Genomic DNA, 72,089 nt, shown 5'->3' on the forward strand with positions numbered 1-72,089 from the left:
CATTTTGAGTTTCTGCAAAATGGACTAGCCAACCACTTAAAGATCAAATGTGTTCTCAAAGTGTTCCTTTAATTTTTTTTTTATTATTATTATTATTATTATTTGGAGCAGTGTATAAAGCATTGACCCAATTACCTTTGGGTAGGTCAAACTTGGAGGTGAGCATTTAATTTGCACATTGGGTGAATACACGTATGGCAATTACATTTTTAAGACTTGGAAGATACTTTTCTAGGTTTATCACAGGGGTCATTTGTGTGCACATGGACTTTACAATAAATGAAATGCAACATATAACAAAATCAAAAATATTGTAATTTTTTTTTTTTGCCGTCCCTTTTATACTGACAGATTGTGCTTATTGTCCTTTTTGCACTATTCATAAAGCACACTGAATGAAGATTGGTGGCATCTAAAATAAAAAGAAAACCACCACAAACACATTTTCATCTCCCAGCACCAGTCAATGCAAACTGACCAAATATTTTTTTTTTTTTTCCCCTGCCACAGCCAGCCAGTCAGTCCAAAACAAGCCGCGCTGGTGGCCATCAATCAGCTTTTGTTGTATCCGATTCAGTGATTGATTCAATAACTTTGTTTAATCGAACATCGATCATTTATTTTTAATTGCTCCATCACCATTTTCTAATTTTCTTACCAACAACTGTGTAATGCAATGGCCATCATGATTGGACACAAATTGGATAGGTGTTTTGTCCTCATCTCACAAAATGTAGGCAAATCTAAACCTGGCAGCTAAGATATCAAATAGGAACACATATGGTCATTTTTAAGGGTATGTAAACCCCAACAATGAACGGCTATTATTTGGTCCCTCGATCTGTTAAATATACAATCAAAATAATTTTGTTATATTGCTTTGTTAATTACAAGATTTCTAGCAAAGTCAAAAAGGTATTTTTTTGTGGACAACTTCCATGTTTTCTGCAGCCCCCACACATATGGACTGGTAAGCTGCAATATATTACTTTTTTAATTTTGGGTTTAAATACATCTTAATTGAAAAAAAAAAAACTGATCGTGTGTCCCCCCCCCCTCAATTTTGAACCAACATCACAATAAGCTTTTAATACTCTAATACAATCTCCTTTGGGCTTACCAATAACCATGTAGTATGAAGGTCACTAAGGTAAGACATCACACAACAGTTTTGGAAAATCTAAAGAAGACTGTGCAAACAAATTATATTGTGGCCAAGTTTATAGATTTGCCTCCCGACAGATATTCATGCCAAAAAGTTGATGCAGAAACAATCAGATCTATGCAACATATTCATAAAAAAATTCATGGGTAACATTTGTCAAAAATTGGGAGCCGTTTACACATATGCATTCTCATAATCAGAGACTAAATGATAAAAGTTGTTAACAAATGAACAGTGTTTAAAATCTGTAACATGTAAGATAAAAAAAATTTAACAAAATAACAAAACAAAAAAAAATAAAAAATAAACACAATATCGCAATGCAGTTAAAAATAATTTTATAGACGAATGTGACTGCAAATCGTCATCAAGAAGGCTGCACTCCAGTGCAGCACCACGTTTTACTTGCAGAGAATCTTTACCTGGCAAGCCTTTGGATGTTTCCTTAATATTTTAATACAGCATGGAGAGGGAACAATGACATTGAGAAACAAGAAATCAAAGAGTCCAATAAACTAAAGATAACAGGGGAAAAGTCCTTAAAAGAGCTGAGCAGGGCCTAAATAAGGGTCAAGGGGAGGGGGACGGGGGTGCTAAAGAAGTTTAGCTTGGTATAGGATGTTCTCTTTACTGCTTTATTTTGCTCAACTTGCTTCCATCCGTAGTTTCTTTCTGCTTTGAGGTTCTTCTGGTTCTGACTCTGAGCTGGAATCAGATCCTCCATCAAAAGCTGATATGGCACTGCCATTAGGATTGGTGTAAAGACTGCTGTCAGAGGAAGAATAGCTGGACTGAAGCCTTGAGTTTGATTTTGCTTTCTCCAGAGCACGAACTGAAGACAAAACAAAAATATTTGTTAATATAAAAGTTTTCAGAACATAACTATAATTAGAGAAGAATAAGAATAAGAGAGGGAGACACATTTAGAATTTTCCCACATTTAATGGGGTGGGGGGAGGGCTGTGCCAGGGGAACTAATGTAAATCAGTTTGCAGTAGTATTCCAAACAGTGTTACATAGTTACAATGGATATAAAAAGTCTACACACCCCTGTAAAAATTTCAGGTTTCTGCGATGTAAAAAAAAAAAAACACAACAAAAAACAAATAAATCATTTCATAACTTTTTCCACTTTTAATGTGACCTATAAACTGTACAACTCAATTGCAAAACAAAAACTGTAATCTATTTGGGGGGTATGGGGGGCGGGGCAAATATGGCACAACAGTGACCTTACCAAGAAGAAGATGAAAAGACGAGAAGAAAACTGGTCGGGGAGGCTGCCAAGAGGTCTACAGAAATATTAAAGGAGCTACAGGAATATCTGGCAAGTACAGGCTGTGTGATGTGTATGTGATAATAATCTCCCTTTTTCTTCATAGGTCTGGGCTATGGAGTAGAGTAGCAAGACGGAATCCTTTTCTAACAAAGGAAAACATCCAAGCCAGGGTACATTTTTGCAAAAAACACATCTGAAGTCTCCCAAAAGCATGTGGAAAAATGTGTTGTGGTCTGATGAAACCAAGAATTTTTTTGGGCCAGAATTCTAAAAGATATTTAGTGCAAAAAACACTGCACATCACCAATAGAACACCATATCCACAGTGACGCATGTTAGTGGCAGCATCATGCTTTGGGGCAGTTTTTCTTCAGCTGGAACAGGGGCCTTAGTCAAGATAGAGCAAATTATAAACAGTTTCAAATACCAGTCAATAGTGACACAAAACCTTCAGGTTTCTGCTAGATAGCAGAACAGGAAGAGGAACTTCATCTTTCAGTATGACAAAGCATACATCCAAAATCAACAAAGTAATAGTTTCACCAGAAGAGGATTAACGTTTTGGAATAGCCCAGCAGATTGAAAAACCGTGAGGTGATCTGAAGAGGGCTGTGCACAGAAGATGCCTTAGCAATCTGACAGATATGGAGTGTGTTTGCAAAGAAGAATGGACAAATATTGACAAGTCAAGATGTGCCAAGCTGATAGACTCATACCCAAAGACTGAGTGCTGTAATAAAGTCAAAAGGTGATTCAACAAAAGTATTTGTTTAAAACACTTTTGCAACCATTTTTTTTTTTTTACTTCCCTCCACCTAAAAGATTTCAATTTGTTGTTCAACTGAGTTGTTCAGTTTATAGGTTACATTTTTGACAATTCTGAAATTATTTATCTTTGTATCATTTTTTTACATCACGGACACCTGACATTTTAAAACAGGGTTGTGTAGACTTTTTTTCAACGTACAGTGGCTATATAAAAAATAAATAAATAAATAAAAACACAATAAATGCTTTTTTTTGGATGACTTAAAGCCAAATTTCATGGCGCTACAGGGTCCTCTTGATCTTTGTCTCTTTTCTGGGTTGGGTAATCTATCTTAATGCAGAGTGTGGCACTGATGTAACAATGTCAGTACTGTGATTTCACTAGTACATTGTAAATGAAGGGCATGGCGACATGACAGTGCACAATCTTCTGTAAGACTGAGGACATCTTATAGAGAAAAGATGCTGCCAAAGACAACTCTAAATTGAAAGAGTATTGCAGATGGGGCAAACAAAAAAATATGCAACAAGCCAATTTATTGACTTATTCTTGCTGGTAGTTAGAATTTTTTATATTTGCAAACAAAATAAAGGTTTCCCATTTAGAATAATAAGCTGTCAGGTTAGTAAAACAGCGATATCAGAAACGATTCACACAGTTTGTAGTGTACATAGATTTGCAAAACAATGAGATAAAGGCATATTTCTGAACTTTATTTCATCTCATAGTTACTGTGAAATTGTATCAATGCAGTGCATGTTATCTCAGCTTGCAGAGCTTAGAATTATTGAGTTGATCAAAAATGTAAATATTGCAGAATATACAGCCTCATGCTACAGAACTTTCTTTTTTGTTCAAACACATATTAGGGATGGAGGTTTGCCCCATTGCTATGATTAGGTTGTGTCAGGTCATATTATTACATGATACATAACCAAGCTCCATTTCATGCTAAATAAAACAAAATCATTAATGTATCCTGAATAAAAATCTATATTTACTCCAAAAGCATTTTATTAAAATAAATTTGATTAAAAAAATATAATAGAATATAATAGAATATATATATATATAATTTTATTTTTTAAATCAACGATTTTTATCCACCCTGCCACATTTATAACTCATAGCAAAGTACAATTAAATTAACACTTTGCAAGGTGTCTGACAAAACAAAGACTGAAAGACTTCACAAGTTCTCACCTTGTTGTTCTAACAGAGCATTCTGTCTCTTTAGGTCATCAATATCTTGCTGGTGTGTGTGATTTTTTCTTCTCATATACTGTATATACTCTGTTGCTTTGTCCAGGATCTGTGCCCGTGAAGCCTTAATAGGGGAAAAAAAATCCTAAGCCTATATTTATTTTTGACAAGAATAAAAAATGAACTTAAAGTAGATATTTAAATTGCCTATAAAAAAAATAAACAAATACCAAAAGAAAAAACAAAACAAAAACTATTCTGTATTGTTGCAAAGGCTCTGTAATTAAAATTAAGACATTTACTTTATACTTTTTGTCATCCTCTGCATCCTTTCCAACCAGGCCATTCCCATCTGTGCTCTGAGAGAATAAGAGAGATGTGGTCCACCTCCGACTCGGGCAAAGCTTGCCACATGCTGGCTGTATGTGGTAAACATTAAATATTACATTTTTCCTGTTTAAATAAAATATTACTATACAATAGATCCCGGCTAGTACTAGTTGTTAAGGTGCCACATCCCTTATTACAGAGAACATAGTAGGATAGGATTTTCTTAGGCACCAAAAAACAAAATCCCAAAAATTATACATTTTTATTTTAGACCAAAGCATTAAAAGCACATATTATAAAACCACCATTTTAGTCTAATACAAGCACCACCCTGACAGCAAAACAGGCTGTCACAAATAACAATTAACTCCATTTCCATTCAAATAATCTTCATCAGGGGAAAAAATTGGTGGTATAGTCTGAAATACAAATGGATACATGTCAAAACATTTGAACAAATGATATCAATAGGAACTACAACATAACACACTAAATATAAAAAAAACGTACAAAATCCAAATCAGATATTGGAGTGGGTGCGGCTGCCAACGTGAAACGTGTGGATCGAAACTTGAGGAGCACTTAAAAAGAAGTTGTAAAGTTTTGAGTTTTTCACCTTAATGCACCATATGCATTAAGGTGAAAAAAAACTTGTGGTGCAGCTGCCCCCCAGAGCCCCTCTTTCACTTGCCTGAACCCGATCTTTCCATTGTCGATAAAAGCCCAGCAGCACCAGATGCTGTCTCTGGGTCCTCATTGGATAAAGGGATAGCAGTAGCCATTGGCTCCCACTGCTGTCAATCAAATGCAGTGACACGGGAGCCAGGGCCAAGTCCTGCTGTCTGTGTGGATGGACGCTGCAACAGGACTCGGGAGAATGCCCGCATGCGTGCCCCCATAGAAAACTGCTCTCTGTGGAATCACTCTATGCAGAGGAGGAGCCAGAAGTGCTGCCGGGGGGACCCCAGAAGATGGGCCGCTCTGTGCAAAACTCTTGCACAGAGAGGGCAAGTACTACTTATTTGTTATTGAAAAAAAACTAAAACCCTTTACAATAACTTTAAAGAGCACAGATGCCAAAAAAGGACCTGCCACTAGAAACCAAGAAAAAAACTTTTTTTTTTCTCGGATATTAGATTTTGGATATATGCATTTCACATTGGCAGCCATATGGTAAATTTACACGTAGTATGTTATGTTGCAGTAACTATGGCTATTACTTGTTCAAATGTTTGACATGTATCCATTTGTGTTTTGGACCATACCACCCATATTTATCCCCCTAAACATGTTTTGCTGTCAGGGTGGTGCTTGTAATTTGTATCAGACTAAAATGGTTGTTTTTATATGTGCTTTTATGGTTTTGTAATTTTATGGATTGTGTCTTTTGGTGCCAAAAAAAAAAAAATTCCCATTTTCATACTACATATGTGTTCTAAATAAAATATATAATTCTAATGAACAGTTTTTGAATTCAGAGCAACCCGCTGGACAAGTAAAACCTGGTCACGGTCAACATCAGGAAAGGATTCATCTCTATAAATCTATTAACCACTTCAAATCCGGAAAATGTTACCCCATTCATGACCAGGTAGTTTTTTGCTATTCGGCACTGTGCTACTTTAACTGGTGATTGAGTACAGCATTGCATGACCACACAAATAGAGCCCTATTTTGGTGGTATTTGATCATCATTTGCGAATAAGAAAAAATTGTGAATAAAAAAAAAATATATTTTTTTTTTTTACTTTCTGCTATAAAACCATAAAAAAAAAAAAAATTCCTTCATAAATTCTGCTAAGTTTTTGAGAAAAACAAAAAAAAAAATACCAATAAGTATATTGGTTTGTGTGAAAGTTAGTACAAACTTTGGTATAGATAAACTGAATTTTTTTATTTTGTATACAACTAATGGTTGAGATCAATTGCTTATAATGGGATTGCGATACTGCCGTGGACAATCTGACATTAACTGACATCAGTGCTATGAATACAGTGATCGGGGCTAAAAATATACACCGACACTGCACTAATGACAATGGATGGGAAGGGGTTAACATCCAAGGTGATTAAGGGGTTAAATATGTGCCTAACTATGTGTAGCGTGTGTAAAGTGTGCTGCTTTTTGCTAATGATCTTAGTTTGGGATGAGAAACTGACAGATCGCTCCCTGTGCACAGAGCTGTGTTGAATTTCAACACAGAGCTCTCGGCTGTGAACGTACACAGCCGATCAGCACGTCCTGGCCGTAAACCATTGGCCGGGACTTGCCGACAGGCTCCCGCTGTATGCAATCACAGCGGGAGACACTCAGGGGGGTACGCATGCCTGCGCTCTAAACCCAGAAGTAGGTGACGTACCAGTGCGTCGCTTTGCCCACAGCGGCCACTCGCCTGCAGTACAAATGCGGGCAGTCATTAAGTGGTTAAAGAAACTAAAAAAGATCAAACACAATTTATTGAAATTTATCAGCTTGGCAGCATTTCTGCTGAATCCAAAGAGCAGATTTAGATGGGTGCTACATCTAACAGTGAATAAACTATATTCTGTATGTAAACTATCAGATTTCATCAGCTTATCATCAAATAGGTGCCCATCTTGGCCCCTATAGTGATTACGATGTTAGTATTAGTAATGTATCATTAATTAAATTTTTTAATAGAGAAGGATTAGCACTCCCAAAGCTTTTTTTTTTTTTTTTTTTTTTTTATTACTGTGTGTGTTTCCACTGGGAAGATTCATCTTCGCCATTTCTCCTGGTGACCACCATCACCAAAACAAAAAGTGATGGGAAAAAAAAAAAAAAAAAAAAAAAAAATCACAAAATGTTAGTTTTCACCAGAAAAGAAGGAGAAATATTTCATCAAGCACACCTCTCTGGGCAACCACCGTCTTGAGGGGAATTCCCTGCAATTTGTAGAAAATTCTCCTCACTTCCCGTTACATCTTTATGATAGGAAGTGAAGGGAAATTTTCACAAAGAGTCAAAAAGGTTTTAGCTAGGGGTGCAACGGATCAAAAAAACTCACAGATCAGATCGTTCCTTGGATCAGTCACGGATCGGATCATTTTTCAGATCAGCAAATAATAATTTAATTTGCAAAAACCTGTGAAAATTCCACCACCATATAGTCCCCACTGTAATATCCACAATCTCCACCACTGTAATATTGGCTGAGTATGGCTGGGTATCGTAGAGTATTGGCAGGCAGGGTATTGCTGAGTATCGGCAGGGTATCGCTAGAGTATTGGGGTATTGCTAGAGTACTGCAGAGTATCGGGGTACTGCAGAGTATCGGCAGGGTATTGCTGGGTACTGCAGGGTATGGAGGGATGGCTCTCAGGATCTCTCTCCTCCACTGTACAGGTTAGTACAGAGAGGGGAGAGAGGAACCGGATCTGTCGGAGCGATCAGTGTAAACAGCTTGGGTGTAGAAAGATGGCTGCCGCTTTAGAGCTAGTTCGAAGCCGTGGCCTTTCCTAAGGCCGAGACCGCGGAGCGCGGCATGTGCCGATCCGAGCAGGGTGACCCGTTCGGATCACGGATCGGGGACGATCTGTTGCACCCCTAGTTTTAGCCCTTCCCTACACTAACCAAAAGTGTACAAGAAAAAAAAAAAACACAAACATACATCACACCATGGTATAGTGGTGGAAGCAGGATTATGGTGTGGGTGTTTTTTTTTTGTTTGTTTATTTAGGGGTTCGGGCTCAGCCCATTCGTTCCAGTGAAACTCTTTAGGTGCCAGCATACCAAGACATTTTGGACAATATCATGCTCCCAACTTTGTGGGAACAGCTTGGGGATGGTCCCTTCCTGTTCCAACATGACTGTGCACTAGTGCACCAAGCAAGGTCCATAAAGACATGAATAAGAGAGTTTGGGGTGGAGGAACATGACTGCCCTGACCTCAAACCAATAGAACATCTTTGGGATTTACTAGAGCAGAGACTGCAAGCCAGGCCCCCTCTTGTCCAACATCAGTGCCTGACCTCACAAATGCACTTCTGGAAGAATGGTCAAACATTCCCATACACGCTCCTAAACATTGAGGACAAAAAGAGCTGAAGCTGTTATAGAAGCAAAGACAACTCAATATTTAACCCTACGGACTTTCATGTGTGTAAGGCGTCTCAATACAATTGGGAATATAGTATATATGTATATCTATCCATCTATCTGGGTAGACCTAAATAAATCAGATTCATATGTAGTTAAAAAGGATCAGAAATCTTTTGGGCAGGGCTTAATATTTGAGAAAAGGGAAGGAAAAAAAAAAAAAGCCAGGCAAATCCTAGTGCAGCATGAATTAATTATATTAAAATACGAAAAACGTACACAGTGTAAGGTGCACTTACAGAGTGCTAATAAGGGTGGGTGCTTTCCACATTCAGCCTCACAGGAGAGCCACTGGGGTGTCCCTGGGAGTAATCCACGAGCGCTGTATGTCAGCAGGAAGCTGAAGCCTCGAGGGAGCTCTGGAGGAAGCCGGCTGAGTAACTGTGTGTGGAAGTAATCCAGAGCTGTCAAACTGGTCAGCCGCCTACCACTGTGTCTGGCCATCACGTGTTTGGAAGGCGCGGCCATGGCTTCATCAGCGCTATAGCCTTCATGAGCTTAATTCATGCTGCACTAGGATTTGCCTGGCGCTTCTCCCTCTTTCTCACAGTGATCGGGTTTCCAGGCCCATGCCTGAAGCAGCCTTGCTCCCTCTGCAGTACTTATTTCAGAGACTCAGATCAGACAGGGGCTCATCTCCTAGAACACATGTGAAATCTCTTTTCATCTCAGGACTTGATAGATTGTTTTGAATTTCATGCATTTTATAAATTATCAATTTTTATTTTCCATTTTTTTATTGTTGCGTTGATGAACTAGCATACCCATGCAATTCTTCCTACTATTTCTAATCATAAGACATTTTAGCGCTGAGCGTTACACCAGTTCTTTGTGCGTTTTCGTTCTAGTTTAATTTTTATTTCTTAATTCAATTTTGGAAACGTATAGCAGTGTTACAGTCTAAAGATATCCTGAATTCTGCCTGTAATCAAAATCTGGTTGAGTCAACCTGTTGTGGATAAAATCTACCAATATATAACCCTAGGAAACATGAGCAATGAAGCCCGTAAAATGTTCTAGTGTCAAGTGGGATACCCCAAAACCTAATACTATTAAAGTGGACGTAAAGTTGCCCTCTAAGTGAATGGCTGATTGGTCATTGGTCTCTTCTGCCATAAATGCATCCTTCTGCCTCTCAGCTGTCATGTTCACTGAGCCGCACATAACCCACCTGAGGGGCCTAAAAAAAAAATAAAAAAATGATAGCACTTAATTTCCACTAATAGGTTTTTCCTCCCCATTACATATGGAGGAACAGTTTCTAGTAAATTCCTCTAAGCGTTATTGTTGGTAAAAAGCTTATATAGGGCTGAAAACAGGAGGTTAAGACACTGGATGTGGGAAACTTTAAACCAATAAATCCAACATATAAAATTGGTAAAAAGGAGATTAATGGCTCATTCACACCATGTCTTTTGAGCTATGTTGCTCTTCACACAGGCTCAACACTAGGGAACATAAAAATTAATTGTTTTCTATGTGCCAAGTTCCTGGCATAACACTGTTGAGGTGCAAACCAGGGAGATGGCACAACTGGTCCAAGGTGTAAACCTGCTTGCCATTTCACAAGGAGTGATGTATTTGTAGGCATTTAGGGCAGGCTGTAACTGCAACAGTACAGACAACGCAAATAGGGCTGCTTTTCTGTGGCTATAGCAATCCTTAATGTTAAAAAAGACACCATTTTCCATAATCCATCCTTGACTTGGTGTCTTATAGGAGAACAATCTAATAACATTTCAACATTAATTCTTTGCACATATCAGCCTTAACAAAGTCATTATAAAAAAAATACCCATTTAATCCCTTCCCACTCAGCCCCAGTATACCTTTATTAGGGTTCTGAATGCCTGGGGGGGGGTCAGTCAGGTGACCAGTGATTGTCTGTCACGATTGAGAACTGATCCCGACACCTACTATCCTTCATAGCTTAGTCCAGTGATGGCGAACCTTGGCACCCCTGATGTTTTGGAACTACATTTCCCATGATGCTCATGCACTCTGCAGTGTAGTTGAGCATCATGGGAAATGTAGTTCCAAAACATCTGGAGTGCCGAGGTTCGCCATCACTGGCTTAGTCTCTATGTTGGGAACACAAAACATTAGCTGCCGAGTGACCCATATTGCAGCATGTGTTAAACAAGCGGCAAGAGGTTAAGGAACATATATAGAGCAGTGATGGCAAACCTTGGCACTCCAGATGTTTTGGAACAACATTTCCCATGATGCTCACCTAAACTGCAGAGTGCATGAGCATCATGCAAATGTAGTTCCAAAACATCTGGGGTGCCAAGGTTCACCATCACTGATATAGAGCATAAGCTTAGTACTAAGTATTTACATTCGTGTGTGTATATTTATTTTGAGCTACAAGTAAACTCACCTTTTCCCCTTGGAGTGAAGGTACTGAGTCTCTTAGACTGTGGAAACTGTCCTTAATATGGTCCCTGCGTTTACGTTCTAGCGCATTGTGATGTGCTCTTTTGTCCGCCTACAAAAAAAAAAAAAGTTAAGAGTGATTTAATAATAGGATAGTTCCCAGGGGAAAAAGTTCTATTTATAGAAAACTACCAGATAGCAGGTAATATTGCATTGTAACCATATCAAAAACATACTACCCATACTATAGAGTAGCAATTCTATTGTAATCTTGTATAGAGAATACCAAAATACATATAGTCTTGAATTTCCAGAGTAGAATAATAAGGGCCGAAGCAGCTTCACAGAAAAAACATCTGAAGGGCTGCATGTGCTAAACCTGTTAAATTATTTTACCAAAATAAAGATTTTCTTGTTGTGAATAAAGCACTTAAACAAGAATTGTTACTAATGTTGCAGGATGCCATGCTATAATCACAAATGGGATTAGGCTGCCCCTGCCAATAAGACTGGGCTTGATGTTTTTCTAAGTAATCCCTGGAACATTTTTAAAATACCGGTTTATCCTGCCAAAAGAATCAATCGGCTAAGGTGATGTTCTTCCATCCTCCCAGTGCAGCAATGCCCACAGTTTCTCAGACTGACAGTGCATTGCTTTATCTGCAGAAGAATAGGGATGTAAAAGCGGTTCTCAGTATCTCCCCCCCCCCCCCCCCCCAACAGACCTAATGGTTCTATGCCAACAAATAATTTTATGAAAAATTGCGGATCAAGAACTCAAAATAGTTTCAAAAAAGTTTTCTCAGTACAACAGAACATTCTTTAGTGCTGGTTCAAACCAGAATTGCACAGGAAAGCATCTTGCATGATGCGATTTTCAGCCTACTCATTTTAATGGGCTGTAATCGCACAGTATGGTACAAAATTTAGTGCATGGGCTACTTTTAAAAACACACTGCAACCGAATTCAATGGTACTTAAAGCTTTCACTCATAAGGCAACACTATTGAGACCCATAGATTGTGGGGTTCCTTCACTGTCTTCCAGCGAACAGGTAACTGATACTTGCTAAGTATTTATATGCATGTTGCATATAACCATTAGGGAGAGGTTTTTGCTTTTGGAAATTTTTAGTGGCCCTGAACCATTTGTATTTGACAGGTTCACTTTTTAGTAAATTATTAGGGATGTACTTTTTTTTATTTTTTTATTTTTTTAACACCGAGTACCGATACTTCCCCCTCCCCACCCAAGTACTTGCTGATAACAATTACCAATAGCCACTGCCTAGGAAAGGTTGGTACAGGGGTGGTTTGGGAAGTGGGGGTTGTTCGGGAGTTGGGTGAGGCGAAATAGGGGATTGTGGGGTGAGAGAATTGGGATGTAAAATGCTGTGATTGCTTGGGGTGGAGGGTGGAGCATTGGAAGACATAGGGCAGAGGTAACAGCTGGTGGTGGGAAGGAGGATGCAACACATGGAGGGCAAAGCACAAGCGGTTAGGAGGGCAGGGTTCTGGCACAGTACATGCAGAGTGCAGGGGTCAGTTCTCCTCCATCACTCCTTTCCACTGCATTCTCATCCACCCCTCAGCTCTAACTTGTGTTTACACCTCCTCTACTGCCCTTCATCTTCTCACACCTCCCTTAAAAGCTACATCCTGCACATGCCTTACAATTGTACTAATGCAGAGTACCTGGCCAGCTATAGCACAGACATCCCCCTATTGCAAGAGCTGCCTCTATGAAGCCAGATCATCTGGGGGCATCAGCATCCAGGCGTCAGGGTCAGAGAAAGTGCATCCTACCTCGGGAAGCCCCCTTCCTGCCCCTGACAGTACTACCTGGAGTGCCAGTATCTCCTTTGGCACTGCACTCAGGGAGAAAAGCTTTAAAAAAAAAAAGCCCCGATTCTAGTAAATTTAGCTGACAGGCTGGGACTGATGTGTCCAGTTCAGGTCTGAGGTTACTTCCTGTATCAATTTAGGGCATCGGAGATTTTGAGCACCAATACTCACAAAAATGCCTAGTATCAGCACAGATACCGATACTAGTATCGGTACAACCCATATGTTTATTCTTTTTGTTTGAGTACCAAAAAAGCAATGGATCACATGACAACCAAAAAGGACATCCCTATGTATTTTTGTTTATTCTATTCATGTTTGGGGGCTTCCTCCTACAATCAAAATATCAGAGTTGGGTTGCACAGGTCTGATTCCTATTGGCCCACATCTGAATAGTCTGTAGGAAACAAAAGCTTTGAAATTGAATTTCAATATCTAAATTTATATACTGCAAAGAAAACCCCAATGGAAAGTCGTAGAGGCAAACTGAACAGCACTAGACAGACAAAATGCAGAAGAACCATAAGACAAACATGAGAACCACACGGTATGTATGTTGCCACATTGTGCAAGACTAACCTATACAAATTAATCTTCATAGGCATGGAATCTTCACACATGACCACATCAGCAAGATTTATACACTGGGCCATTGGTTGCAAACTTGGGATTCACATAGGATACATCAGTTTATAGGACTACATACACATTTGCCTTTTATAGCATCCAAGTGAACAGTCACAGATTTTTAAGTTGCCATATCATTGATGAACATTTGTATTAAAATAATAAAACTACTGAATCAGAGGGCTAATTTACCAAGGGAGCCTAAGTGTCTCATTTGTAACCAATGAAACTTTACTATGAAGAATGTAAAATGGGGAACATGTGGTTATTGCCGATTATATATTTGCGGTGGGTTGAAGGCATGGTGGTCCATTCAGATGTATAAAACTGATTTTTTGGAATGCCTTGGTCTCAATGGTCAAATTCAGAACAAGCCACAGTATATCAGTGGGTCTGTGGTCAATCCCAAACTTGAACAGTATTACTTAGCTAAACCTGATGACTTAGGCTTGCCATAGACAGATGTCTCACCAGTGACAGGTAGGGAAATATGAACCTGTTTTCTTATGTACTTATGCAGAGTAAAACTACACTTTCTGAGAGGAGGGGGAGAATGTGTAAGGTTTCCACTACCTGTCTGTTATAACAAAATGATTCTGGTATTTAAAAAGGATGATAATGACCTCATAAGCTGACCCTAAAAAAGTCCTATCCCAAGTTTTAAAAAATTGGGACTTTGTACAACTAAAAATTTTTTGGGGTTTAGACCATATCTCCAGACATTGGTCCCTCAAATCCAAGCTGCCTCCAAGATGTAGATATCAGGTTATAACAAAAACGCACAGTAAATTATTACCATGTTCCATAACACCACTGTGCACACCGTGCTGCTTATTCTATACTCCATGGACTGATTTATAGACTTCATTACACTCCCCTACATAGATTTCAAGACTTCTTGTCTTAAAGCTACCATCGCCTTGGTACATTATTCTTATTCTTTCAAGGATCCATTTTACAGACACATGGAATTATGTGCACAGACAGTGCCTCTAGCTGTGCCCTTAAACCAGATTTTAACTGCTTGTATATTAGAATGCTGCAACATATTCTGGCCTCCATGGGTTTCCACCAACAATGGATTGACCTTGCAGATTAGCAAGTAAAATTCAGTGGTCAGAAGCTTCCCTGGATGTTGCATGCCCCTTCTCTCCTGTGCTGTGCTCAGGTGTTGTTCTATGGGGAACTTTGAGGCTTTTACCTTTTTGAGGCAACCTTAGACAGAATTATCAAAGGAGCCACTAAAAGGAAAATTACTCCCCCAGGCCCAAAAAAAAATTGTCATGTCTTCTGGAAAGTTTTGGCCCCCCTCCAGTACAGATCCTACCCCACTCATAGCCTAGGTTTAAGTCTACAGGCTCAAAACATTTTCCAGACTGTCTGACAAGTCTGCATAAGCATTAAAAGTTAGCGCCCCCATCTGTCATTTCAGGTAGATAGCCACCTCCTCAAGTTTGTTAAAATTTGGCTTTGCCAAAGTTACTTCCACAGGTTGGAAGATCAACTATCAGTACTTTTCTCAAAATTCCTTCCTTAACCACTTCCTGCCCAAGGTTGTCATATGACGTCCTTGCGTTTCCATAGGAATATCTGAATGATGCCTGCAGCTACAGGCATCATTCAGATATCCTCTTGTTCAGCCAGGGGTGATTTACTTTTTTTTTTTTTTTTTTAAAGAGAAAATGTGCAAGTAAAAAATAAAATAAAAGTAAAATAAGGAAAAAATTAAAAATTTTAAGTGCTCCTTAAGCTGCTCCGGCAGCTTGCACACAAAAGCAAACACGCACACAAGCGCCGCCCACATATGTAAACGCCGTTCAAACCACACATGCGAGGTATCAGTGCGTGCATTAGAGCAAGAGCAATTATTCTAGCATTAGACCTCCTCTAACTCTAAACTGGTAACCTGTAAATTTATTTAAAGCGTCACCTATGGAGATTAAGTACCAAAGTTTGTCACCATTCCACGAGTGTCCGCGCAATTTTAAAAACGTGACATGTTGGGTATTTACTCGGCGTAACTTCATCTTTCACATTATACAAAACAATTGGGCTAACTTTACTGTTATGCTATTTTTTAATTCATAAAAAATAGTTTTTGGGGGTTCTAAGTAATTTTCTAGCAAAAAAAAAATGATTTTTACATGTAGGAGTGCCAGAATGGGCCCGGTATGGAAGTGGTTAAAATTTCCATATTTTCCGCTTGGTGCATTTCTACACTTCTGCTGGGTCTCGCTTTCAAGGCTTCCTTGAAATATCCCCCACAAATAGTTCATTGGGAGATATAGATCTTGCATTTTAGTGTTACTTTGCCTTTACTGTAATTTTATCGGTCCTATTAAAGTTATATTTCATACTGCAGTAATCTGCTTTGTACTCTATTTGAAAAAGGGATTTTACGGCAAATACTAATGCAGAAAGTTTGGAGCGGCTTGGGAGCATGTGATCAGGTAATGGTGGGGGAAGATGGTGATATTTCACTGCTACCGAGCACCAATGCATGTGAGGGGGAATGACCTGACAGCAATTATTATTATTAGTAGTAGTATTATTGTGGTCACTGACAATGCTCAGGGATTATTAGGGCTTAAATTGCCCCAGAGTACCTTGGGCCGGGAGAGATAAAGAGCAATGATCAGAAAGCCATTGTGCAGGGTTGTGCGTTACTAAGTGCACAGTCAGAAGTGCATACAGTATCAGCCTAATAGCCGTTCGTCTATTTTAAGCCATACAACTTGCAATCTGATTGTAGATCTAAACTATGTCATGCACACAAATGTGTTGTATGAGGGCTTGTCTGTGAAGTTAAAATGAATGACATGTTTAGGTATACGGCGCTACTCTTTAAACCTAAGTGTGTATTAATGCTACACAAAGTGAGAACCCATTGAACTTGTAAGTCGAAATCAATAAAATACAAAAACTACTCTATCTACAATTCCTAAATAATAAAGCTCATAAATGCCAAAAGTGCTCTGTGTTTAGCAATAAATTACAACTATAATATTGTAAAGTCCATAAATATGCATAGAGTGCAATGTATTAAAAAGGTGCTCAGTGCTCCAAACTTCACAATATTCAGTGGTCTGTGCGAAAACTGTGCTCCCACACTCGCCAGAACATGATAATGCAAGCGCTTTATATGCAAAACCAATGGTCTTTGTACTGTCCCCTTTTGGAATGAATGGATTCTCCTTTCTATTGGTTCGTCATACATCTATGTACGTGAAGAAAAAAAAAAAAAAAAAAAAAAAAAACACACACACACACACAACTAAGCAATCTCCATAGCGTAATCCCGATTTGCCGCTGTTATAGCGGCACTCTTCAGCCACTAGCGGGGCGCATTCAACCCCTGCTAGCGGCCAAGAGTAAAAATCCCCCCTAAAAGCACCAAAGCGCTTCAACAGCAGGGCCCATTGATTTAAATGGCAGGGGCTCCCGCACTGTCCACAAGATGCTGCTTGCAGGGTTTTTTTCCCCTGCCTTGCAAGTGCACGGCCCCAGTGTGAAAACACTCAGGGCTTTCACGCTGGGGCAGCAGAAGAGCCAGTTTAAAGGTGCTATTTTTAAAAGCCTCAGTATGAAGTATAAGCGTTATAAAGCCTTAGCTTTATTTAGGAAAAGTCAAAAATAAAATGGTGGGCCCAACTTAGGATAATGCCCTGTATACACGGTTGGACCTTCCGATGGAGAATGTCTGATCGGATCTTGTTGTCGGAAAATCTGGTCGTGTGTGGGCTCCATCTGACTTTTTCTGGCGGAATTTCCGACACACAAGTTGGAGAGCAGGATCTAAAATTTTCCGACAACAAAATCCAATCATTTAAATTCCGATCGTGTGTAGACAATTCCGACAGACAAAGCGCCACGCATGCTCAGACGAGACGAAAGCTATTAGCTACTGCCCTCTTTATAGTCCTGTCATACGTGTTCTACGTCACTGCGTTCTTAACGATCGGATTTTCCAACAACTTTGTGCGACCGCGTGTATGCAAGACAAGTTTGGGCCAAAATGCGTCAATTTTTTTCCCCCAATATAAAGACATGTGCAAAACAGTTTGGGTCCAAATGCAAGCAAAATGTTTGCTTTAGCACATTGTACCATCTTATACAATGTTTTGCATTATTATTGACGTCCTTGGGTTTTATCACAGTTTGAAGTAAAATGTATTTTAGGATTTTTACCACTTGGTTTACACAACAAAACAAAAGCAAAACATCAGATGGGGCATTAAGGAACAACAATTTTCAGTTGAACTAATGTCTGGGCATTGACATGGGCAACCTAAGACATTCAGGTACTTCAAACACTAAATTGTAGTGCTGGCTGCACCTTCAGGGTCATTGCCCTGCTGAAAGATGAGCTTTCCTTCAAAAATCTCTAGGCAAACAGTATTTCTTTGATGGGTGCCTTGCATTTTTATCCAATCTTGTCCCGAGTCCTGACCAGTTCTCTATCCCAGCTGTCAATGACAACTAGGTTTCCCCACTGACTTTTGAGAACTAATGAGAGTGGTTCTCAAAGTGATTGTAAAGGCCCGTCTAATTTTTTTATTTTTTTTTAAATAACAAACATGTTATACTCACCTCCTATGTGCAGCTGGTTTTGCACAGAGCAGCCCTCCTCTTTCCAGGTCCCTCTTTGCTGCTCTTAGACCCTCCCTCCTTTGCTCAGACAGCAGCTTGCTACAGGGGGCACCCAAGCCGAGTCAGAGCTCCTTGTATCCAGACACAGAGCCCTGACCTGGACCTGCCTCCTCTCTCCCCTGATTGGCTGACTTTGACAGCCGCAGGAGCCAATGGTGTCGCTGTTCTGTCTCAGCCAATTAAAAAAAAAAAAAAAAATGCACATGTATTAAGGTAACATGTGCCCCCCTAAATACAGGTATAACATGTTACAAAACGTGTACTTAGCCTTTGAAGTATTGAGGCTGCAACATAACCACTGCACACCACAGGCAATAATATTCATTTTCACTTCAATCTAGTTTAACTGTTAAGATACTACTGCATTATGAAAAAAAATAAAAATAAATGTATTATTTATTTTTAAACATTTGTCAGACTATTATAAAGCAATATTTTTTTTATATTGAAAATGGCACATGAAATAAAGACCTAATATATCCTTAAAAACATGAATATGATTTAGGAGTGCATATTAAGAGATATTGGTAAACTAAATCACACACTGACCCTGCTGAATCTGGTCTAGGCATCAAGGGTTCAAGACTAGATTAACCACTTCAGGACCGCCGTATTGCCATTGTACGTCAGCACAATGGCACAGGCAGGCACAATCACGTACATCTACGTGATTGCCTTCCAGCGGGTGGGGGGTCCAATCGGACCCCCTCCCGCTGTTTACGGCGGTCCGATTCGGTCCAGGAGCGCTCCGTGATGAGGGGATGGCCGTTGGTTTTCGGCCACCCCCTCTGGATCGCTCCTGGCCAATGAGAAGCTTCCTCCCCTGTGTATTGTTTACACAGGAAGGAGGAAGTGATGTCATTCTCCTCGGGGCGGTCTTTTTGACCGGACTACGAGGAGAAGACTAATAGTAAGTGTGCACCAACACTACACTGACATGTAGGTACACACAGGCACACAAACCCCCCCCCGATCCCCCCCCCCGCCCCCCCTCCCCCCCCAGTCACAGTGTCACTGATTGCATTGATCATTTCTTTACTGATCAATGCATTCAGTGTCAGTTGTAAAAGTAAAAACTGTCAGGACAGTTAGTGTTAGGTCCAGGGTAGCCCCCTATCACCCCCCAATAAAGATTTAACCCCCTGATTGCCCCTAGAGTTAACCCTTTCACCCCCTTTTGCCAGTGTCACTAAGCGATCGTTTTTCTGATCGCTGCATTAGTGTCGCTACAGTCGCTAGGTAGCTAGTTATTTTTTTAGGTTCACCGCCAGGTTTTTATAGCGCTAGGTACCCCGATATACTACCCAATAATGGTTTTAACCCCCTGATTTCCGCTAGTTAACCCTTTCACCCCCTTTTGCCAGTGTCACTAAGCGATAATTTTTCTGAACGCTGCATCAGTGTCGCTAGGTAGCTAGTTATTTTTTTAGGTTCACCGCCAGGTTTTTATAGCGCTAGGTACCCCGATATACTACCCAATAATGGTTTTAACCCCCTGATTGCTGCTAGTTAACCCTTTCACCCCCTTTCACCAGCGATCACAGTATAAGTGTCACTGGTGACGCTGGTTAGCCAGTTAGTTATTTAGGTTCCCCGTCAGGTTTTTATATAGCGCCAGGGACCCCCATATACTACCTAATAAAAATTTGAACCCCCTGATTGCCCCTAGTTAACCCTTTCACCACTGATCACCGTATAAGTGTTACGGGTGACTCTGGTTAGTTTGTTTTTTATAGCATTTTATATTCAAATCCGGAAGGCAGTGCTTGGTTTTCGGGGTCCCGTACGTGGCTAGGCTCCCAAAAAGTCCCCCACATGTGGTATCCCCGTACTCGGGAGAAGCAGCAGAATTTATTTTGGGGTGTAATTTGACTTCTGCCCATAGCATGTGTGAGCAATATATCATTTAGTGACAACTTTGTGCAAAAAAAAAAAAAAGTTTGTAATATTCCCGCAACTTTTGGCAAAATATAAAATATTCCATGGACTCAACATGCCTCTCAGTAAATAGCTTGGGGTGTCTACTTTCCAAAATGGGGTCATTTGGGGGGGTTTTGTGCTATTTTGGCATTTTATGGCCTTCGAAACTGTGATAGGTAGTGAGGAGTTAAATCAAAAATTTGCACCCTTAGAAATCCTGAAGGTGGTGATTGGTTTTCGGGGTGCCGTGCGCGACTAGACTCCCAAAAAGTCCCACACATGTGGTATCCCCATACTCGGGAGAAGTAGCGGAATATATTTTGGGGTGCAATTCCACATATAACCATGGCATGTGTGAGCAATATATCATTTAGTGACAACTTTTTGTAAAAAAAAATATTTTTTTTTTTTGTCATTATTCAATCCCTTAGGACAAAAAAAATAAATATTCAATGGGCTCAACATACCCATCAGCAATTTCCTTGGGGTGTCTACTTTCCAAAATGGGGTCATTTGGGGGGGATTTGTACTGCCCTGCCATTTTAGCACCTCAAGAAATGAGATCGGCAGTCATAAAATTAAAAGCTGTGTAAATTACAGAAAATGTACTCTAGTTTGTAGACGCTATAACTTTTGCGCAAACCAAAAAATATACGCTTATTGACATTTTTTTTACTAAAGACATGTGGCTGAATAAATTTTGCCCTCAATGTATGACTAAAATTTAGTTTATTCGATTTTTCTTATAACAAAAAGAAGAAAATATCTTTTTTTTAAAAATTTTTCGCTCTTTTTCCATTTATATCGCAAAAAAAAAAAAAAAAAAATCGCAGAGGCAATCAAATACCATCAAAAGAAAGCTCTATTTGTGGGAAGAAAAGGACGCAAATTTCGTTTGGGTGCAATATTGCATGACCGCGCAATTACCAGCTAAAGCAGCGCAGTGCGAAATTGCAAAAAGACCTCTGGTCCTTAAGGTGTTTATTGGTCCGGAGCTGAAGTGGTTAAGGGAGTTCAGTGCGGGATTTCATTTTATTCTTTAAACCTTATGCAGAATTATTTTTTTACTTTCTTTTTAGTAACTCCGTTGGCTTCAGGGTGCTGTTTATTTACCGGTAGTTGTATTTCTAGAAAAATGATTCATAAATGCTCAAAGTTGAAAATAAATTATGCAATACAATATTTCATAAAATTATACATTTACTCAATATCCCTGTTAACTATTTTATTATTTTAAAATATTAATAAAAAAAAAGTAATGTTATATATGCCAAGATATGAAGAGGATCCCCGATTTAAAAAAAAAAAAAAAAAAAAAAAAAAAGGTAAACAATAAAAAGGAACAGGCATAAAAGCCAAAAATGGTCTGCTTAAAGAAAAAAAAAAAAAAATATAAAAAAGTTAGGTAAAAGATTATATAAAAATCTTTAAGCCTTGTCCAACTTGGAGACAAATCAGCTCCTCCTATTGTTGTTCAGTAATAAAATCCTAAACAAAATCTCTCTTCACAAAGTGATTGAGAAGTTTAAAAGATTATCCCATCGGAATATAAAATAGTGCTCCAAGGTCTACACATGAACAATCCTCTTGACAACTTGAACTGTAAGGGAACAGAACCACCAACATTGTTTATAGTTCTGACTGGGATCCTGAACATGGTAAATGAGTACCAATTGTGACCTCCCAATATGCCATTTCAGGTATCTATAATGCTATTTGTGAAAGCTAACCAGAAAAAAAATCCAGGAAAAGAATGATTCAATTAAAAGCAAACTATTTTATTCCTGTTCAAAGTGATGTTACGAGAAAGGTATGGGGAACTAGCATTCTCCAAAGAGATGAACAATGGCAAACTCCATTCTTTTCCTGGAGGCTAAACTGTTTCTCTTCAATTTGACATTTTAACACGACTTACCCAAACTACCCTTCTCCAATGTTTGTGTTTATTCTTCTTATCGCATACTATTACATGTAATCGTAAATAGAGAATATTTCATTTGATTGATAAAAATAGTTATTTGAATTGACTTATTTACTGTATGTTGAAACTATGCAATTATTATAACCCAACATTTACTATCATACAACTGTAGTGCACAGGACTGTTGTAGTAACTGTTTGCCGTTTCATTAGGGTGACGTTTTAATTTTAGCTGCAGTAGTGTTAATTCTATAAGACCAACCCCATCACAGCTTAAAAGAGGTTGTAAAGGCTGAAGGTTTTTTACCTTCATGCACCCCCCCACAGGCCCTCCTAATACCCTCCTGAGCTACCTCTCGATCCAGCAATGTGCACGAGATCCTCGGCTTCCCCCGAGACACCCTCTCCTCATTGAATGAGTCATCAGTGGTAGCCAAACAACAAATCTCAGAAAGAGGTCCTTAAGTGGCAATATAGTAATGTTAAAAAAACACTACAATGGTCAAGCTCACATTGTGTGAAGAAAGATACACGGTTTAGGAGGTATTTACAAAAAGACAGGCACCGCGGTCTATGGCGCATGCGGCGTAGACAGCGGCGCACTGAGCACGCCGCAGATCACGGCGATATGCCGCTCGTGGGTTTACTTCCTCTTTTTTTCCCTGCAAAGGTAAAGCATAATGGACTACTATGCATCGCATAGTAGCTCATTATGTGTCACTTACCTGACACAGGAGCCAGCGAAGTCGCCGCTGATCCCTGTAGTCCGCCGCGTCCATCTTGCTGGTGGCGTCTCGCAGCTCCGACCAATGACAGCGGCGCAACCGCGATGACGTCACTCCCGCGCATGCGCACGGGAGTCGCGCCTCGCAGCTCCGTTGCTGTCATACGGCAAAGCCGCGATGACGTCACTCCCGCGCATGCGCACGGGAGTCGACAAATTTGGCAAATCCATTCTTGGATTTGCCGCATTTAGTGCGCCTGCACGCCGCTGTCTACGGCGCATGCGCCGTAGACAGCGGTGCCCATTTTCGGGCAAATATCTCCTAAACCATATAGGTTTAGGAGATATTGCTTGGACCTACAGGTAAGCCTTAATCTAGGCTTACCTATAGGTCCAAGTTGTTTGGAAGGGTTTACTTCCCTTTTAAGAATGCTTAAAATATTGATTACTTGTGGCTCCTCCTTTAACAACCAATTTGTTTAACGACCTAGTCTTTGGAATGGAACCCGGCCGTTAAGGGAGGAGTACCTGTATTACAGTTACACTCTTTAAACCCTAGAAAAGTTAGAGGAATTAACCTAAAGATGAATCAAGTTCTAGTCTGCCCTCTCATGGTTCACTGTAGGCGATATAGGACAATCACCACAGTCATTGGCCATAAAAAAATAAAAAATAAAAAAAAAAAGGTGCGGGAAGGGACAAACCAGCACTAAACCAGGAGAAATCCAAATTCACACATGTACATGCAGGTTACATATATTAAAATGCCCTTTTGCTCTTAGCGCCATTGTCATCCTGTCTATGGTGTGACCATAGGACAGGAAAGCATTTACTGATATAGTGAAGAAGAAAATCAGTTATGGAGTGTTCCTAGTTTGACAGGCTTACTTCAGGCCAACACAATCAGTCCATTTACTAGGCAGGTGATCTAAACACCAGAAGTCAAAAGGTTACCACACTAAGTGCACAGAGCGCTTAAAAAAGGGGACATTATGCCGGCCAAACAGTCCCAATATTGCCGTTTAGAGTAAGCCTTTTCTCCAAAACACTGGACCTGTTAAACTAGGAAATAACCACGCAGGTATCTTCTATGGCCCTCCAGATGTTGCAGAAATTCACATCCCATCAGGCATTGTAAAACGGACATTCACAGACATGACTATGCATGATGGAAATTGTAGCTCGTGAACTGGAGGGTCAAAATTTGAAGACCCCTGCACTAAAGAAAAATATCTGTTAAAAATACCCTGTCCCCAGACCTTTCATCTTAACCTTCCCAAAAGAATATATACATTTTAACCTATTTTATGTATGTTAATTTACCTGTAAAATCCTCCTTTGTGTGAATATTTAAAATTCCTGAGACTAGCGCTGTGCCTAGCCATCTGGGTTGTGAAGTCAGCAACCCCAACAGACTCAGTGATTCAAGTCACATTTATAGCAGTCGTGTAAGGGACCCTCTCACTGAACTATAGGGTAAGGAGGCATTGCTCTGCTAACCATCTAGTAATCGCGCCTGCACTTCTTAAGGGACCATTTTTATTTTACATTTTAAATGTTATAAATATTGCCAAACAAAATCAGAGGGGTCAAATGCAATAATGCATTACATATATATGAACAGGGGTTCCCTGACAATTGAAATTTCAAGGGTTCCTTTGGGGAAAAAGGTTGAGCAAGGCTGCCCTCTAAAATTCCCCTATGTTACCTCCCCAACTGTAACAGAAAAGGGAGGTAAGTGAGGGGCAGAGAAGCAGAGCCAGCACAGGTAATAAATAGAAAGGAAAAATGCAATTAAGCATGTGAAATACTTGACTTTTCTGTAAAATAAAACATTACAGGTTACATTTGGTTCATCTGCATTATTTTTTTTAGGGTGGTGACCGGGTCTTTTAAGGAGATATTAGTCCAAGATGTCTTGCAAGAGGAGAACTAACTAGAAATAAACCTTTTAGGTATTAAAGATATCCCTTTTGCTAAATCACACTGGTTAATTTCACTTAAGTCTTACCGCCAGGATTTCAAGCACAGGCCTATAAAGAATATTTAAAATTACATAAAAAGTAGGTATTGAACACAGAGTGATAAAGAACAATAACTAAACCAAAACTGAAGAACAGAAGAAAAATGGATTGGTAGGGAAATTAACATACCGAGGAGTAAAATCTTGAGCTTTCTTCCTAAAATAAAAATGGAAAAATACATACATATGGCTCTGTTATTTTTTTTCACACTCAACACATTAAAATCAATTCAGTAGTAATTCTCGACTGAAGTGAAGAGCAAGAATAAAAAAACATGTGAAAAAGTTTATTAATGTCTTGCTTTATTCATCCTTAGACACACAATGTATGTTAGCATGAAGTCCTGTTCAAATTTAATTTTTGCAACAAATTTAATGGTATTCCTTTTCAGTTCCAGGGAATGCAAACTGTACATGCATGTTAAGATACATATGAATGGCTGTAATTACTGAAAAATAGGGAACTTTTTTAGATTTTCACTACCACAGAACGAAAAAAAAAAAAAAAAAAACAAAGTTCTATTTGCCTTCTAAACACTCCATCACTATACATGGCTTCCGCCTAGATCCAGCACCAACGGTCCTATTCAGGCATAACAGACATGTCACTCAGCCCATTTCCTGTGAGCCATCATTTACATGCCCCTTAGTGGGGTGCGTCATCACACAGGCTGGGATCTAAGTGTTTACGATCAAAGGCGAAGTGGCACTCACATTACATGAGTGCCGCTCAGCCCTGCAAGAACGCCTGCCGAAAGCTGGAGGAAGAAAAAGGAAGCTGCCATAATGTCACTGGTGACTGCAGTAAACGGTTGGGAGATAGAGAGATATAGATATTACACACACAAACGCATCTCAAAATTTTTTTATATTATTGTCAAAAAGTTATTTCAGTAATTCAATGCAAAAAAGGGAAACTCCTATATTATATATATTCATTACACCCAAAGTCATATATTTCAAGCATTTTTTTTTTGATGATTATGGCTTACAGCTAATGAAAACCCCAAATTCCGTATCTCAGAAAATTTGAATATTACACTGCTGAGGTGTTATGGAAGCCCAGGTTGCTTTGACAGGGGCCTTCAGCTCATCTGCATTGTTGGGTCTGGCATCTCTCATCTTCCTCTTGACAATACCCCACAGATTCTCTAAGGGGTTTAGGTCAGGCGAGTTTGCTGGCCAATAAAGCACAGTGACATCATGATCATTAAACCAGGCACTGGTACTTTTGGCAGTGTTGACAGGTGCCAAGTCCTACTGGAAAAAGAAATCAGCTTCTCCATAAAGCCGGTCAGCAGAGGGAAGCATGCAAACTCCACCCTGTGCAGATGGCACCACAGGGGAACCCAAACATCACTCCAACGTGCCTTGGCACCCAGGTTAGGAAACACTGCTGTAGAAAATATGGCACATACCAGGGAGTATTTGATAATATTTGTTTTATTAAAAGAGGTACGTGACAAAATAAAAGTCAAAAAGCTCTGCAAGTTACAATTTTTTAGTATTATGTGGGCACATGTTGCCCGCTCACTCCTTTCTGACAGACGAGTGTCATCCTGATTGGGTTGCACAGGCACCCCACCCCTTAGCACCCCACACAAAAGTTACCATGTGGGTTATAGGCCACCTTCAGGTGATGGACACTGGCACGCCCCAAGACAAAAAGTGCACTCCCTATATAACCTCTCCCGCTACTGGGAGTACCTTTGTTTTGTAGCAATACACGTGTATAACAAAAGAAGGGAGGGACCTCGATGTCCCGTGATGTATTTCAAAGAAAATGATTTTACAGGTAAGCCATTTTAAAAATCCTATTTTCTTATCGTACATCACGGGACACGGAGCCATAGAAGTTACTATGTGGGATGTCACATAGCAATGCCAACTGAAGGGAGACGCAACAAAAGTAGGGAACTAAGACACTAGATGACGTATACTGCAGCCTGCAGTACACTGCGCCCAAAAGGTGAGCCACATGAATCTTTAAGACCGCTTTCACATCGAGCCGTCTAGGGTGTCATCGGTAAAGCAGCGCTATTTTTTTCTAGCGGCTGAGAAGGGGTTAAATCCGCCCACAAAACTTCGGCGGAGCGACGTTTTGCTGGCGGTATCACAGCGCTGCCCTATTGATTTCAATGGGGAGCAGTGGCGGAGGAGCGGTGAGTTCACTGCTCCAAAGAAGCTGCTAGCAGGACTTTTTCTGATGCCCTGCCAGCGCACCGCTCTCACACTGGAGTGCATGGAGCAGCCGTTTTAGGGTGTTTTGCAGGCGCTATTTTTAACGATATAGCGCCTGCAAAAACACCCTCAGTGTGAAAGGGGTCTTGGTAGAATCTGGTAAATGTACGGACTGAAGACCAAGTTGCAGCCTTGCATATCTTAGCCATGGAGGCTTCGTGATGCACTGCCCAAGAAGCACTAACAGCCCTGGTGGAGTGCGCTTTAACCACTTTGCGCCCAGGCCAATTCTGACATTTCTCTCCTACATGTAAAATTCCTAATTTTTTTTTGCTAGAAAATTACATAGAACCCCCAAACATTATATATGTTTTTATAGCAAAGACCCTAGAGAATACAATGGCGGTCGTTGCAACTTTTTATCTTTCAGAAAAAAAAAAAAAAAAGTAAAGTTAGCCAAATTTTTTTGCTTAATGTGAAAGAGTAAATAGATACCCAACATGTCACGCTTCAAAATTGCACGCGCCCATGGAATGGCGCAAAACTTTGGTATTTAAAAATCCCCATAGGCGACGCTTTAAATTTTTTTACTGGTTACATGTTTTGGGTTACAGAGGAGGTCTAGAGCTAAAATTATTGCTCTCGCTCTAACGTTCGTGGCGATACCTCACATATGTGGTTTAAACACCGTTTTCATATGTGGGCGGGACTTACGTATGCGTTCGCTTCTGTGTGCGAGCTCACGGGGACAGGGGCACTTTACATTTTTTTTATTGTTAATTTTATTTTTTTAGTTTGACACTTAAAAAAAAAAAAAAAAAAAAAAAAAAAAAAAAGAGGACTTTTATTCCTATTACAAGGAATGTAAACGTCCCTTGTAATAGGAATATGGCACGATCGGACATATTTACAGTGAGATATGGGGTCAATAAGAGGCTAGAAAAAAAAAAATATATATAACACCTAACTACCACACATAATAATCCAGTGAAAATAAATGTGAAAATATACCAATATATGCAGAATAATCAAAAAATAAAAATAACAATAAAGTTAAAAATATATATCAGTCCAATACAGTAAAAATCCACGTGAAAGTGATGCTCAGTGTCCAGACAAGTTAATTGCTCCTTTACCACACCTTCTGTGACCGTGAATCCCCCGTTGTGAGTACACTCCCCAGCTACTGAGCCTCACACTCTCGTGTTTGGCCAATAGAGCTTTAAATCCTCTAGATAGGCAAAGACTGTAAACCATCAAATTTGCGAAGCCCATACACCTTGATCACCTCTCGGTAAAATACGTATATATGTACCTTGCAGAAAAAATAATGGAAGCCTCCAATAGCGTGATACAGTTTCAGCACTAAATAAAAAACAAACAATCTCAAAGCACTCACATGAACAGTAAAAGGACAAGCCAAATCATAAACCACTCCACTTCACACTTGAACTCATCAGATGCCTAAGTATACTGGGGCATTGGTGGTCACGGCGGACCTCTGATTAGGGAAACGAATGAAATAAAACTCAAAACAGCCTCCTCACCGCTCTGGTCCCTACTGCATGTACCTTATATAAACGTCTTCTGATGCCCTCTCCATAATGGCCCAACACTTTAAAAAAGGCCCTGCTAATCTCCAAAAGAAGCTTTTTTGGAGATTAGCAGAGCCTTTTTATCCTTTATTCTTGCAAGGAACGTTTTTAGGCATTGTGAACCTGTTGGTACCTTTTTTGAATAAATTAGTCAAAAGGCATCTCTGCACTATTACAATTTTTTTTCTCCTCATAACTTTTTTCGGAAACCTATTGGATAACCACGTCCCACTGGTGGAAGGAAACGTCCATTGATGCGCAGTGATCATCTGACAGGAGCGCCTTTGAAACCACTTTTATTCATAATCACTTGCATTATTAGTCTATTACCCAGCGCTGCACTTTTTGGTTATTCTGTGAGCTGTAAATAGACAATCAGCTTCCATGTTTTATGATTGAAGCTTAATTGAACAAGCTGAAATTAGAAGCCGATTGGTTACTATGCACTGCTGCACCAGATTCTGATTGTACTAGTTTTAGTAAAATCAACCACAATGCGTCTCTCCCCTCCATTCAAAGAGAAAACACAGGGGTGGGCTTTCACAGTGACTGATCACTGGGATAGCCAATCAGAGGCTTTCAGTGTGATCGAGAACCTGTAGCCCAGGGTCCCGATTGTTAGTACGGGACCCAGGACTCCTGGTGAGACTCAGTCTCTTTGCTTGGAGCTCGCTGTGTGGAGCACTCCTAACACAAAGTCATATATGCATATATGCGGCCCCACACCAAAAGGCCCAGTCAACTGAGGCTGCATATATATGTGTACTGTTGGCATGAAGGGGTAAAATCACATATTTAGAAGAGGTACAGATGTGCTAATAGTAATATGATTGATATATACAAAAGGAAAATAAAGTTTATGTTGTAGTGAGCAATAAATTAAAACATGCTCACTTAGTTCAGTAGCATAGACAGCACAGCAAAAGCAGAAAAAGTGATAGAGTATTCCACCAACACAAGATTACATCTCCAAATATTGCACACAGATATTACAATACCTTGAATATTAATTATTGCAAAAGGCTACATTTTTGTTAGTTTTTTTTCCCCCCTTTATGATAGAAACTGTACTGTCATGTAGCATATGGCCATACGGTTAACCAAAGTAGACTGAAATTAGCCATATAGTGTAACAGTCTAAAGGCTAGCTCACACCTTTGTGGTACGTTAAAAAATAAGCATATTAACGTACAGTCATTTGGGCATTAATGTGTGTTATGTTAGAAGAGCCTATTTACAGTATCTTACAAAAGTGAGTACACCCCTCACATTTTTGTAAATATTTTATTATATCTTTTCATATGACAACACTGACGAAATGACACTTTGCTACAATGTAAAGTAGTGAGTGTACAGCTTGTATAACAGTGTAAATTTGCTGTCCCCTCAAAATAACTCAACACACAGCCATTAAAAAAGGGTTGTAAAGGTTCATCTTTTGCATCATAGGATGCATTAGACCCCTTCCACACTGGGTCGTTTTGCAGGCACTATTGTTCTAAACACAACGCCTGCAAACTGAACTGAAACAGCCGCTGCTGTCTCTCCAGTGTGAAAGCCCTCGGTGCGCTGGCAGGACGGTAAAAAAAAAAAGTCCAGCTGGCAGCATCTTTGGAGCGGTGTATACACCAATCCTGCCCATTGAAGTCAATGGGGCAGTTCGGCTATACCGCTGGCAAAGCGCCTCTGCAGAGGCACTTTGCAGTGGTTTTTAACTCTCAGCCCTTAGTGGGGGTAAAAACACCTCGCTAGCGGCCGAATAGCACTGCAAATCCGGACAAAAGCGCTGCTAAAAATAGCGGCGCTTTACCGCCGACTCACCTCCCTCCCTAGTGTGAAAGGGGCCTTAAGGTCAAAAAACACCTGGCAGTCACCAGCCCCTCCCCCATTTTACACATGCACACTTTTCTTTCAGGCTGGGTTCACACTGGAGCGGCTACGAGAACCGGATGTGATTCGCATCGCACTGCAGTGCAAATCACATCCGATCTCTGTGCGATGCGAGTTCAGCCATACAGATAGTATGGCTGAATTTGCATCGCACCCGCCGCAAACTCGCACGGGACCCTTTTTTTGGTCCGCAGCAGAATCGGATCGCATGGGTGTTCACACCATGCGATCCGATTCCTGTCCGAGTTTGCAGATCGCACTGCGATATGCGAAGTGATCTGGGGGTGTCATTAAGGTTTCACTGACACTCCCAGCAGTCCGCATAGGGCAGTGTGAACTGCTGGCGGGGGGCATGCGATGCGGGATTCACGGCGTTCCCGCATCGCTTCAGTGTGAACCCAGGGTGCGAATCACATCCAGTTCTTGTAGCCGCTCCAGTGTGAACCCAGCCTTAAAGCAGTAGTAAACAAAAAAATGTGAATCAACTTCTGTAGTTTTTATACCATAATGTGTTCTAGCAAATTATTACAGACTTTCCTTTCAACCAGAGCCCTCCCACACTGAGCTGAAAGGGCCCTGATGCTTCAATGTTCGCCTGGTCTTCCTTCTGGGGGTCACGCTCCAGACACGTGACTGGCCAGGCCACAATGGTATCACTCATATGCATGGGAGTCGCCATTGTGGCACAGCACTTTATGCAATCAAGGCACGCTCGGTGTGCTGGGAATGCAGAACACACTGTATGTGCGAGTAGCATCATCAGCTCAAGCTAATATCTCCTAAATTGTATAACTTTAGTAGATATTCATGATACTTAAAAAAGGTAAGACTTACAAGCTTACTTACAAGGAAAAGTTTAATATTCGATCTTATCACTACTATAAAGCGGAACTGAAGGAGACAGAATATTTTCTACCCTTCAAGCGATGAGATCGTTGGATTCCTCACTGACCATTAAAATCTTCTCCCCGGGCTTCTTTCAGGCGCCAGGTTTTCAGCCTTTTCATTGGCCTGCAGGGTTAATGTGACTCCTGTGCTTCCACATAAGAGTCACTCTTTCCTGCACCCCAGCTCTATGCTGAGAAGGCATTCTGAGTTGTGCATGCACAGCTCATTGTACATTCAAAAGAAGACTGAACAAGCTGTTGAAGTGGTACTAAACCCAGGACCCTGTATTAACTATCTGGTCTCCCTCAGTACACATAAATAATATGGAAATGCAGTTAAAAAAAATATATATAAACCGCTAAATACCCTCTCTCAGCAGCAGTATATAGCAGTCTTGTGACTTTGATCAGTGTCCAGCCAAGCACTGGTTTGTCCTATGAGGTGCCAAGACCCCTGACCCTCTTTCTGGACAGGGCCGATTGGCAATACACACAAAACTGAGCATGTGCAGAGTGCATCCAAGGCTCTGTACTAGCAGATGGATTAGGGACGATGGAAGAAGGGGAGGATCAGAGAAGACAGGATCAAACAGCCTTTTTACACAATGCAGAAAACTAACCCATTAGGTTCCACAGTGAGTATAGCAAGCATGCTTTACTGCATATACAGACTGATTTTACTTTGGATGGTTTAGTAACACTTAGGGTCGGTTCACAATACAACGACTTGGGATCAGACTTGTCAGCCCTCAAGTCGCTTGACATTGGGAATTACATTATAGTCAATGAGAGCCTTCTTAATGTGCACTACTGAAGTCACTCTGACTTCAGAAAAGGTTCCGGTGCTACTTCAAGGTGACCTGTACCCATAGAATTCAATGGAAGTCGCCTCCAAGTCGGATCTCCATCTATATTGAAGTGACTTTACAGAAAAAGAAATGAGTTTACCGAGGCAAACCCCTCCCTCCCAGAGAGCTGATTATTCTCTGATTGGCCACAGCCAAAGTCGCCTGTCCTGGGGACGTCTTGAAGTCATGTTGCAAGTCGCCTTGAAAAGTCGCGCTGAAGTCGTGTTGCCCCTGTGTGAACTGGCACTAAGTATTTTACTGCGGAAGGGACATTGTATGTCTCTTCTGCAATATAAAAAGATGCCTGCTAGCAATTTGATTTTATTTTGCTTATTGAAATGTCAAAATTAAAATTTTAACAAATTCTATGTACCAATGCTCAGCTATGGTGCACAGAAATATGCAGTAGCCAGGGTGGATAAAAAAAAAAAAAATTTAATAAAATGATTTGGGAGTAAAAATCTATGTAAAGATAGATTTCTATTTAAGAAATATCAATAATTTAGTTTATTCAGCATGAAATGATGCATTTTTGGTAAACTCAATGAATCCAAGCTCTGCAAGCTTAGGTAGCATGCACTGCATTGGTGCATTCACACAATTTGATTACCTATTAAGCTAAAATCAGTTCAGATATCGCTGTTTTACTAACTTGAAAGCTTATTATTCTAAAGCAGGAAACCTTCATTTTGTTTGCAAATATTAAAGCAGAGTTCCACCCAAAAGTGGAACTTCTGCTTGTTGTACTCCTCCCCCCCTCAGGCGCCACATTTGGCACTCTTGGAAGGGGGGGGGGGGGGGCAGGATAGCTATCATTCACAGGTATCCTGTTCCCACTTCTGGGAGCCTCAGCCGTGGGTATTGACATCACCGCCCAGGCTCCCTCCTCCTTCCCCGGCTGCTGGGCCACTAGCAGAGAGGAGCCTCGCACATGCGCAGTAGGGTTCCCAGCGTGAAGCCATGAGGCTTAACTGCCAGGTTCACTTACTCGCAATGGAGCCGGTGTTCTGGCATATAGTGTCCTGCCATTGGATACTGTCCGCCCCATACTGCACATGCGCAGCGCTTCCGCAGTACAGAGCAGAATAAGCTTCGGAAAATCTCCAAAGATGAACGGCGCCTGCATCGCGAGTCGGGGTGGTAGCCCCACCATCCAATCGGACATAGGGCTGGCAATATTAGCGGGCTTGCTTCGCTCGCCACGCTTCGGGCTCGGCCTCGCCTCTTTTTATTCCAACTCTATGTCCACTTGGATGGTGGGGCTAGAACCTGGACTCACGACCCCAAACACACCTCCAAGAAGACCACTGCCTTGCTAAAGAAACTGAAGGTAAAGGTGATGGACTGGCCAAGCATGTCTCCAGACCTAAAGCCTATTGAGCATCTGTGGGGCATCCTCAAACGGAAGGTGGAGGAGCGCAAGGTCCCCAACATCCACCAGCTCTGTGATGTCATCGTGGAAGAGGACTCCAGTGCCAACCCGTGAAGCTATGGTGAACCCCATGCCCAAGTGGGTTAGGGCAGTGCTGGAAAATAATGGTGACCACAAACAATATTGACACTTTGGGCCCAATTTGGACATTTTCACTTAGGGGTGTACTCACTTTTGTTACCAGCGGTTTAGACATTAATGACTGTGTGTTGAGTTATTTTGAGGGGACAGCAAATTTACACTGTTATACAAGCTGTGCACTCACTACTTTACATTGTAGCAAAGTGTCATTTCTTCAGTGTTATCACATGAAAAGATATAACGTATTTACAAAAATGTGAGATTCTTTTATGAGATACTGTAAGTGTCCGATTATTAAAAGTCAGCAGCTGCATTATGTGCAGCTGCTGGCTTTTAATTTTTGCAGTGGTGGGCGGACCTCCGCTTTAAAGATTCCAATTACTGGCAAGAATAAGACCTAACATTTAAAGAGCACCTGTCATTTCAGATCGATCTTGGCAGCGCCTGTTAGCGGGCATCCACTCACCTGCTGCCGCCACATCCCTCACCTTGTTGTGTCAGTGCCGCATCACCAGCCGTCCCATTAAAGGGAATGGGACTGTCAATAAGTCAACAGCGGGTCAGAGGGGGGGCCACTGCGTGACAGAAATGACAGTAGCGATTTAAAAATAAACCTTTTTACTAGTAATGATTTAAATCAAATCCACCCTGGCAGTACCCAAAGACTTTATGTGAGCACCAGTCCGTTGGGACTGTGACATCATAATGGGCGGGGACATCATCCGGTGATGTCCCTATATAAGTCGCCGCACGTCCCGTCATTGTGACTGGAGACAGCGACGAGACAACATCTCCAGAAGAGAAGAACAGAAGGCAGCGGGGACAGAAGACCGGGCCACCGCTTGTAAAAGAGCTAGAAGAAGAAGGCGCTGTGGCCCGGCAAGAAGAAGAACCGAAGAGGGGGACAAGACCCCCGAAGTCGGAAGAAGAGGGCGGCGGCGAAGAAGAAAGCCGGGCTCCTCCGCTAGTAAAAGAGCTAGCAGAAGATAGCGGAGGAGTCCGGCGAGAAGACCCCCGAAGACGGACAGAAGACCCCCAGAGCTGTGCAATAAACTAATTTAACCCTTGTGTGTTGTGTTTTTTTTTTCACAGGTGAATGGGTAGGGGTACATTGTACCCCATACTCATTCACATAGGGTGGGGGGCCGGGATCCGGGGGCCCCCTTATTAAAGGTGGCTCACGGATTCCGATAAGACCCCCACCCACAGACCGCGACAACCAATGGCCAGGGTTGTCGGAAAGAGGCCCTTATCCTCATCAACATGGGGACAAGGTGCTTTGGGGTGGAGGGGTCATGCGGCCCCAACTTCCCTAAGGCACCCCCCATGTTGAGGGAACGCGGCCTGGTATGGCTCAGAAGGAGGGGGGGGCACTCGCACGTCCCCACCCCCCTTCCTGGCCGCCCGGGTAGCTTGCTCGGATAAGGGTTTGGTATGGATCTGGGGGGGGGGAACACGCATTTTTTTTCGGCGTAGGGGGTTCCCCTTAAAAACCATACCAGACCTGTTATGCTCTCGGAGGGGGAACCCACGCCAAATTATTTTTAAAAATTTGCCGTGCAATTCCCTTTTGAGAGCTGATAATTCTGTGAGAGTCACCTCCATATAGACTGAGATCCGACTTGGAGGCGACCTCCATTGAAATCAATGGGTATCAGTCGCCTTCAAGTAGGATAGAAGTAGTACAGGAACCTTTTCTGACGTCGGAGCGATTTCAGTAGTGTGTATTAAGACAGCTCTTATTCACTTACATTGATTTTTACATGTAGCGTGACTTAAGGCAACTAGGGGCGACCTGAAGTCGGATCTGAGTCGCCCCTCTGTGAACCGGCTATTAATGTTAACAGTAAATAGAGTGTAAGTCTCCATACAAGCAAGATGCTCTAATCTCTCTCCACTCTATCACTAAAGATAAAAAAAGCTTTCAGTTTCACTTTGACATTTGTAATTCTTCTATTACTATGGTGTACGAACAAAGTAGATTACTTTGCTCGATATTGAGTGAAAACTGGGTTTCCTTTAGGTAGAGTATACATCTGCTTAATAGCAACAAGTAAAAGCAAAAAAAATAAAAAATTCTGGACAGTAGAATGCATTTACTGTATGCCCAACTCCATACACACAAAAACGTGCATACATATCCAACATTAGGAGGCATTTTTTTTTGCCAAGTTCTGTGAGAAAAAAAAAACAGCATATTTGGAGCATTTTTTTTTTTTTTGCACGGAGGGTGAGCTTTTTTTTTTTTTTTTTTTTTTTTAACACTGTCCCTTTAATTTTTTTTTGATCACTTATATTCCTATTACAAAGGAACGTAAACATCCCTTGTAATAGAAATAAGGATGACAGTTCCTCTTTATGGGGAGATTTCAGCTCAAAAAGACCCCACATATCTCCTTTACAAGCAAGATAAAAAAGAAAAGTTGATTTTTTGCTTAAAAAAAACAAAAATGATGAGTTTTATTTCCACCTAGACCGGAAGTGACGCAATGGTGCTGCTCTGGTCCTCCAAAGCCATAGAGGCTGTCAGAGATAATCTAGTCTCTTATCGCCTCTAAGGAGCCGGCCGCACCGTCAGATTGTTTCTCGGACGCATTGGTAAAAACGGTAAGCTCGAAAAACGCTGGCAAGAGTCATCCACTCTCACCGCTTCTGAAAAACGATCCAGTGGCTAACAAGCATGGAAAAACACAGGTAACTGCAATGGAACAACAAGAAAAAAAAATCATGTTTTTTTACGTGTCAAATTCAATTCTGTTTCTATGCTTTCCAAAGCTGTGTGATTTTATGCAATATGTTTGCATAATATCACACAGAAACGTGTGTAAACACACAAAAAGAAAAATGCATAGCAAAACGTACCTCCCACCCTCAATTAGGTCAGAAGAAAGAGGCCTTTGAGGGGGAAGTGCATAAAACTTCATGGCAATGTGCAAAAGAACAAGTTGACCGCGGGTGCATTTTAGGCACGTTGCAGTGTGAAAGTACCCTTAGGCTAGATTCATACCTCTGCGTTTTGTGTGGGTGCATTTGCACGGGCAGAGCAGCCCATTCATTTTAATAAGCTGATGCACCTGCAAGAAACAGAAAAATTCCCAACCCTTCTTCCAAAATGCACCTGCAGAGCAGCACCATGTGTTTTCCAGCATCAAAAAACAGGCTGAAATTTCCCTGAATTTTCCAATTCTCATAAAGAATTAATGGCACCCCCACACATCTGCTACAGAGCAACATGTTTTTTGTCTGTGGGTTGGAAACCTGTGCCAATATGCACCAGTTCATGTACTGCATATGTGTGAAGTTAGACTTAAAGGATCACTAAAGGAAATTTTATTTTTTTTCTAAATAACAAACATGTTATACTTACCTCCACCATGCAGCATGTTTTGCACAGAGTGACCCCGAACCAGGTCTTCTGGGGTCCCTCGGCAGCTGTCTCGGCTCCCTCCCGCAAGGACTCCACAGCGCTGATGCACTTTGAATGACAATTGCGCGGGCATACAACACTGTACCCAAATGAAATTTTTATCATTTTTTTCCCACAAATAGAGCTTTCTTTTGGTGGTATTTAGTTACAGCTGGGAGTTTTATTTTTTGCTAAACAAACAAAAAAAGATGCAAAAAAAAAAAAAAATCATGTTTTAATAGTTTGTTATACAATTTTGCAAACGGGTCATTTTTCTCCTTCATTGAAGTGCGCTGATTAGGCGGCACTGATGGCTGCATTGGTGGGCACTGATGGGCTGCATTGGTGGGCACTGATGGGCTGCATTGGTGGGCACTGATGGGCTGCATTGGTGGGCACTGATGGGCTGCACTGGTGGGCACTGATAGGCATAGTTAAGGCGGCACTAATAGGCACAGATAAGGCGGCACCGATCGGCACAGATAAGGCAGCACTGATGGGCAAAGATGGGCACAGATAAGATGGCATGGATGGGTGGCACGGATAAGTGGCACGGATGGGCACTGATAGGTACCACTGATAGATGGGACTGATGGGCACTGATAGGTGGCTCTGATAGGTGGCTCTGATGGGCGGCACTGCTGGGCACTGATGGGCGGCACTGGGGTGCAGCACCTTTAAGGAAGATTGTGGGCACTGTGGGTGGCACTGTTGGTTGCACTGCTGGATGGCACTGTGGGTGGCGCTGTGGGTGGCACTGATGGGGGGCACTTACTTTCATTCAGGATGGCACTGCGGTGGGCAGGTGGGCACTGGCAGGAGGCAGGTGGTCAGCTGTATTGCTGGCCGTGATCGGGACTGATGTCCCGATCACGGCCGCCGGTGATCGGGCCGATTACCGGCTCCGTTCTGTCACATGATCAGCTGTCATTGGCTGACAGCTGATCACGTGATAAGGGGTCGGGATCGACCCCTTGCACGGATCGGTGATCAGGCGAGTCTCGTCGACTCGCCGATCACAGAGTGCGCCGCGCGCGCCCCTCAGGGGGCGCGCAGGCCGCTCGTAACCGGGACGACGTCAATAGACGTAGTCCCGGAAAAGTAGATCCGCGCTAATACCGTCATTTGGCAATAGCGCGGATCTCAAGTGGTTAAAGTGGGAGTTCCACCCAAAAACTGAACTTCCGCTTTTCAAATTCCTCCCCCCTCCGAAGTCACATTTGGCACCTTTTTTTTTGGGGGGGGGGGGGGGGGTACCTGTCTAATACACTTCACAGTTCTGGGCAGACACACAGGTCCCAGAAGACAGCAGGGACCAGTGGGAATGCGCGGCATGAGTCGCGCATGCGCAGTATGGAACCAGGAAGTGAAGGCCAACAAGGCTTCACTTCCTGATTCCCTTACCGAAGATCGGCTTCGGGTGCTGACATCATGGGCGCCCTGGACAGGTAAACGTCCGTATTTTAAAAGTCAGCAGCCGCAGTACTTGTAGCTGCTGACTTCATTGTTTTTTTTTTTCTTTTATGGAGCTCCGCTTTAAGCAAATCTTAGCCCACCTCACCAACAATTTATTTTTATTATTTGTATTATTACCCCCACTTCCCGGGAGGTGGGCCATGGACATTTCACATACCCACTCATCCAGAGGATCCAGCGTTATCCCACTGAGATCCTCGTCTTATGCCACCGCTTGATCCTGTGCCGCCATATTGTGACGTCATTGAAAGGCCCACCAGCACTGGGTTCAGTGGGCGGGGCACTCGATGACACAAGGCTAGGCCCATCCCCCCCAACTTGTACAGGTGGGCAATGCTCACCAAAATAGTGCAGATCCCCTGCTAATAGTCAAACACGCTGCTCTTTAGCAAAGAAGGCTGCGATTAATTCTTACCCTGCGTTTTAGCCAAAGCCAAATCGCATGGTGCACAGCACGTGTTACAGCGCACATATGTAACAAAAACAGGCAGGGACTCTGTGCTGTACTGGCGATGAGTACACAAAACATGCCGCACATATGTGACCCTGGGCTTACCGAACAGGTCAGTGCGAACGGCCCCCCATCAATGAAACACATCAGGTTTCCATGGTAAACCACCAATAAAGTAGATCTTAGTCTATTTGTGGCCTCCTCTCAGACTGGAGAGATTATTGAAATATTAATAAAAAGAATATAATTGGATATGACGTCTCTGAGGCCCCTCCACCACCCACCACTGTCCTCTATAGGATCAAGTACAATAAAGAGGTCCTCTACCCTCCTGACTGCTGATTGGTCATTTCTGGGTCAGGCCACGAACCCCCGAATAACCTGAGGTGAGGAGAGCAGACAATGGAGAGAAGAGCCCCCTCTGTAAACACAACACAGGATGACATGTCAGCATACACTTACGTCGCTCTCCACCTCGATGTCATCGTTATCGCTCATGCTTTCATCCACCGGAGCAGACGGTGTTCCGTACGGGGAAAACAGGATGACTCTTCACTGAACAATGACCAGGAAAAAAACAACACACCATCCAGACCCGGGGAAATCACCCCGAAGAGGCAGGAAGGAGGACAACCTCTCTGCGCCCAGGAAAACAGATCACCGGAAGCCACACGTGACTACTCACTAGCAGAGTCTCCGCTTCCGGTCCTCGGCACGCAGGGGATGCCGGGAAACGTAGTCCTGGGCGGCCAGGGCTGGAGGAGAGAACTGCAGGACGTCCTAGACTTAGACGTAAAGCGAGGCGGCGGTGAGATGAGAGGAGGGGTTTCCTAAGAGCTGTCTCCTGATAGGTGGACAGGGCTCTGTGCCCCGCCTGTTATAGGGGAAACACGGAGGATGTATACAAATACCTCATGGAGCTGACGTTCACTGTGACAGATTCCTGTGTGTGTGACGTCCATCCTATGCACACTCTGGCTGTTTTCATGTGTTTACTTCTCCCCCAGTCATAGCAGTTTCCTACAGTGATATTTCAGTGCTAGCAACAGCAGAAGATCACTCAGTGTGCAGCCTCTTTATCTTTAACCACTTAAAGTGCTTGTAAACCTTTAAAAAAATAACCTGTAAGACAAAGGCATAATGAGCTAGTGTGCATCGCATACTAGCTCATAATGAACTACTTACCTTAGAAGGAAGCTGTTGCAGCTATCCCCGTACATCGCTGTGACTGGCGACATGTCTCCAGAATGTTACAGATTTGCGGGCTCCGGCGCTAGGGTTGCCACCTTTTCTTCAAGCCAAACCCAAACATTTTTGCGGTGCACAGCAATTTTTTTGTAGTACAGACTATAGCAGTGGTCCTCAACCTTTTTGGCACTGGGGACCGGCTGCGTGGAAGAATATTGTGCCAAGGCCCAGCGAGGGACTGGGGGTGATGTACGCACACGCGTGGGAGGGGTAAGCGAATTTTGCTGGCAATTTATCGGACAATAGCTGGTGTTCGGCTGTTGGTACTTCCATTATCATGGCACCATGGTTGGTATGGTGTCAGAATGACTGAAGCGCATTATTTCTTATATTACATTGTAATATGAATGAAATAGTTCAACTCACCATAATGCAGAATCAGTGGGAGCCCTGAGTGTGTCACTTTCCATGTCGCCTGCTACCGGATGAGAAATGCCACTTGTCAGGCTGCCTGTCACCAGTTGAGGAATGCCACTTGCCACATCACCCGCCAGTGCCACCAGATGAGGATTGTCACTGCATTGGTGACACTGGTTCAGTGGTCTCTCTTAAATGAGGGCAGGAGAGCAGAGATGCGGGATGGACAGTGAGAGATGATGTCATCTCTCTGCTCCCCGCCGCACCTCTGACATTCTGTATGCTGTGAGGGCGGAAGAGCAGGGATGCTAGGTGGGCGGAGAGAGATGTCATCTCTGCTCACCAGCCTGCTTCTCTTATTCGCCCGCCCGCTTTCCTCTCTGATCCACTGGTGCCTTACAGCCTGCCGCAGTCCGGCTACATAGACGCTATGGCCCGGTAGTGGGCCGCGAACCAGGGGTTGATGACCCCTGCACTATAGGATTGTAAAATATCTTGCGTTACCCAAAAGGAGTAGTAAGAAGGTATGCTATGGTGAACAGTGGCTGTAGCCAAATTGCATTAACAGTGGGGGAGAAGACTTAAAGGGGCATGGTAAAAAACAAAAGCATTAGCGTATACATAAAATATGATTTGATTAATAAAAGAACTGTCGATGAAAATAGCCTACCTTAAAAGTGGACACTGTCGGCTAGTAGAGCAGAGGACGGTGTCAGTAGGGCAGTGGACGGTGTCAGTAGGGCAGTGGACGGTGTCAGTAGGGCAGTGGACGGTGTCAGTAGGGCAGTGGACAGTGTCAGTAGGGCAGTGGACAGTGTCAGTAGGGCAGTGGACAGTGTCAGTAGAGAAGTGGACAGTGTCAGTAGGGCAGATGATGGTGTCAGTAGGGCAGTGGACGGTGTCAGTAGGGCAGTGGACGGTGTCAGTAGGGCAGTATATGGTGTCAGTAGGGCAGTATATGGTGTCAGTAGAGAAGTGGACAGTGTCAGTAGAGAAGATGATGGTGTCAGTAGAGCATTGGACAGTGTCAGTAGGGCAGATGATGGTGTCAGCAGGGCAGATGATGGTGTCAGCAGGGCAGATGGTGGTGTCAGTAGGGCAGATGATGGTGTCAGTAGGGCAGATGATGGTGCCAGTAGGGCAGTATATGGTGTCAGTAGAGAAGTGGACGGTGTCAGTAGGGCAGATGATGGTGTCAGTAAGGCAGAGGACGGTGTCAGTAAGGCAGAGGACGGTGTCAGTAAGGCAGAGGACGGTGTCAGTAGGGCAGTGGACAGTGTCAGTAGGGCAGTGGACAATGTCAGTAGGGCAGTGGACAGTGTCAGTAGAGAAGTGGACAGTGTCAGTAGAGAAGTGGGCAGTGTCAGTAGGGCAGATGATGGTGTCAGTAGGGCAGTGGACGGTGTCAGCAGGGCAGTGGACGGTGTCAGTAGGGCAGTGGACGGTGTCAGTAGGGCAGTATATGGTGTCAGTAGGGCAGTATATGGTGTCAGTAGAGAAGTGGACAGTGTCAGTAGAGCAGATGATGGTGTCAGTAGAGCATTGGACAGTGTCAGTAGGGCAGATGATGGTGTCAGCAGGGCAGATGATGGTGTCAGCAGGGCAGATGATGGTGTCAGCAGGGCAGTGGATGGTGCCAGGAGGGCAGTATATGGTGTCAGTAGAGAAGTGGACGGTGTCAGTAGGGCAGATGATGGTGTCAGTAGGGCTGATGATGGTGTCAGTAGGGCAGATGATGGTGTCAGTAGGGCAGATGATGGTGTCAGTAGGGCAGCAGACGGTGTCAGCAGGGCAGCAGACGGTGTCAGTAGGGCAGCAGACGGTGTCAGTAGGGCAGCAGACGGTGTCAGTAGGGCAGCGGACGGTGTCAGTAGAGAAGAAGTGGACGGTGTCAGTAGAGCAGTGGATGGTGTCAGTAGGGCAGTAAACGGAGTCAGTGGAGCAGTGAACAGAGTCAATAGAGCAGTGGATGGTGTCAGTAGGGCAGTATATGGTGTCAGTAGAGCAGATGATGGTGTCAGTAGGGCAGGGGACAGTGTCAGTAGGGCAGGGGACAGTGTCAGTAGGGCAGGGGACAGTGTCAGTAGGGCAGTGGACAGTGTCAGTAGAGAAGTGGACAGTGTCAGTAGAGAAGTGGACAGTGTCAGTAGAGAAGTGGACAGTGTCAGTAGGGCAGTGGACGGTGTCAGTAGGGCAGTGGACGGTGTCAGTAGGGCAATGGACGGTGTCAGTAGGGCAGTGGACGGTGTCAGTAGGGCAGTGGACGGTGTCAGTAGGGCAGTATATGGTGTCAGTAGGGCAGTATATGGTGTCAGTAGAGAAGTGGACAGTGTCAGTAGAGCAGATGATGGTGTCAGTAGAGCATTGGACAGTGTCAGTAGGGCAGATGATGGTATCAGTAGGGCAGATGATGGTGTCAGCAGGGCAGATGATGGTGTCAGCAGGGCAGATGATGGTGTCAGCAGGGCAGATGATGGTGTCAGCAGGGCAGTGGATGGTGCCAGGAGGGCAGTATATGGTGTCAGTAGAGAAGTGGACGGTGTCAGTAGGGCAGATGATGGTGTCAGTAGGGCTGATGATGGTGTCAGTAGGGCAGATGATGGTGTCAGTAGGGCAGATGATGGTGTCAGCAGGGCAGCAGACGGTGTCAGTAGGGCAGCAGACGGTGTCAGTAGGGCAGCAGACGGTGTCAGTAGGGCAGCGGACGGTGTCAGTAGAGAAGAAGTGGACGGTGTCAGTAGAGCAGTGGATGGTGTCAGTAGGGCAGTAAACGGAGTCAGTGGAGCAGTGAACAGAGTCAATAGAGCAGTGGATGGTGTCAGTAGGGCAGTATATGGTGTCAGTAGAGCAGATGATGGTGTCAGTAGGGCAGGGGACAGTGTCAGTAGGGCAGGGGACAGTGTCAGTAGGGCAGGGGACAGTGTCAGTAGGGCAGTGGACAGTGTCAGTAGAGAAGTGGACAGTGTCAGTAGAGAAGTGGACAGTGTCAGTAGAGAAGTGGACAGTGTCAGTAGGGCAGTGGACAGTGTCAGTAGGGCAGTGGACGGTGTCAGTAGGGCAGTGGACCGTGTCAGTAGGGCAGTGGACGGTGTCAGTAGGGCAGTGGATGGTGTCAGTAGGGCAGTATATGGTGTCAGTAGGGCAGTATATGGTGTCAGTAGAGAAGTGGACAGTGTCAGTAGAGCAGATGATGGTGTCAGTAGAGCATTGGACAGTGTCAGTAGGGCAGATGATGGTATCAGTAGGGCAGATGATGGTGTCAGCAGGGCAGATGATGGTGTCAGCAGGGCAGATGATGGTGTCAGCAGGGCAGTGGATGGTGCCAGGAGGGCAGTATATGGTGTCAGTAGAGAAGTGGACGGTGTCAGTAGGGCAGATGATGGTGTCAGTAGGGCTGATGATGGTGTCAGTAGGGCAGATGATGGTGTCAGTAGGGCAGATGATGGTGTCAGTAGGGCAGCAGACGGTGTCAGCAGGGCAGCAGACGGTGTCAGTAGGGCAGCAGACGGTGTCAGTAGGGCAGCAGACGGTGTCAGTAGGGCAGCGGACGGTGTCAGTAGAGAAGAAGTGGACGGTGTCAGTAGAGCAGTGGATGGTGTCAGTAGGGCAGTAAACGGAGTCAGTGGAGCAGTGAACAGAGTCAATAGAGCAGTGGATGGTGTCAGTAGGGCAGTATATGGTGTCAGTAGAGCAGATGATGGTGTCAGTAGGGCAGGGGACAGTGTCAGTAGGGCAGGAGACAGTGTCAGTAGGGCAGTGGACAGTGTCAGTAGAGAAGTGGACAGTGTCAGTAGAGAAGTGGACAGTGTCAGTAGAGAAGTGGACAGTGTCAGTAGGGCAGTGGACAGTGTCAGTAGGGCAGTGGACGGTGTCAGTAGGGCAGTGGACGGTGTCAGTAGGGCAGTGGACGGTGTCAGTAGGGCAGTATATGGTGTCAGTAGGGCAGTATATGGTGTCAGTAGAGAAGTGGACAGTGTCAGTAGAGCAGATGATGGTGTCAGTAGAGCATTGGACAGTGTCAGCAGGGCAGATGATGGTGTCAGCAGGGCAGATGATGGTGTCAGCAGGGCAGATGATGGTGTCAGCTTGGCAGATGATGGTGTCAGTAGGGCAGATGATGGTGTCAGTAGGGCAGATGATGGTGCCAGGAGGGCAGTATATGGTGTCAGTAGAGAAGTGGACGGTGTCAGTAGGGCAGATGATGGTGTCAGTAAGGCAGAGGACGGTGTCAGTAAGGCAGAGGACGGTGTCAGTAGGGCAGTGGACAGTGTCAGTAGGGCAGTGGACAGTGTCAGTAGGGCAGTGGACAGTGTCAGTAGAGAAGTGGACAGTGTCAGTAGAGAAGTGGACAGTGTCAGTAGAGAAGTGGACAGTGTCAGTAGGGCAGATGATGGTGTCAGTAGGGCAGTGGACGGTGTCAGTAGGGCAGTGGACGGTGTCAGTAGGGCAGTGGACGGTGTCAGTAGGGCAGTATATGGTGTCAGTAGGGCAGTATATGGTGTCAGTAGAGAAGTGGACAGTGTCAGTAGAGCAGATGATGGTGTCAGTAGAGCATTGGACAGTGTCAGTAGGGCAGATGATGGTATCAGTAGGGCAGATGATGGTGTCAGCAGGGCAGATGATGGTGTCAGCAGGGCAGATGATGGTGTCAGTAGGGCAGTGGATGGTGCCAGGAGGGCAGTATATGGTGTCAGTAGAGAAGTGGACAGTGTCAGTAGGGCAGATGATGGTGTCAGTAGGGCAGATGATGGTGTCAGTAAGGCAAAGGACGGTGTCAGTAGGGCAGCAGACGGTGTCAGTAGGGCAGCAGACGGTGTCAGTAGGGCAGCAGACGGTGTCAGTAGGGCAGCGGACGGTGTCAGTAGGGCAGCGGACGGTGTCAGTAGAGAAGAAGTGGACGGTGTCAGTAGAGCAGTGGATGGTGTCAGTAGGGCAGTAAACGGAGTCAGTGGAGCAGTGAATAGAGTCAATAGAGCAGTGGATGGTGTCAGTAGGGCAGTATATGGTGTCAGTAGAGAAGTGGATGGTGTCAGTAGAGCAGATGATGGTGTCAGTAGGGCAGGGGACAGTGTCAGTAGGGCAGGGGACAGTGTCAGTAGGGCAGGGGACAGTGTCAGTAGGGCAGTGGACAGTGTCAGTAGAGAAGTGGACAGTGTCAGTAGAGAAGTGGACGGTGTCAGTAGGGCAGTGGACGGTGTCAGTAGGGCAGTGGACGGTGTCAGTAGGGCAGTGGACGGTGTCAGTAGGGCAGTATATGGTGTCAGTAGAGAAGTGGACAGTGTCAGTAGAGCAGATGATGGTGTCAGTAGAGCATTGGACAGTGTCAGCAGGGCAGATGATGGTGTCAGCAGGGCAGATGATGGTGTCAGCAGGGCAGATGATGGTGTCAGCTTGGCAGATGATGGTGTCAGTAGGGCAGATGATGGTGTCAGTAGGGCAGATGATGGTGCCAGGAGGGCAGTATATGGTGTCAGTAGAGAAGTGGACGGTGTCAGTAGGGCAGATGATGGTGTCAGTAAGGCAGAGGACGGTGTCAGTAAGGCAGAGGACGGTGTCAGTAAGGCAGAGGACGGTGTCAGTAGGGCAGTGGACAGTGTCAGTAGGGCAGTGGACAGTGTCAGTAGGGCAGTGGACAGTGTCAGTAGAGAAGTGGACAGTGTCAGTAGAGAAGTGGACAGTGTCAGTAGGGCAGATGATGGTGTCAGTAGGGCAGTGGACGGTGTCAGTAGGGCAGTGGACGGTGTCAGTAGGGCAGTTGACGGTGTCAGTAGGGCAGTGGACGGTGTCAGTAGGGCAGTATATGGTGTGAGTAGAGAAGTGGACAGTGTCAGTAGAGCAGATGATGGTGTCAGTAGAGCATTGGACAGTGTCAGTAGGGCAGATGATGGTATCAGTAGGGCAGATGATGGTGTCAGCAGGGCAGATGATGGTGTCAGCAGGGCAGATGATGGTGTCAGTAGGGCAGTGGATGGTGCCAGGAGGGCAGTATATGGTGTCAGTAGAGAAGTGGACAGTGTCAGTAGGGCAGATGATGGTGTCAGTAGGGCAGATGATGGTGTCAGTAGGGCAGATGATGGTGTCAGTAAGGCAGAGGACGGTGTCAGTAGGGCAGCAGACGGTGTCAGTAGGGCAGCAGACGGTGTCAGTAGGGCAGCGGACGGTGTCAGTAGGGCAGCGGACGGTGTCAGTAGGGCAGCGGGCGGTGTCAGTAGAGAAGAAGTGGACGGTGTCAGTAGAGCAGTGGATGGTGTCAGTAGGGCAGTAAACGGAGTCAGTGGAGCAGTGAATAGAGTCAATAGAGCAGTGGATGGTGTCAGTAGGGCAGTATATGGTGTCAGTAGAGAAGTGGATGGTGTCAGTAGAGCAGATGATGGTGTCAGTAGGGCAGGGGACAGTGTCAGTAGGGCAAGGGACAGTGTCAGTAGGGCAGGGGACAGTGTCAGTAGGGCCGGGGACGGTGTCAGTAGGGCCGGGGACGGTGTCAGTGGAGCAGGGGACGGTGTCAGTGGAGCAGGGGACGGTGTCGGTGGAGCAGGGGGCGGTGTCAGTGGAGCAGGGGACGGTGTCGGTGGAGCAGGGGACGGTGTCGGTGGAGCAGTGGACGGTGTCGGTAGAGCAGAGGATGGTGTCGGTAGAGCAGAGGACGGTGTCGGTAGGGCAGAGGACGGTGTCGGTAGGGCAGTGGACGGTGTCGGTAGGGCAGTGGACGGTGTCGGTAGGGCAGTTGACGGTGTCGGTAGGGCAGTGGACGGTGTCGGTAGGGCAGTGGACGGTGTCGGTAGGGCAGTGGACGGTGTCGGTAGGGCAGTGGACGGTGTCAGTAGGGCAGTGGACGGTGTCAGTAGAGCAGTGGATGGTGTCAGTGGAGCAGTAAACGGTTCAGTAGAGCAGTGGACGGTGTCAGTAGGGCAGTGGACGGTGTCAGTAGAGAAGTGGACGGTGTCAGTAGAGAAGTGGACGGTGTCAGTAGAGCAGAGGACGGTGTCGGTAGGGCAGTGGACGGTGTCGGTAGAGCAGAGGACGGTGTCGGTAGGGCAGAGGACGGTGTCGGTAGGGCAGTGGACGGTGTCGGAAGGGCAGTGGACGGTGTCGGTAGGGCAGTTGACGGTGTCGGTAGGGCAGTGGACGGTGTCGGTAGGGCAGTGGACGGTGTCGGTAGGGCAGTGGACGGTGTCGGTAGGGCAGTGGACGGTGTCAGTAGAGCAGTGGATGGTGTCAGTGGAGCAGTAAACGGTTCAGTAGAGCAGTGGACGGTGTCAGTAGGGCAGTGGACGGTGTCAGTAGAGAAGTGGACGGTGTCAGTAGAGAAGTGGACGGTGTCAGCAGGGCAGATGATGGTGTCAGTAGGGCAGTGGATGGTGCCAGGAGGGCAGTATATGGTGTCAGTAGAGAAGTGGACAGTGTCAGTAGGGCAGATGATGGTGTCAGTAGGGCAGATGATGGTGTCAGTAGGGCAGATGATGGTGTCAGTAAGGCAGAGGACGGTGTCAGTAGGGCAGCAGACGGTGTCAGTAGGGCAGCAGACGGTGTCAGTAGGGCAGCGGACGGTGTTAGTAGGGCAGCGGAAGGTGTCAGTAGAGAAGAAGTGGACGGTGTCAGTAGAGCAGTGGATGGTGTCAGTAGGGCAGTAAACGGAGTCAGTGGAGCAGTGAATAGAGTCAATAGAGCAGTGGATGGTGTCAGTAGGGCAGTATATGGTGTCAGTAGAGAAGTGGATGGTGTCAGTAGAGCAGATGATGGTGTCAGTAGGGCAGGGGACAGTGTCAGTAGGGCAAGGGACAGTGTCAGTAGGGCAGGGGACAGTGTCAGTAGGGCCGGGGACGGTGTCAGTAGGGCCGGGGACGGTGTCAGTGGAGCAGGGGACGGTGTCAGTGGAGCAGGGGACGGTGTCGGTGGAGCAGGGGGCGGTGTCAGTGGAGCAGGAGACGGTGTCGGTGGAGCAGGGGACGGTGTCGGTGGAGCAGTGGACGGTGTCGGTAGAGCAGAGGACGGTGTCGGTAGAGCAGAGGACGGTGTCGGTAGGGCAGAGGACGGTGTCGGTAGGGCAGTGGACGGTGTCGGTAGGGCAGTGGACGGTGTCGGTAGGGCAGTTGACGGTGTCGGTAGGGCAGTGGACGGTGTCGGTAGGGCAGTGGACGGTGTCGGTAGGGCAGTGGACGGTGTCGGTAGGGCAGTGGACGGTGTCGGTAGGGCAGTGGACGGTGTCAGTAGGGCAGTGGACGGTGTCAGTAGAGCAGTGGATGGTGTCAGTGGAGCAGTAAACGGTTCAGTAGAGCAGTGGACGGTGTCAGTAGGGCAGTGGACGGTGTCAGTAGAGAAGTGGACGGTGTCAGTAGAGAAGTGGACGGTGTCAGTAGAGCAGAGGACGGTGTCGGTAGGGCAGTGGACGGTGTCGGTAGGGCAGTGGACGGTGTCGGTAGGGCAGTGGACGGTGTCGGTAGAGCAGTGGATGGTGTCGGTAGAGCAGTGGACGGTGTCGGTAGGGCAGTGGACGGTGTCGGTAGGGCAGTGGACGGTGTCGGTAGGGCAGTGGACGGTGTCGGTAGGGCAGTGGACGGTGTCGGTAGGGCAGTGGACGGTGTCGGTAGAGCAGAGGACGGTGTCGGTAGGGCAGAGGACGGTGTCGGTAGGGCAGTGGACGGTGTCGGAAGGGCAGTGGACGGTGTCGGTAGGGCAGTTGACGGTGTCGGTAGGGCAGTGGACGGTGTCGGTAGGGCAGTGGACGGTGTCGGTAGGGCAGTGGACGGTGTCGGTAGGGCAGTGGACGGTGTCGGTAGGGCAGTGGACGGTGTCAGTAGAGCAGTGGATGGTGTCAGTGGAGCAGTAAACGGTTCAGTAGAGCAGTGGACGGTGTCAGTAGGGCAGTGGACGGTGTCAGTAGAGAAGTGGACGGTGTCAGTAGAGAAGTGGACGGTGTCAGTAGAGCAGAGGACGGTGTCAGTAGAGCAGAGGACGGTGTCGGTAGAGCAGTGGATGGTGTCGGTAGGGCAGTGGACAGTGTCACCTGGTGAGAACTGTACATATGGATGGTGTATGGGGAAGGGGGGTGTATGGTGGGGGGATGGGGGGTGTATAGTGTATGGTGGGGGGAGGGGGTGTATGGTGGGGGGAGGGGGGGTGTATGGTGGGGGGAGGGGAATGTATAGTGTATGGTGGGGGGAGGGGGTGTATATATAGTGTATGGGGGTGTATGGTGGGGGAGGGGGGTATAGTGTATGGTGGGGGGAGGGTGGAGTATGGTGGGGGAGGGGGGGTGTTAGGTGTATGGTGGGGGAGGGGGGTGTATAGAGTATGGTGGGGGGGTGTATATATAGTGTATGGTGGGTGTATGGTGGGGGAGGGGGGTGTATATATAGTGTATGAGGGTGTATGTATAGTGTATCGTGGGGGGAGGGGTGTATATATAGTGTATGGGGGTGTATGTATAGTGTATGGTGGGGGGAGGGGGTGTATATATAGTGTATGGGGGTGTATGGTGGGGAGGGGGGTGTATAGTGTATGGTGGGGGAATGGGGGGTGTATATATAGTGTATGGGGGTGTATGTATAGTGTATGGTGGTGGAGGGGGTGTATATATAGTGTATGGGGGTGTATGGTGGGGGGATGGGGGTGTATAGTGTATGGTGGGGGGAGGGGGGTGTATGGTGGGGGAGGGGGGGTGTATATATAGTGTATGGAGGGTGTATAGTGTATGGTGGGGGGAGGGGGGTGTATATATAGTGTATGGTGGGAGGAGGGGGTGTATATATAGTGTATGGGGGTGTATAGTGTATGGTGGGGGAGGGGGGTGTATATATAGTGTATGGTGGGTGTATGGTGGGGGAGGGGGGTGTATATATAATGTATGGGGGTGTATGTATAGTGTATGGTGGGGGGAGGGGTGTATATATAGTGTATGGGGGTGTATGGTGGGGAGGGGGGTGTATAGTGTATGGTGGGGGGATGGGGGGTGTATATATAGTGTATGGGGGTGTATGTATAGTGTATGGTGGTGGAGGGGGTGTATGTATAGTGTATGGGGGTGTATGGTGGGGGGATGGGGGTGTATAGTGTATGGTGGGGGGAGGGGGGTGTATGGTGGGGGAGGGGGGTGTATATATAGTGTATGGAGGGTGTATGGTGGGGGAGGGGGTGTATATATAGTGTATGGTGGGAGGAGGGGGTGTATATATAGTGTATGGGGGTGTATGGTGGGGGTGTATAGTGTATGGTGGGAGGATGGGGGGTGTATAGTGTATGGTGGGGGGGGGAGTGTATAGTGGGGGGAGGGGGGTGTATATATAGTGTATGGGGGTGTATGGTGGGGGGATGGGGGGTGTATAGTGTATGGTGGGGGGGAGGAAGGTGTATGGTGGGGGAGGGGGGGTGTACAGTGTATGGTGGGGGAGGGGGGTGTATAGTGTATGGTGGAAGGAGGGGGGGGGGGTTAGATTACTTTGTAATTCTGACATGGAAAAAAACTTACCTTACAAGCTTGTCTGCAGTCCCAGCGTGATCTCTTCACACATTTCAGAGCAGCAGGGAATAGGGAGGCTCCGCCCACCTCCTTGTCCCTTCTGCAGCCAGCCAGGGGATTGGAGGAGAGCACCATGGAGGCTCCGCCTCTGCATCCCCGACTCCTGTCCCGCACTCAGACAGCTGAGCACTAGCAGAAGTCAAGCAGTGCTGCACCCGAGCGGACCCGAAATCGAGGAGACACGGCCGCCACTGCACTAATGACACTGGCGGGTCTGAAGTGAATAATGTGCCCGGGTCTCAGGTGGTCAGAGACCCGGGCACAAGTTTCAAAAACCGTACTGTCCGGGTGAATCCCGGACAGGTGGCAACCCTATCCGGCGCTGTGATTGTCCGGAGCCGTGATGACGTCACTCCCGCCAGTAATGGCATAGCAGCTGAAGAGCCGGCACGTAGGAGAATATACTGAATATCTCCTAAACGGAGCAAGTGGCTGATCGCCGTCATTACTAGTAAAAAAAAAAAATATTAATAAAAATGCCATAAAACTATCCCCTATTTTTTAGACGCTATAACTTTTAAGCAAACCAATCAATAAATGCTTTTTGCGATTTTTTTTTTTACCAAAAATATGTAGAAGAATACGTAACGGCCTAAACTGAGGGAATTTATATATATATATATATATATATATATTTGGGGGGGGGGGGGATTTATTATAGCAAAATGTAAAAAAGAATGCATATTTTTTCAAAATTGTTGCTCTTTTTTTGTTTATAGCGCAAAAAATAAAAAACGCAGAGGTGATTAAATACCACCAAAAGAAAGTTCTATTTGTGGGGAAAAAAAGACGTCAATTTTGTTTGGGAGCCACGTCGCACGACTGCACAATTGTCAATTAAAGCGACACAGTGCCGAATCGCAAAATGTGCTCTGGTCAGGAAGGGGGTAAAATCTTCCGGGGCTGAAGCGGTTGTAGGCTTACCTGTTGGCAAAAGTGGTTATAAAGGGTTTACAACCACATTAACCACCTCAGTACAGGGCACTTACACCCCCTTCCTGCCCAGGCCATTTTTCAGATTTCAGCGCTCTCACAATTTGAATGACAACTGCACAGTCATGCTACACTGTAACTATGTGAAAGTTTTATCATTTTCTTCACACAATAAGAGTTTTCTTTTGGTGGTATTTAATCACTCCTTTTTTTTGTTTCTGCCAGTACATTTTATAAATAATACATTTTTCACCTTCCCTGAAGGGCGCTAATGAGGAGGCACAAATATGCCGCACTTGTGGGCACTGATATGTGGCACTGATGAGCACTGATAGGCGGCACTGATGGGTGATACTGGTGGGCACAGATAGGCAGCACTGGTGGTCACAGATAGGCGGCACTGATGGGCATTGATGGGTGGCATTGATGGGCAGCAGTGATGAGCATTGATGGGCAGCACTGATAGCCAGCACTGACTGGCATCACTGATGGCCACTGATTGCTGGCACTTGTGGGCACAGATTGGTACCAATTCTGAGCACTGATTGCCGGCAGTGGCATTGCTTTGCATTTCTGCTACTTAACTGTAATCAGGACACTGATGATCAGAGCCCTGATGACATCCCTAGATGTCCTCTGTGAGGAGATGCCGCTGATCGGACACACTCTGTCAGTGTGAGGCGAAGAGCGCCGATTACCGGCATTTCCGTGTTTACATGTGATCGGCTGTGATTGGACACAGCCGATCACATGGTTAAAGAGCCGTGGCTCTTTACACTGATTGTCGCGTCCTAGCAACACAGCGTGACCGCGATCGATGCGCCCCCCCCCCCTGGTCGTTCTGGAGTGCCGTCATATGATGTCCACCCAGAACGAGAGCCGTGCCACCCACCACACCCATCTTTTGACGGCTGGTGGGTGGGAAGAGATTAAAGAGGAACTTCAGAGTGAGAGAGAGAGCTGTGCATGATGTCAGAAAGCCCCTAGGCTTTTTACCAGACAAGAAACAAAAAGTGGGCTGTATAAGGTATTTACTGGCAACAAAAAAAAATGTTTTACTATCCAAAGTTACAACAACAAGAGCAGAGGATTTTAATAGATGGAAAGATGAAAAAAATGACTAAAGGTCAGCTTTAAGTCTAGGTTCACGTCTATGCAGCTGCGCTTGATGCATTTTTCAGGCACGTTTTGCATTTTTAAACCCTCATTTTTATGTGTTTTTGCATGCCGTTTTTGGCTTCGTTCCAGTCTCCTTGATGTAAACATGGAAGCGACGTCATGACGTCACTTCCTGTTTACTCAGCTGCCAGTGGTGCCGGATTTTAAAAAATATACAGTATTCAGATACACTGTTTTCAGTGATCTGAATACTTTGAAGTGCATAGTTTTAGACCCTAGATCCCTCCATAAAGAGTACCTGTCACCACCTATTACTGTCACAAGTGATGTTTACATTCCTTGTGACAGCAATAAAAGTGATCAATTTTTTTTTTTTTAAACAGAATTTAATCATTTAAAAATAAATAAAATAAATAAGAAAAAAAAATTTCAAACCGCCCCCGTCACCGCGGGCTCACACAGCAAAGACACGCATACGGAAGTCACGCCCACACATGTAAACTGTGTTCAAATCACACATGTGAGGTATCATCTTGATCGTCAGATCGAGAGCAATAATTCTAACACTAGACTGTAACTCTAACCTGGAAACCATAAAAAAAATGTAAAGTGTCTTCTATGGAGATTTTTAAGTACCAAAGTTTGTCGCTATTCCACGAGTGCGTGCAATCAATATGTTTGGTATCTATTTACTCGGCGTAACATCATCTTTCACATTATACAAAAAAAATGGGATAACTATTCTGTTTAGTTTTTTTTTCATTCATGAAAGTGTCCCTTTTCCCAAATAATTGCGTTTAAAACACTGCTGCATAAATACCGTGTGACATAAAATATTGCAACAGTCGCCATTTTATTCTCTAGATTCTCTTCTAAAAATATGTATATAATGTTTGGGGATTCTAAGTAATTTTCTCGAAAAAAATAGGGATTTTAACTTGTAAACACCAAATGTCAGAAATAGGCTTAGTCATGAAAGGGTTAAGCTGCCCATGATGCAAGATGCAACATCCTTACTGCTCTAATGCCGCGTACACACAGTCGGAGAATCCGTCGGAATGCGTCTTATCGGACCGTGTCGTCAGATAATCCGACTGTGTGTGGTATGCATCGGACTGATTCCGTCCGAATCTCCGTCCGACCCAATTTTCCAACATGTTGGAAATATTTCCCGACCAACTGGGCTGGTCGGACCTAATCCGGTAATGTGTAGAGCATTTTGATCGGACCAAGTGCCACGCATGCTCACATTCAAATTCCGACACGGAAGCGCTCGTTCAGGTAAAACTACTGCTCGTAAGCGATATAGCACATTCGTCATGCTGCAATGTTAAAAATTCATTCATCAAGCGCATTCTCTTGTTCTTTACAATGCTGCAAGAACCAACTTCTTTTGATGCTCATAGTCACATACACTTCTCCCGAACGGATTTCATTACTCTTTTTTAACCATTTCAGCAATACAATTTTAGTTTGTGTCACATCTACACAATTTTAGATTAGGTTTTTTCTTTTTTGTATGTTTTTGTGGGGGGGATTCCCTAAAAATCTCCTTTAACCACTTTCAGACCGGACCAATTTGCTGGTCAAAGACCAGACCACTTTTTGCAATTCGGCACTGTGTCGCTTTAACTGACAATTGCGCGGTCGTGCGAAGTGGCTCCCAAACAAAATTGACGTCCTTTTTTTCCCACAAATAGAGCTTTCTTTTGGTGGTATTTGATCACCCCTGCGGTTTTTATTTTTTGCGCTATAAACAAAAATAGAGCGACAATTTTGAAAAAAACACATTATTTTTTACTTTTTGTTATAATAAATATCGCCCAAAAATATATAAAAAACATTTTTTTCCCTCAGTTTAGGCCGATACGTATTCTTCTACATATTTTTGGTAAAGAAAAAATCGCAATAAGCGATTATTGATTGGTTTGCGCAAAAGTTATAGCGTTTACAAAATAGGGATAGTTTTATAGCATTTTTATTAATAATTTTTTATTATTTTTTTTTTTACTAGTAATGGCGGTGATCAGCGATTTTTATTGTGACTGCGACATTGTGGGGGACCCATCGGACATTTTTGACACATTTTTGGGACCATTGTCATTTATACAGTAATCACTGCTATATAAATGCAGTGATTCCTGTGTAAATGACACTGGCAGTGAAGGGGTTAACCAGTGGGTGGCAGTGTAGGGGTTAAGTGTTCCTAGGGGCATGTTACTAACTGTGGGGGGGGGTTGGGCTTTCATTTAGTGAACACTGATCTCTGCTCCAATCACATGGAGCAGAGATCAGCGTCACTAGTTGCTAGGCAGAATGGAGAAATGTTGTTTACAACGGCACTTCTCCATTCGGCCGCTCCGTGAGACGATCGCGGGGATGCCCGCAGCGATCGAGTCCGCGGGTCCCGCGACCGGACTCACGGGGGTCCCGACCAGCGTGGGAGCGCGCCGCCGCCTCCCGATGGCAGGGCGGCAAATTTAAAGGGACGTACATGTACGCCCATTCGCCTGCCCATGACATTCTGTCGACGTACATCGTCGTGCGCTGGTCGGCAAGTGGTTAAAGACACTTTGCTCATTTCTCCTTATTTTTATTTTTTTATTTTTGTGTAAACTTACAACAACAACATTATTCTATTTTTTTGATTTTGTTTTTCTTTTTTAATCTACAGGTGGTTGTTTAGTGTTGGCACCCCTTGTTATTTATTTCACTTTGTTTTTTGGAAATGTACCTGCCTGCTTACAAATAAACTGGCCTTTTGGAAGGAAAACACATACGCAAGTATTTTATCCAAACAAAAAATACCTTTATTTCAGTGTCAGTAACAGATAAAGAGGGAGGCATCAATGTTGAAACTGGGGAGATTTGTGAAGCCTTTGGCCCCCAGGGCACACATCAAATATTTCAACGCAAAATTTGGTGGCCTGAGGAGTACATATCTGAGGGAAAGAAGTCTGGTCCTGAAGTCCATGAAACCCGGAACAGCAGCAGATGACATCTATGTTCCCAGGCTGTGGTACTACAACAGGCTGCATCTTCTGGCAGACCAGACTGAACCCAGGTCCTCACACTCTGGTCTTCCTTCCACGCTTCCTTTCAGGCTGTGGCTGTGTTGCTGGAGGTGTGGCAGAAGGAGGAGGAGGAGGAGCAGGGGCATGGGCCAAACGACACAAGTGTGTTTCTGGTGTCATTTGGCCCAACAGACCTGTGTTGAGGGTTTGGAGAATAACCTGCTCACACAAGATCTGTTGCCCCTGCTCCATTTTCTCAAGCTTGCATACAACCAAGGCGGCCAAGGCCTCTTGGTAGGTTGGTTTTGCTTGGAGTGCCGTAGAAGCCTCACCAATCAGCCTCAGGGCCGACTCCTCAACATTCCCCCCCTTTCTCACCCTTCTGCGTGGAAGGCGGAAGGGGAGGGACCTGGCATTCGGTGAGGCTCCTTTGGCTGCCCACCGCCTGGCTGCCGCTTACCCCCGCCTCCTCCTGGCTGCCACTTTCCACAGCCACCTCCTGGCTGCTGCATTCCACACCCTCCTGGTCCTGGCTGAGTTCTTCCTGCGTATGAAAAAGGGACATAGTTTGAGTTTTTGGTTCAACAAACACACACAATTTTCACATTAACACTGTTGCAAATTGTTAACCAATAGAAAAGACTATAATTGTGAGCCCAGCATTTTTCTTTCTTGTCCCAAAGGTTTTGGCCACTACTGTCTATTGATATGTGAAACACTTTCTAAACTCACCAATTAGGGATCAGAAATCAAGTTAACATCATTCATTTTGACTCCACAAATATGTACAACAATACTATACCTGGCTCAAGCTGGGCTCCTCCAGTTCTTCCTGAGTGGAAGGGCCAGGTTGGGCGTAGGAAGACTCATCAGGTGTGGAATGTAGCATAGAAGGACGCGTGGAAGGAAGAGTAGAGAGGGATTCTCTGGCCTCAGCCTGGTCTGCCAGAAAATTCATCCTGTCATAATACCACAGGGTGGGGACATAAACCTCAGCTGCTGAAGCTCCAGATTTCATGGACTTCAGCACCTTATTACTCTCCTTCATATATGTACTCCTGAGGTTCCCAATTTTCTTTTTGATATATTTGTCATCTGCCCTGGGGACCACCGGCTTCACAAACTCAACCAGTTCCAACAGTGCTGCCTTCCTCTTTGGTCTGTTACTATACAAAGGGTGCGTGTTTTGCCATAGGATTGGCATGTCTCGATATTTATCGATGAACAGAGGGAGGAAGCTGTAGTCATTAAACCCATCCATAATGTCTGCAAGACACAACACAAGACAAACCCTAATGTCGGGCTAAACTCCACTAATGCAGGCCTCAATCTAGAAGCAGTGTAGCCTAATGATGTGCCAAGTTCAAAATGTTACCTTCGTTTGTGCGTTCGTCGCCTCAGCTTCTCCCTCTGGTCACAGATCGTACGGACGACACACGCGTGTTACGTTTTATATACAGTGCGCATGCATGCAACTCCGCCCGCCCCTGACGTTCTTTCCAGACTTTTCCCCACCCCTTCGCTTCCGGCGCAGTGGGGAGAGCATATGGCGGAGAGAACACAGGTGCGCACTAATAATTACACTAACGAGTAGGAGGGTGAGGAAAGCCCGGAGCCTGAAACGTCCCGATCCAGGAAGACAAGATTTAAGGCCGCAAATATGTCTTTTGGAGAGATGTTGGAGATGGTCAACATATTGAACAGGACTGACTATGATGGGAAGTATGGACCTCACCCAAACCCAAATATCAGAAAGGCCAAGATCATGAATAAAGTTGTGAAGAGTCTTCTGCCTAATTTTGGGGTACACCGATCCATGGATCAACTGAGAAAACGCTGGTCAACCCTGAAACTGAGGGAGCACGAGCCGTACATAAGGATCAAGCGTGTTCTTGCCAAAAGTAAGTAGTTGTCGTGTGTTCATATGATTATTATTGCTTGCATACTGCTCCATGTGCTTTGAGTTCATGTTGTGCATTTTAAAATGGCCACTTTCAAGTTCATGGTTTCATTCGTTCGTAGGAAACATCGTTCTTCCTGTAAGTATTCTAGCTGAACACAGTGTCCCCAATAATGTTATGACCTTGAAGCTCGGCCAAAATAAACAATTGAACAACACTTCCAAACAATGTTTCATATTGTTAATTCTTCACTCTGTGTGTTCATTCTTTATTTTTTCGAAAATCTCATAGGGGAGAGAAGACTCGGCAAGTATGAGGACACCAGGGACCCCACCCCTCACAAAGAAGGACAACTTCCAAAAGCACAGAGGAGCAGGAGGAGGAGGAGGAAGGAGAGATCGTGCAGGTTGGGCAAATTGTCACCACAACAGGTGAGTGTCGGAGAACACAGCTTCCGGTAAGCTCATCAATGAATGTCACCATATTTATATGACATGTTTTTTTTTTGTTTTGTTTTGTTTTGTAGGTGATGTGGAAGAAGATTTCCGTTTTACCAGTGAAAGTGCCCAGATCGGGGAGATAATGGGGTGTAATCAGGATTGGGAACATATCCTGCAAAACATCAATGATGTTAATTGAAATTTGAAAAACATCATTGATGTTTTGGGGAGAGTGTGAAACACCCCAAACTAGATAGGGTCTTATTTTTGGAATTTTACTAACAAAATGTTGTATTTCTCCAAATTCGACATTTGGAAGATGCACAGAGTGTGTAAACATGCATTATCTCCCATCATGGGGGATCAATGTATGTGTTTTGTGTTTAGGTTCTGAGATGAAGGGGTTGCAGCCCCAAAGCATGTACATTGATCCCCCATGATGGGAGATAGCAAATGTTGACACACTGTGTGCATCTTCAAAATTTTGATTTTTCAGGGGTGACACCCCATGTGATGAAGGCAAGATCAGACCAGTTTGTACATACTCATGTCTGATATTGTCTTCACTTTTCAAAGTGGAACTTTGTAAGTTCCTGTGTTCTGTATTTTACAGTTAGATACATGCCTGTTTACACAAAAACAACAATTAAACCAAATTTTTAATAAAATAAGTTTTGGAAACACACAATTTCTTGGTTGGTTGTAAAAACCTTTTCAAAACGCACATGTGAATGTGGTTGGATTAAACAGTTCAATTAGCAACAATGTGTGGCTTCTTTTTTCATGGCAGCAAAAAATGTATTTGGAGTGTGATTTAATAAAGGCAACTCCACTTTGCACTCCCAGGTGTACTTTTGCAGTGCACTTGTAGTGCATAGTGGATGTGCCTTTACTAAAAAAACACCCACAGTGAAGTGTAAATTTTGACAATCATGCCATTTTCCTGCCATGGTGCTGAAAATGAGCACGATTTGGGTCAGTAATGCACTACATACATTAGTTACCAAAAAAGAAGGTGTGTGTGTAGCAGACCCACAACATAATAAGATTATCTGAAGAAGAGACTGTCCTCTCATCTCGCTCTGAACTTGGGTTTGCACTGTTGGTGAAAAAGGCACAACTTGATCAAACCTAATTATACCTACGAGACACATAAAACCAAGCCAAGCAGTAAATGAAGGAGTTTCAGATAAAAATGTATTTTTAAAATGCTGCTCAGACATTGTCTGGCATATCAATGGCCCCCCTACCCACAAAGTAGTCCATGTATTGTGTTCTAACCTCACGGGCGCTTTGGGGGGGCAAGCCAGGATGAGCATGTTGAAGGCCGTGAGGTTATCTGCATTGTCCATCAAGTCTGCTTCTTGTTGGCCAACTGAGACCGCATAGTTCGCAGAAACTTTTTTCAAATAATTGTGAAGAACACAGCACATCAGCACTATGTGATTCAGTTTGTATTCTGCCATGTGAATAGGTGTAAGAAAAAGGCGGAACCGGCTGGCCAGTATACCAAAAGTGTTCTCCACCACTCTTTGGGCTCTGGACAGGCGGAAATTAAAAATCCTCTGCTCTAGGGTGAGGGTCCTCATGGGGAAAGGACGCATCAGATGGTTCCCCAGGGCAAACGCCTCATCCACGACGAAGACGAACGGGAGTCCTTCCTGATTCTCCTCTGGGGGTGGCAAGCCCAGACTGCCACTCTGGAGACGCCAGTAGAACTCCATCCGTGAGAACACTCCACCATCCGACATCCGTCCATTTTGCCCCATGTCCACATACAAAAACTCATATGTAGCAGACACCACCGCCAACATCACGATACTATGAAACCCCTTATAGTTAAAATAGTATGACCCCGAGTTGGGTGGTGGGATGATGCGGACGTGCTTCCCATCTATTGCTCCTCCACAATTGGGAAAGTCCCAATGACTGGCAAAGTGGGAGGCCACAGTCTGCCATTCCTGTGGCGTTGAAGGACACTGTGGATTGAAACAAGAACAAAAATTTGTAATTTGACCAATCAACATTCCAAGCAGATTACACACAAACATTTTGTGACTAAATTAGTTAAACATTTTGGGAACTGAGTATTTAAAGCCTAAAGTCTAATGTCCCCTTATGAGAGTCATCACCCCCCCCATCCCCCCCATCTGATGGGCCCTTGCTAAAAAATGAGGGGGGGGGATGTCTAGGACAGGTAACCCTCTCCACTTGATTGAGAGCTGAATGGCTAAATAATGTGTGATACTTTGGGAAGCCCCTCCTTAGTTACACTATTGGCAGCCCACCGGACAGGTAAGAAGTGTCAGAATAACATAAATTCAACAAAATGTAAGCAATTTTTGACATTCTTATATTACATATCCAGATAATTAATAGGTTAAAAGCAAAAAAAACACTACATGCTTAGGTGAATTCATCCATAAATGTGAGCATCAAAAAGGTAGGTATAGTGTGTATTGAGTTTGGTAAAGTCAACAGATAGAGGATTGCTACCAGCTGAGCTAGCAGTTGGGGGGAGGGGGGTTCCTAATGAGTTTGGCACAACCTCCCCAAAAAAAAAAAAAAAAAAACACTCTGCATGAATTGAAGCACACACATCACATTTGTAGACATTTTAGGGGGTGTTTAGGGTAAAGCAATACTATGGAGCTGACAAAAGACATTGTTAAGTGACTAGACTATAGTTTTATGGGCCAAGAAGAGCATGGTGGGGAAGTTAGTGAGGCAAATATGCCTGAGGACAAAGGGGCAGAGTATATGAATTAGAGCATATTGCAATGATGGTAATTAGGGAATGAGGAAAGAAATTCAAGACATTAGCAATCATGAAATACATAGAATGTGATGTTAAAGGATAACACTTACCTTCATATAGTCCTTCTGCAGGACCTGAATGATGGCAGAACAGGTCTCTGGAATAACGATCCCCAGAGCCTGGGGGGAGATGCCTGTAGAGAACTTGAGGTCCTGAAGGCTTTTCCCTGTCGCCAAGTAGCGCAACGGGGCGATGAGCCTCTGCTCCGGAGTGATGGCTTGCCGCATGTAGGTATCCTGCCTGGTGATATAAGGGGTCAGCAAAGCCAGCAGACGGTGAAAAACGGGGTCCGTCATCCGGAGATAATTCCTGAAATCATCAGGATTATTCTCCTGGATCTCACGGAGCAAAGGCATGTGCGAGAACTGGTCACGCTGGCGCAACCAATTATTGGTCCACAAACGCCTCCCCTCCCTGTTCATGGACCGGGCTTGTGCCAAAGTAACAACCCCAACACGAAGCCCCTGCACAGCAGAAACTCTACGACGCGTACGTAGAGGAAACATGGTTTGAAAACAGTCGGCTGGTCAGAACGGACACCAGAAAGCACCGATAAACAGCAAAGCCTGAAAGAACGACCTGAATAGCAGAAGCAAGCAGACAATAAGAACTGCCTTTCAAAGCGTACTATACCAAGATATAGTCCACAATGATCAACAAATACTTACTGACTGCACGCACTGATTATCAGATACGCAAAGACAAGCACAAACTGAAGAGCTGTAGCGATCTGAATCACAAATCTGAAAAGCGCGAATCGTCTCTCACCAAACTTCTACTAACACGTGATAGACACGAGATCAGCAGACGGAGCCCAAAGGGTGCCGGACGTGGAGCTGAACTTCCTTTTTCTAGTCCCGCCGTACACGGACGAATTTGGTTGGCAAAATCTCCAACCGTGTGTACGTAGGCTAACAGTAAAAAAACCCTATGTCATTTAAGGTTAAACCGCTTCTCACCTAACTTCATTGAGTGGCCCTGTGTCTTCTTGAGTGACCTGAGACGAAATAGTTTCCTCGCAATGTTGGAATCAACATTAATATATTTGTGTATTGCTATCATATCCCCTGTTAAATGTCTATTCTCCTGTACACATGAACGGTTTTCCCATCGGAATAAACTCAGAAGATTTTTCTGATGGAATTCCGCTACACACGATCACACCAAAGTCCGATCGTCAAGAACGCGGTGACGTACACCACGTACGATGGGACTAGAAAAAAGAAGTTCAATAGCCACTGCGCCACCCTTTGGGCTCCTTCTGCTATTCCCGTGTTAGTAGAAGTTTGCTTAGAGACGATTCGCGCTTTTTAGACTCCAACTTTTTCAGATCGAAAATAATGTGTGATGCTGTGCCACGGAATATATAGAAGTGGAATAGAAATTAAATGTAAATAAATTTGACAATAGAAAAAACTAAAAAGGAATAGCTGCCTCTACAAATTGCTACCACCCAAAAGTGGAGAAAAGGAAATGAATGGAGTAGTGTAGAAATGGCGTTAAACCCCTGGTGGGTAAAGGTATATTGTTTGCTGGGTGATGTACTTAATATAAATAATAGGAGCCCAATAACTGTGACAAAGATTCCCTGACAGGATCTTAAAGAGGAAGTAAACCCTGATGAGTTTACTTCCTCTTTCATTCCCTGCAAAGGCAAAGCATAATGGACTACTATGCATCGCATAGTAGCTTATTATGTGTCACTTACCTGACACAGGAGCCAGCAAAGTCACCGCTGTCCCCTGTAGTCCGACGCATCCATCTTCTCTGTGGATCTCGCTGCTCCGCCGCTGTCATTCGGCGAAGCCGCGATGACGTCACTCCCGCACATGCGCACGGGAGCCGAGACACGCGGCATCTTCGTCATCGAAGATGCCACGCTCAGTGCGCCTGCGCGCCGCTGTCTACGGCGCATGCCCCGTAGACATCGGTGCCTGTCTTCGGGCAAATATCTCCTAAACCGTATAGGTTTAGAAGATATTTCTTGGACCTACAGGTAAGCCTTAATCTAGGCTTACCTGTAGGTTAAAGTGGTTTGTAAGGGTTTACAACCACTTTAATATAAAGAAATGAAGAATTATCCATGGTGATAAAAGTAAAAAAAATCAGTAAATACCAAAAACCCAAACTGCGGTGTTAGACTCTCTGTCTAGTGTGTAAAGAAGTGACTAAAGACATTTTTTTATTAATGTGCTGAAAAACAGCCAAAACAATCAAAAGAAAAAAAAGAAAAAATGATGAAGTGAGTAATAATGCAATTAAGAAAAATGTTTGAATAAAAATAGAAATAAAAATCAATATGAATTACACATTAAAATGTTGAGAAATTGTGGTAATATGTTGTCTTTTAACCACCAAATGTGTTTTACCCTCTGCAGTAAGAACTTGCTACAGCATGCAATAATTAGCAGAAGGCAAAATATGAAAATATATAAATATATAATGAAAGGTCAAACCATATGACTAACAAAAAGAAGAAATAATGACAATTGACTAATATACTAGAGGTGTGTTAGACCCCCTGTGTTGTAAGTAGTGTCAGGTGTGTGTGAAAGGTGTAATAAATATGTTGATATGAAATGAAGAAACCTCCAAATGGCACATAATACTACTATAGTGATGGAAATATTACATTTCTACTGTGTTAGACCCCTGCAGTAAAAAAAAAATTGTAGTCACTATAGTCATAACCAACCACATCACATCTTGTATGAATAATATGCCACTTAGATAGTTACAAAAACATGAAAATGAAAAGAAAAAAATATGTAACATGAGAAAGAAAAACAGACTTAAAGTGGAGGGCCACCCTAAACAAAAAGAGCATTATTATTCTTCAAAAAAATATTTTTTTTACCTTGCCAGAAATCCCTGTTGCTAGGCAGTCTTCCTAATCTGCCTTCTTCCTGCTCCTCAGTGAGCTCCTCGTTTTCTCCCCTCCTCCGCGCTGTCTTCTGGATAAATGAGGCGCGCTGTGTTCTGGGAACTGTGTGTTCGCTAACACAGTGCTTCCCATTCACAAAGCGCAGCGCGACTCGCGCATGCGCAGTAGGGAATGGGCAGTAAAGCCGCAAGGCTCCATTGCCTGTTTCCTTTAGTGAGGATGGCAGCGATATGACCTGAGAGCCGAGGAACATGTCAGCCTCGGCGGCCGACATCGCGGGCGCCCTGGAAAGGTAAGTCTCCTTATTAAAAGCTGCTGACTTTAAAAAAAAAAATTTTTTACGACTGAAACACCGCTTTAAGTATGAAAAAAGCTCTTTTTTAGTCTGTTAATATAGTGATGAAGTGACTTGTGCTCAGCAAATGATATCTAGTGCCTGGTCAAAGAGCTGTTATCAATCCTTTAGGTGACAATAGTGCCAGTGACCTTATCCGTGTTGATAGTGATTTTTCACTCTCCAGATGCCCTTACCCCCCAGGGGTACCGCACTTTCACAGTGTAAGCCCATGTAGATCTCTGGAATCAGCTGGGCACTTCCACTTATCATATGCTGGCATCCCGTCGGGTTTTCATATATAGAAGAGAGGGATGCCCATAGCATGATATTGTTTTTATAAATTTAATTTATTTAAATAAAATAATGATGTATTCACATTTCATACATAGAATGTGTGCAAAATAGCAAATATGAAACAGGCGCCGCTTAGGATGAACTGTCATGGCCCTGATCGGAGGTGATGCAAAGATGTGCTGTAACTGTTTTGTCTTTCAAGGCATCATCTGAAGCAGCCATCTTGCTACACCTCCCATCCTTTTATAGGGTGTAGTGTCCCTTCCGCGCTTGCGCGAGCGACTTCCGTGGCCATTTTTGATAAGGTATTTACAAGCCAATACAAAAACTATAGCGATCGTATCTACCACATTATATAATGTCACCCCGCTCACTTTCCATATTTTTTTCTTATCGCAAATGGAGCGAACGGAGTGAGACTGTGGTTTAAAGATAATGAAAATAAAAATATTAATATTGTTGATCAGTATTCTTGGTAATAAAAGTTGAAAAGAATTAATTGAAATACTGGCCGGTAAACAGCGTGACTACATCCTATTGGACCAAAACAATTTGTAACGCCAAATAATGCATTTACCTAACAATTACATATTTTAAAACCACATGATAATTAATACACAAACATCTTTTCTAAAATCAATTACTAGTGTCATGAATAGGAGCTCATACTTAAATGATTTAGTATATGCAAATACTGGGAGATTAAAATGGTGTATACCGTATTTATGCCATAAAAATTTAACTTAAATAAAATCTTTAATTATATGTAGCTATCTTATTAATTATTATTATTATTCACGATTTATATAGCGCCAACAGTTTACGCAGCGCTTTACAATGTATAGGGGGGACAACACAATTACAGTACAATACAAAAGGTACAGGAGAGCCCTGCTCGTAGAGCTTATATTCTAAAGGGAGGGGGTGGTGGTACAAAAGGTAATAGCTGCAGAGAATGATTTGATGGGGGTGGCTAAGGTTTTTAAGAGATATAGCCCTTTAAGAAAATAAAAATAAAAGTAAAAAGAAAAAGAAAAAATTGTTATAAAATATTAAAAATGTATTAAAATATAAAATAAACCTAAAAAGAAGATGGTAGACAACTGAATCAAGAATGGTGGGAAAAATGGTAGTCGGAAATTGGGAAAAGTAATATACCAAGATATTACTAAAATGAAACAATGTTATATGCAGTTGGGGTCAGAAATGTGCATTATCCATAGGGACCTCCCTAAAAAAAGGGGATAAGAAGTAGAAATGTACTCCCAAACTGCTTAAAAATAAATAAATAAAATAATATGAAGATTACATGAAATAATTCATGATTTGGATAAATGCATAGTAAAAAAGAGGAATGAATAAATTAAAATCAAGAAGAAATACTGCCTTTTAAAAAAAAAAAGGGGGTACTGCCTCTTTAAAAAAGGGGGAGGGGGTGGAGTACTCTAAACGGTTACCTCTTAATTCAGACAAACAAAAAGTGCATACGTAATCCATATCAAGGAATACTACTCCTTTCCTATAATGATATCCCCGTACATTAGATAATTTATTATTATATAATTTTCTATAGAAAAGGTGAATTTCTATAGAAAATGTTTATGCAGAATCACTGTGACCCTTAACCCCTTTCTCCTGATGCATACTGGGGGAGGGGCTGTACCAGGAAGTCATGCACAGTGTGTGTGGGACTGGAAGCAGCAGCATGCTACTTAGAGGGAGATCTGTTGTATATGAATCCTCCATAGAAGAATGTACATCGCTTTCTGAGTGAGTAATAAACCCTTCCCTGGTTAAGAAGTGCATCCAGCCTGTGTGTAACTTGCTGAGCAGACACTGGCAGCATTGCTAGCAACACCCTGAGAGACCCTGTGTCCATGGGCGTCCGCAGAACTTTTTCCAAGGGGGGGCATCATTTCAACGCCACTCATGCTCCGCCCCTTTTCGACAATCTCATGAAAATCTTTACACTGGTAATACATATGTGTTATATAACAGATAATTCATCTTCACTTTGTATTGGAAGTTACTCTGACTGTGTTCCATGCCCATATAGCCTAGAGAATGTACATGTTTTTACATTGCAATACATCTGTTGTGGCCATATTTTGATCTCATACTGTCACTGTATAGACTGTTTTCATCAAGATAAAAATATGGCAACAACAGATGTATTGCAATGTACATTCTCTAGGCTATATGGGCATGGTACGCAGCCACCTGAGTAACCTTACGGACGCCCATGCTTTCAAAAACCAGCCCTGAAAAAAATTTCATACCAGCCTCACAGCATTATTATACCAGCCCAACAGCATTATTATACCAGCCCAACAGCATAACGTCATTATTTTCTGGTTCATGAAAGGGAAAAACCATACATTTTAAAGCACCTTTGATGAAGAGAGTATTAGACATAGATATTAAATCACATAGGGCTTTATATATATATATATATATATATATATATATATATATATTCAAATTCCAGTTAATAGTGGTAAGTGATCAATCATCAAGGGGGACCCCAGAAACTCAGAACGTGGGGGGGAACCACCTTCTTCAGAAAGAATACTCTAAGGTAAGGGGGGTGGGTTACTAATATAAGGAGGAAACCCTTTATGTCAGTGCCCCTTACATTATCGTATTCACTCCCCCCTTACATCAGTGACCCCCGACTGGCCTGGCGGTGCTTTCACTGGCCTCCTCTCAGGTGCACTGTGCAGGGCTCAGTCAGTCGGCTCCAGCTTGGAGGTTTTATCCTATAGTCTCCTATCCACAGTCCACACAAGTCTGACTTCTCCCATGACCCCCATCCCGGCGGTGCTCCCACTTTTGACTCCTCTCCAGACTCCCTCAGAGACTTCAGACATGCTACAGGAGATGGACAGAGACTGCAGACTTGATGCAAGAGCTCAATGCAGCCTCACCAGTGCCCATCAAATTCAGCCTCACTTTGCCCACCAATGCAGCCTCACTGTGCCAACCAAATGCAGCCTCACTGTGCCCATCAAATGCAGCCTCACTGTGCCCATCAAATGCAGCCTCACTGTGCCCACCAAATGCAGCCTCACTGTGCCCACCAAATGCAGCCTCACTGTGCCCTTCAAATGCAGCCTCACTGTGTCCATCAAATTCAGCCTCACTGTGTCCATCAAATGCAGCTTTAGTGTGCCGTGAATGCAGTCTCACTGTGCACATCATTGCAGCCCCTCCTGTGCCCCATGTCCCAGTCTGCAGTCCCTGTCTGTGGGAAGGTGTGTTGTTTATGCTCAGTACAGTACCTTGCATGCCAGCAGGATATCCATGACGGCCAGCAGCAGGGTCTGTTCTCGTTTTGGATGGGGACGGTGCTCCTTCCAGAGGATTTGTCTGCTGTGAGATGGAGTGGTCCCTGGCCACCTGCACCTTCAGCCGTCCTCATTTTCTGGCCCCAGTCAGCCTGCCCTCTGGTCCCGGGGAAGTGGAGAGCACTGAGTGGGAGTTGGAGAGAAGGGGGAGCAAAGAGTACTGGCGGGGTTGGAGAACACATGGGTGGGGGCAAAGAGTGAGGGGGAGTGGAGATCACAGGGGTGGGGAGCGGAGAGCACTTGGGGGGAACTTGAGAGCACTGGGGGGGCCAACAAGAACAGGGGTAGAGAGCACGGTAGGCTGAGAGCACTGGGGGGGCTAAGAGTGTGGGGTGGTGAAGAGCACTGGGGGGGGCACAAAGAGCAGGGGTGAGTGGAGAGCAATGGGGGGGAGCTTGAGAGCACCAGTGGGGGCCAGAAAGAACAGGGGTGGAAAGCACGGGGTACTGGAGAGCACTATGGGGGGTGGAGAGCACATGGGTGGGCGCAAAATGCAGGGGGAGAGGAGAGTACAGGGGTGGGGAGTGGAGGGTGCTAAGGGGGAGCCAAAAAGAACAGGGGTGGAGAGCACGGAGGGTAGAGAGCACTGGGGGGGGGGGGCTGGAGAGCACCAGGGGGGCAGATAGAACAGGGGTGGGTAGTAAGGAGGGCTGGAGAGCACTGGGGTGGGGGCTAGAGAGTGATGGGGAGAGCTGAAGAGCACTGGGGGGGGAGAACAGGGGGGGGGAGCATTGGGGGGAGGGGAGAGCACTGAGGGGAGAGCACTGGAGGGGAAAGAACAGGGGGAGAGAGGAGAGCAGTGGGGGAGAGCACTGGAGGGAGTGGAGGGCACGGGGGGGAGAGCACTGGGGGGAACAGGGGCGGAGAGCACTGGGGGGGAAAGCACTGGGATGGTGGCTAGAGAAGGATGGGGAGAGCTGGAGAGCAGCAAGAACAGGGGAGGAGAAAACTGGGGGGGGGGGGCAGGAGAGTGTGGTGGTGGAGGAGAGCACTGTGGGGGGGGGGCACTAGAGTGTGGTGGTGGAGGAGAGCACTGGAGGGGGTGGCAGGAGAGTGTTTTGGTGATGGAGACCACTGGGGGGGCAGGAGAGTGTGGCGGTGGAGAAGAGCACTGGAGGGGGTGGCAGGAGAGTGTGGTGGTGGAGGAGAGCACTGGAGGGGGTGGCAGGAGAGTGTGGTGGTGGAGGAGAGCACTGGAGGGGGGGGCAGGAGAGTGCGGTGGTGGAGGAGAGCACTGGGGGGGGCAGGAGAGTGCGGTGGTGGATGAGAGCATTGGGGGGGCAGGAGAGTGCGGTGGTGGAAGAGAAGAGCACTGGGGGGGGCAGGAGAGTGCAGTGGTGGAGGAGAGCATGGGGGGCAGGAGAGTGCAGTGGTGGAGGAGAGCACTGGGGGGGCAGGAGTGTGCGGTGGTGGAAGAGAAGAGCACTGGGGGGGCAGGAGAGTGCGGTGGTGGAGGAGAGCACTGGGGGGGGGGCAGGAGAGTGTGGTGGAGAGCACTGGGGGGGGCAGGAGAGTGCAGTGGTGGAGGAGAGCACTGGGGGGGGGGGTCAGGAGAGTGCGGTGGTGGAGGAGAGCACTGGGGGGGTAGGAGAGTGCAGTGGTGGAAGAGAGCACTGGGGGGGGTCAGGAGAGTGCGGTGGTGGAGGAGAGCACTGGGGGGGGGCAGGAGAGTGCAGTGGTGGAAGAGAGCACTGGGAGGGCAGGAGAGTGCGGTGGTGGAAGAGAGCACGGGGGGGGCAGGAGAGTGCGGTGGTGGAGGAGAGCTCTGGGGGGGGCAGGAGAGTGTGGTGGTGGAGGAGAGCACGGGGGGCAGGAGAGTGCGGTGGTGGAGGAGAGGAGCACTGGGGGGGCAGGAGAGTGCGGTGGTGGAGGAGAGGAGCACTGGGGGGGGCAGGAGAGTGCGGTGGTGGAGGAGAGCACTGGGGGGGGCAGGAGAGTGCGGTGGTGGAGGAGAGCACTGGGGGGGGCAGGAGAGTGCAATGGTGGAGGAGAGCACTGGGGGGGGCAGGAGAGTGCAGTGGTGGAAGAGAGCACTGGGGGGGGGTCAGGAGAGTGCGGTGGTGGAGGAGAGCACTGGGGGGGGGGGGCAGGAGAGTGCAGTGGTGGAAGAGAGCACTGGGGGGGGCAGGAGAGTGCGGTGGTGGAAGAGAGCACGGGGGGGGCAGGAGAGTGCGGTGGTGGAGGAGAGCACTGGGGGGGCAGGAGAGTGCGGTGGTGGAGGAGAGCACTGGGGGGGGGCAGGAGAGTGCAGTGGTGGAAGAGAGCACGGGGGGGCAGGAGAGTGCGGTGGTGGAGGAGAGCACTGGGGGGGCAGGAGAGTGCGGTGGTGGAGGAGAGCACTGGGGGGGGGCAGGAGAGTGCGGTGGTGGAGGAGAGCACTGGGGGGGGGCAGGAGAGTGCGTTGGTGGAGGAGAGCACTGGGGGGGGGGGGGGTCAGGAGAGTGTGGTGGTGGAGGAGAGCACGGGGGTCAGGAGAGTGCGGTGGTGGAAGAGAAGAGCAGGGGGGGGGGCAGGAGAGTGCGGTGGTGGAGGAGAGCACTGCAGCCCCCCTCCCCCCTCGATCCTCCTATCCAGGCACTGTAGCATGGATGGGCATTTACTCCTGTGTATCACTGGATGGCTGTGTTCGGCGGCCGCTCTGTAACACAGTCCCGCCCCCCCCCCCAGACCGGCTCATGTGATAGGCGGAGCGTTGATTCTCTCTACTATCACACGAGATGGTCTGGGGGGGGCGGGACTGTGTTACAGAGCGGCCGCCGAACACAGCCATCCAGCGCTGTGATACACAGGAGAGAGCGGACTCAGAAAAAAAAATAGTGCAGCATGGCGGCGGCGGCAACACCTTGGGGATTCCAGGGGGGGGCACTTGACCCCCCTTGCCCCCTGCTGCGGACGCCCATGCCTGTGTCAAAGGGACATAACAAATATGAAGACCTATAATATATTATTTGAAAAAGGGGCGAAAGAGGATATTTCTCAGAAATTTGTCAGAAAACAATTCACATCTATATTTAACCCTGCTGGCTGGAGTGTATCTAAATTAAAAATCCATTTTGTTTAGTTTTGTGAAACTTTAATTTGTTTGTCCTCACCCCGCTAGTGGCCTTTAATTTTGTCTACTGCATAGAATGTCATACATGTTGGGTCCCGGCCATGGTAATCTCTGAAGTGTCTTGAAACACTGGGGCTGATTTACAAAAGGTTTGCGCCATGAGTTGCAGCGCACGCCGACACGCAACGGGCATTTTCGTATTCACAAAGCATTTGTGCCTATAACACAGCGCAATTCCCCATTTACTATTAGCATGCCGGCGCACGGGCGGCCGCGATCTGTGTGCCGCTATAGACCTGGCGCAACTCAGAATTAAAAGAAGCTGGAAGTGCCAATATTATGGGGGTGATGTGAGGAAGTATAGATATGACTGTCCAAGTAACAAATATGCCCAAAATAGAACAGAAAAGTAACTTTCTCTGAGCAAGCTTGCTGCGCGTGCAAATACACTTGGAACTGCGCTAGGTCAATTTATGCACTGCGCATTCGCAAGCGGCATTTGCGTCCATTCAAGTGCTCTGGTTCACTGCGCCGGCAAAATCTTAATAAATGTCAAGCCACGTAGATTCATTTGCTTAAGTTGAACAGGCTCACCTCTCAACTTGACTTTTTTTTTGCGCTGGTTCACT

General features: G+C 45.0%; 1 protein-coding gene across 7 annotated transcripts; it reads right to left on the reverse strand.

Annotated features, from left to right (window-relative positions):
• Positions 1–593: 593 nt before the first annotated feature.
• MAX (MYC associated factor X) lies at positions 594–39,907 on the reverse strand. 7 transcript variants are annotated; one of them, XM_077464953.1, is made up of 6 exons: positions 39,663–39,907; positions 25,084–25,110; positions 11,250–11,357; positions 4,719–4,835; positions 4,417–4,561; positions 594–1,997 (listed from the first exon to the last, which is right to left on the reverse strand). In XM_077464953.1, exons 1-6 carry the CDS (start codon positions 39,696–39,698, stop codon positions 1,810–1,812), a joined length of 621 nt encoding a protein of 206 aa, XP_077321079.1. In that variant the 5' UTR covers positions 39,699–39,907; the 3' UTR covers positions 594–1,809. The 7 variants fall into 7 exon arrangements, with proteins under 7 accessions (XP_077321079.1, XP_077321080.1, XP_077321082.1 ...); XM_077464954.1 differs by having other exon boundaries at positions 4,417–4,540; positions 39,663–39,906; XM_077464956.1 differs by lacking the exon at positions 4,719–4,835 and having other exon boundaries at positions 39,663–39,904.
• Between the last annotated feature and the right edge of the window lie 32,182 nt (positions 39,908–72,089).

Source organism: Lithobates pipiens, unplaced genomic scaffold, assembly GCF_037356315.1.
Source record: "Lithobates pipiens isolate NorthernLeopardFrog02 unplaced genomic scaffold, aLitPip1_a1.2 Scaffold_30, whole genome shotgun sequence".
Lineage (NCBI taxonomy): Eukaryota > Metazoa > Chordata > Amphibia > Anura > Ranidae > Lithobates > Lithobates pipiens.

What these genes read in the sequence shown, in the direction of transcription:
- MAX (XM_077464953.1), bottom strand. Translation starts at nt 39,698, where the DNA reads ATGAGCGATAACGATGACATCGAGGTGGAGAGCGAC. An exon ending in GCTCAAGATTTTACTCCTCG is followed by an intron (nt 11,358 to 25,083) that starts GTATGTTAATTT and finishes TTTTTTTTGTAG; the next exon opens with GCGGACAAAAGAGCACATCA. An exon ending in TGCTCTGTTAGAACAACAAG is followed by an intron (nt 1,998 to 4,416) that starts GTGAGAACTTGT and finishes TTTTGTCTTCAG; the next exon opens with TTCGTGCTCTGGAGAAAGCA.